General features: G+C 38.0%; 1 long non-coding RNA gene across 1 annotated transcript; it reads left to right on the forward strand.

Annotated features, from left to right (window-relative positions):
• Positions 1-53308: 53308 nt before the first annotated feature.
• LOC128822182 (uncharacterized) lies at positions 53309-57482 on the forward strand. Its single transcript, XR_008441380.1, has 3 exons — positions 53309-53419; positions 55698-56105; positions 57246-57482. It is a non-coding gene; the product is annotated as an uncharacterized LOC128822182 (long non-coding RNA).
• Positions 57483-60948: the final 3466 nt, after the last annotated feature.

The raw sequence follows: 60948 nt of genomic DNA on the forward strand, positions 1-60948 counted from the left end.
ACTGTCAGTTCAAAACAGTTGTGCTTCACTTGTTCATTATGCTGCTTTACAGAAGTGATATTTTCTCAAAAACACTCAATGAAATATTCATATCAGTTAAAAATAATCTCTCCTCAATATTGACCTCTTCATGAGATTAACCCAAAACTTATTCAATTTCATAGCCTGTTCACAGTCATTTTTGTTTCTTAAACTTTTTTATACTAAAATATTTTTATACATTTTATATATAAAAAGCTATATCTGGGAATAAGCATGTATGTTTAATTCTAAACTTCTACTGCACTTATTTGTGCATATATATTATTGAGATGATTGTAGCAGTAGGACTTGATATCATTTAATACACATAGGAATTTTGAAAATTATGGACTTAATTCTAAGAGATATGTCTTTAAATAAAAATATAGCTGCAAACTGAAGTGTAAAACTCCCTCAAAAGAATATGATAATACAACATAAGGCAGTAGTACAGGGAGAGATTGAATATCTGAAGAATATAATCTTGATTCTGTTTTATTGGTTGGCTGCATTACAAGCTCAGATTATAGGAGCAATTGTCCTTTGTCCTATATTTTCTAATTCTTTACTTAGAATTTATTTTCTACTCCTTTATTTAGAATTGCTTTTACAATGTGATTTAAGTATATATGTTTCTTCAAGATCTGAATTGGAACAAAAATGTGTTAAAATTTTTCTTGGTTGGGCATTCTGAAAAATTTTGGTAATAAGTATTGATAATGCCAAGCATCACAAAATACGTATTTGGTGCTAAACTATTTAAATATATTAAAAATTTTAGTATAAGATTAAAAGCATAAGTAAATCAGATTATAAAATCTAAATTAACTCATTTGCAGTGAAAAAACCCACACTTTCTGACATTATAAAAATGGAAAGAATGAAAACAAATTATTTTTTTATAAACCAAAACTTTTCTCTTTCAGAATATTTTGATTTCACTAAGACTACATTTTTAGGCAATAAACTATTGCATTCTGCAAAACTATTTCTCACCTCTCACCTAAAGTAAGTAATGATCTCCTTTGAGATGTAAGTTATGAATAACTTCTGTAGGTGGACAAGTCCACATTTATTTCTGCTTATAGTAGTTGATATCCTGCTGTCTCAGACAGACACATAATTTTCCAAAATGCTGAAGGTCTTCATCACCACAACAGGTCTTCTATCTGAAGAAAAGCAGAAATTACAAAAGAACTGACAGAAAGATTGTCAGGTGTCTTTGGTGATTTGTCTGAATGCTGAGGGAAAACAAGCCCAGCTAATGCTGTGACTTCTAACATAGAGCAATTTCTGCAAAAATCCTATAGAATTATAGTAACTGGAGTATAGTTAATTGTCTTGGAAATCTATACAAGGAATTAATTACCTTGCAGTCAGGTACTGTAGGATGATTACTTAGACATCATGCACTATACAATGAAAATAAGGCTATAGCATTGGACAATTAAAACAAACAACAAGCAAACACCAAACCAAACCAATAAACAAAAACAAAAAAAACAAACAAAAACCAAACAAAACAAAACAAAACCAAACAAACAAACAAAAAAAACCCAAAAAAATCACAACAACAACAACAAAAAAAAACAAAAAAAAAAAAAAAAAACAAACAAAAAAAACCAAAACCAAAACCAAAACCAAAACCAAAACAAATCAAAACAAAAAAAAAACAAAACAAAAAAAAAAAAACAAACAAAAACAAACAAACAAACAAAAAAAACCAAAAACCACTGTAAATAAGCTTTCATACATAAAATGTATGGAATATAGAAGTCAGATTGAGAAGGCTTAAAATATACTTAAGTACAACTCTGGACCTTTTGAAATTATAGCAATCAAAGGTTCTCACAGAAGACTGGTTGTATTCTGTACCTTGAACCAGCATCCTAAGTTCTGTATCTTAAGTCTTTTAGATTCGTCTGTGCTTGGGGGAAAAAAATAGACCTCTCCATAAGAAGATTCATCCTGTCTGTCTTGGACTGCTATCCCAGGTGCATTGATTCCCTCTGTTTACATTTTATTCTTTAAATATAAGAAGATAAATTAATAAGATGATAAGAAGACTAATAGCCCAAATCAGATATTCACTGCTGAGATAGTTAGGATTACTGCACTCCTGTTCAGAGGAATTGGTCTCTTGAAAGTGGGTTAAGAAGACATTTACATCCACTATGTAAAATGAGAAGATAAACTTTTCACTTGAGCTTTTCTCTCAGGACTCCAGAAAACATTTAAATGGTTTAGCATTGAATTTGTGGATGTGGAAATAGCAAGTTTGTGGATAGACCAGTTCTCTTTCTACATATATTAAAAATGCACTTCATACTCTCACTTAATCTGCAAAAAAATGGCAGGAGATGGCAAAACAGAAAGAGTCAGCAAACAAAAGTAGAGTAGCCTACATCACAAGAGCATGGGTAATACCTTTACTGTCCTCAGGCAGGTATTGAAGGAAATGACATCCAATAGCCAGAACAGGGAAAGCTCAGCTGTTCTTCTGTTAATTCAATGTAAGTTTTACTTTTTATATAGGATTTATTTTCTTTACTCATATTAATTGATCTCTTGTTCTGCAGTTTGCACTCAGAGCTAAATAGCAATTAAATTGTATCTTCAGCTAGAGATCCAACTCAAAGTGAAACAAATATAACTTTCTTTTTGTTTATTAGATGAAAAACACATGAAACTTGAGAAAAGAATAAGAATTTAGCTGGCCTTGGTGAGCTGATACTTTAGAGAAGGAAAAAAATATTGCAGAAGGCAGATTTATCACAGATTAATTGGATTTTAAGGTTACAGAAATTTTTAGTTATACTTACACTCTTAGACTTGGATAATGCATATCTTCCTATAAATAAATTTCATAAAAGGTCCTGTTGCCTCAAAGAAAGAGCTGAAGCAGAATTTTTTGTTTACAATGACTTAAAATCTTGATCTCATGTACATTTATTTCAGAAGCTTAACTTTACTCATGGGATGAAAATACAATGCTTTATAGACAAAATTGTCCATAAATTCTCATTACTGAGCTTTTCTCATGTGCTTATATGTTTGCTAAAACCCAACCATGTGGGATGTAATTTTACAAACTGAATGTCCATTGCAGACTGCTCTCAATAATTTTTTCCTCATCATTTTTTTGCAAGAAGTTCAGACATTTTAATTATTTCAGAGGAGATGTATTATCCTTTTGCCTTAAAGGAGTGGTTAACCTACACTTTGAGAAGCTCCATTGTCCACTCTTGTTACTTGAATCTGGGATTCAAGAAAGTTTGCTATATCATGAAAAAGGGAAACTTACAGTAGGAGTTTAAAGCAGGATAGGTAAGGATTGCATATTCAGTTGCAATTCTGGGACAGCATCACTGTGTGACTTCACAGTCTTAATGATTTTTTTTAACCTCTAATATTGCTGGGGTTTATTAAATACATATAAAGTGGGTTTGTATTCAACAATTCCATTAGCAGTTCCTTGAATGTACAGCTGGGTCTCCAGGAAAAGCTAGACATTTGGTAAATATTGAGTGTGTATCTGCTTACAGATATACAAGATATGATTTTTCCCCAAATCAGTCTTCTTTCAACAATGTTTAAAAATCATCTGTTCATTTCATAGTCATTTGGGACCTTATGAAACATTACACTTTACTTCACTAAAAACAGAAATTTCAAAGATAAATATAAATTATTATGCAGCAATAAGAAGATACTTCATAAAATAAAACAGGAATTTAGCAGTCCTATCCTTAATGATTGAAACTTGATGTATATTTAATCCCCTGTGAATATGTATCAAGATTTTTTAGCATGTGAGAATATGAGGAACAGATAAAATTTTCCATTCCTTGTCAGTACCAACATTGTTGACAGAAGAGCTTTTTGATGCTGTAGAACAGGTTTTTATTTGGGCAACTTAAAACACATTAAAATGTGTAATTAATTTTTTTATGAACACATTTGACATCAATAGAAAAATGTCATTATAGAGAGCAATCAATGATTCTTGAATTTCAAAGAGGTTTCATGCAAAGGTGACAGATTTTCTATATACCTTTTTTGCATGTTAATCCTCTTTCAAAAACACTAGATTAAAAAGGTAGTGTGTACTTTCCTTAAAAAAATGAAGAAAACAATATATTCATATAGATTCATTTAGACTGTAAATTGAATGTTTTTAATGGTACAAAACATTTTCCTATTATGAAGTTCTCACAATATATTCAGTCAGCATTGTATCAAAAAAACTTTTACTGGCAAGCTTGTGTTGAAAATTTCGACTCTTGGTGTTTCAAAGGACCTGATGAACTTCTAAATAGTGTGCTGTATTTAGCATACTATAAACGCACATTGCATAAGATTTTTCAAACTTCATATATACACATGATGAATATTAGTTTGCGAATGTCTGTGCATGAGTAGTATTGTATACTTTAGCAGTTAGTCTTCTAAAAAAAAAAGATGCTCCTTGCAAAGACCCTTCCTAGTTTTATCTTTGCCTTTCTTACTCTTTTGTCTTTAAAGTCTTTCTTTTTCCCCCCAACTTCTCTATGTCCTTTATCCAGATAATATTATTGATGTCTGATAAGTGGGAAGGGTACAGAAAACTCTCATTTGAAAATGATGAAGATTATAATTTAATGGTTTAATTCTTCTTCAGTAAAGGATTTATTTATTTAATAATAAATATAATTTGCTACTTTAAATAAAGTCAAGAATTCTGTCAAAACTTTATTTAAATTGATTTTTTAAATTCTATTTTTCTGTCCGGTTTTATGTTCATAGGTAGCTTCTCTAGATCTTTCAATTAACTATATATTATGGCTATTCCTCTTGCACAGATTTCAGCTTGCTATGCTACACAGTGGAATGGTGCTACCTTTACATAGTACCAGTCTAAAATGTGTGTTTATATCAATTGATTTCAAGAGAGTCACTGATCATAAGTGGCTTCTATTAAGTTAAACACAGAGAGCAAAAGTGATACTACCACAGCAGAAGAAGATTTGATCTCAGTTCACAGACCATTCTATTTTAAGGTACATTATCCAATTCCTGCTAAAACATCATTTGAACTGTGGAAATTTTGGGACCCACACTGACAGACTAGGTTTGACTTTGAGAATGGTATTGTCTTGGTTCTCTTTTTCCCCAGGAAAAAAACCTGGAAATTTTTCAGTCACTTTCTGTATGATTTTATAGCATATAGAGGTGTGTTTCTGCCTAAAATTCTGTAATTATGTTCTTGGTATGTATTAATGCTGTTTTCTTATAAGAGTGTTACTAACTTTAAGGGAACTACACTGCTTAGAATGATACATGCACTTCAATTTCTGAAACATCAGATACCCAATCTTCTTTAATAATGGCAGAAAAATGTCAAAACAGCCTTATATAGAAAAGTCAAAGTCATAAGATTATTAAGGTTGGGAAAGGTCTCCAAGATCTCCAAGTCCAACCTTTGACCGAACACTGGCACACCAATAAAACCCAAGCACCAAATGCCATGTCTAGTCATTTCTTGAACACTTCCAGGGTGGTGACCCCACCAGTTCCCTGGTAAGCCCATTCCAATGGTTAACCACCCTTTCAGTGAAAAACTTTTTCCTGATCTTAGTCTGAATATTTCATGGTGTAGGTTGAGACCATTTCTACTCGTTCTGTCACCAGCTGCCCCAGAGAAGAAGCAAACACCTGTCTTGCTTTCCTTTCAGGTAGTTGTAGAGAGCTGTAAGGTTTCCCTTGTGCCTTCCTACCTCCATGCTAAACCATCCCCAGCTCCCTCAGCTTCTCCTCCTAGGGTTTACTCTCTAGACCCTACACCAGCTTTGTTGCCCTTCTCCAGACATGCTCCAGCAACATAAGACCTTTTTTTCCAAGACTGAAAACTGAAAGATATCTTGCAATTATACTCTGGCTCATTGTTTATACTTGCTAAATGAAATAAGACTAAAAAACACTACAAAAAAAAAAGGAAATTTTGAACAAGCCTTATTTTTGAGGGCATACTTTTGGGAATGCTGACATTAAAATGTATTTTGATAACAAGTTCAATTTGGTGGAGCCTTGCCATTCTGTGAAACAATGCTAGCTGAATTCAAAACAGGACTGCTGTCAGATATACAGAATGTAATTGCAGATTAGAGAATTGGAGTTCATGCAAGTCTCTTAGTTTCTTAAATAAATACCTTTAGTTTCTTAAATAAATATATGAAGGTAGAAATTTAAGTTTGTAGGTATAAAGCCATGAAAACCTTACTGAGACCAATAGGTTCATACAGTTGGATCTGAAAGAAGAATTTCACTACTGATCCTCCCCACACACCAAAACAACAGAAAATGTGTTTTTATTGGATGGGAGGAGATGTTTGTGCTGCCAGCCCATATTCATATACAGTGTTGATGTTTAGAAAGTGTACAGAAGGCTGGAGAATGTTCCCAAATGTCTTACAGAGACTGTCATTGAACATGAACATTCAAAATTTTCACACTAGTTCCTACCTACTGGAGGTGAAAACTATGTGTGCATAAGGGAGGGCTCGTCACTCTCATGAAGTTCTCTTGAGCTCTGTGATAGGTGAGGTATAAGGTGTGCAATGAGAACATCCCCTCCTTACACTCAGAGCAGGGTGTGGCAGCCAGCTGGGTGTCCATGACAACATTCTTGGTCTGGGGAGCTGGTGCACTTGAGTTTGCATACCCCATGACTGCTGTCCTCATGCTGCTCTACCAAGCTGGTAAGTTAGAGGTACTTTACTTTTGTCCTAAAATGTGGCATCCTGGGTTTGGGTTTAGATTAGGGGTTCTAATCTATGTTAGCTAGCCGAGTCCTGTGTACCCCCATGCACCCCCCATGCCACCTCCGCGGTGGCTCACTCCAGGCTGCCTGCTATTGGAGCGTCCCCCTGTCACTCCTGTGACCACTCCCCCGTCCAGTCCTGGGAGTTCTGTGTCTGTCACCCTGATCCCGCAATCCCACTTGCCCTGAAGCCCCGAGTCCGCTCCTGTGGTGTTCCGGTTGGTCGCTGTCTCACGTTATCGCCGCGGCACCCGCACCAATTGGGCAGGGGGACGTCTGCCCTCCCTGTCACACCCCCTATATCATCCCGCTCCCCCCCGGTCCCAGCTGCCATTTCCCCTGTGCGGGCGCCAGAAGCATGGGTCGTGGTCTCCCTGCCGCAGCTCTCCACGACAATAAAACCTTCCCGCCTCCCTCGTGGGTGATTTGGACATTCCTCCCCTCTTCGCCTCAGGCCCTCGCGCGGGCGACAGAACCCGGCAAGCCCCGGCTGGTGAGCCGCCGCAGCGGCACGCGGGAGACAAGCGGCAAGCCCAAGCTCCGGAAGGAGGCAGTGCTGGAAGGCACTGGAGCTGCCCGGAGCCGGGAGAAATGACGCACCACTGCACTAAAAGCCAAGGTACATGAAATAGGTATCATCTGTGAGCTGAATTGTAGGAAGTCATTTTTTAAACCAGTGGGATAACTATAAGCTTCCACTCTTTTTGTCTTCTCCCATGTTTTAAGTTGTGTTCCACATAGATGGAGTCTGGTGGTAAGCTTCAGTAGAGAATTTTTTGTGCAGTTTTTCCCAGGTTCCCTCCACCACTGTCACTGTCATCCATTAAAACATACATATGCAAATCAAAACAGTAAATAGTAAGCAAATATCTGCAACAATTTAATGTCCCTCGTATTCCTTTAATTGGTAATAGGATTGCTGAGAGCCTGGAAGATTTGTTTGGTAAACAACTTTAGATTTAAAAACTTGGTGTTCTTATAACAATAAGACATCTAAAATTTCCTAGTTTAGAAAAAATGTTCCCTTCTAGTCTTGAAATTTGAAAAAAAAAACTTGCCTTGTTTCAGGTTTTTGAAAATACTGTGTTTTGATGCTGATTTCATGTATTTTACATTTAAAAAATAGGTCATTGCAAAATTAAAATGGAAATTACAAATTCAGAGTGTTAAACCAAGACATTTCTCAGGCAAATAAGTTATTTGTTCTTATGTTTTACCTTGAAATAGAATTCTGACATAGTATCTGTGACAACCCACAGTAACCTACTCCTTTAAAGCATTCTGATAAAAGTTTCTCTAGAAATTTATTTGTCTAAATTTTCTGTTGAGGTAAATATGGATATTACATATTTCTCCTGCAATGTGTTTTAAAAAATATCATCTATATGAAAATTATCACATTTGTCTTATGCATACACTCTGAACCAAATATTTTCCAAACCTTCCTCTACTGATTACGTAATATTGTTTTGAATATTTCAGAGGCACTCCTTTGTCACATAGATCACATTAACATTTTCCACTTCCCATCTGAACACTGAGAATGAACACTTAAATAACCTGGATACATCCTCTAGCTTCAAGGAGTAATAGCAGCTGTCCCAGACATTAGTAATTTTTAAAAAGCAATAGAATTTGCTTAGCTTTCAGACAAAGTGTGACACTGCTTGTAAGTCACATTTATGTCCTGCCACTACAGTGAAGAGAGAATAAATGTTCCATATTGAACAGGTAATTGAAAAAGAAAAGCTTTTTAAGTTTGAGAACAGAGGGGTGAATTTCTGTATGCAATGAGTGTGGTTTACATCTGATTGTGGTTTGGGGTTGCCAATTTTCAAAGAGAAACACTGTTAGGTCACTGAACTCTACAGAAATATATGTTTTTTTCAAAGTGAGTGGGAAAGTCAAACTCTTTCTCCTGTTACATCATTCAAGAAAGTAGGTCAACAGCTAAAAGTTCCAGCTGTTGGGCAGAAGCGTGCTTTTATTATGTTTGTATTCTTCTGACACAATTCTCAGTGCAGTGAATAAGGGATTTGTATGAGAACTGAAGTCACTAAGTCTAATTTCCAAGTTCTATCTTAAATGGTTTCATATGTTAGTCAGAATCTGTGTTACTTAAGGAATAACTGGAAAGGAAATAATCAAGGACATCATAGCTCTAATCGATTTTCCTTCTCCCTGCCTTCTTTTCCACTTCTGATGTTGGGATTCATTTTTTTCCTTTCATGTTCATGCTCTGTAGACTGCTAATACTGTCTCTTTCATTTTTATTTCCTCCTGATTTTTTCTGGCTATCATTCTCTGAGTTTAATAGTTTCATGTCTTCTAAAAGTTCCAAGGTAAAAAGCCATGCCTTTGGACATTCATAGAGATGATGCTACCCTTTGGAATAAAGTCTACAGTTGCTCCTTAGTTTTAAATAACCAAAGGATGTTGGACAGAAGGTATAAAAAGTATTAAAGTATTACACAATCTTTCTTGTCCTCAGCTCCTTCTTCACTGACCTCAGTGTCTTCAGAGTTATTCTTCTCACATGTTCTCACCCCATTCTTCTCACCTTCTCATTCTTCTCTGGCTGCAATTATATCTGAGCAATAATGGGGGGGGGGGGGGGGGGTATGTTATCTTTCTTAAATATGTTACCACAGAGGCTTTATCACCATTTCTGATTTGGCCCAACCTTTGCCAGAGGAATGTCCAACTTTGGAGCTGTCAGGGATTGGCTCTCCCAGACCTGGGGGAAGCTTCTGGCATGTCTTCACAGAAGCCACCCCTGCAGTCCCATCATTACCAAAGCTTAGCCAGGCAATCCCAATACAGAGACTCAAGCTTACCCTCAATTTTCACCTTATTGATTTGGATACCAAGAGTGAGATATTTGATTATGTAGACATTCTCCATGGAATTTTACAAATGTTAAAAAATTCTGGTATTACAGATACTTTTGAATTTATGTCATCTGGCCTCCTGGGATCACTGGTATGTAATTTTTATGAAATCAAATTCTACTTGTCCAACAAACATCTTTTGCAGTTGGTTTGCTGTTTAGTTTTATTAAAATATTTTTTAATTATTTTCTTGGAAACCAATTGCTTTCATGTGCTTTAAAATGACAAGTTTAAATGTTTCAAATATGCTGCATCAATACATGTGTTTGTTTTTCCTGAACAGTACAAATGACTCAGACTCGTTTCTGTGAGATAATTACTCCAGAGTTTCAAACTCAAGACGGTCTACAATATGTCTGACATATTTTAAATAAAAGGTGGGAGGCATGAATTTGTAATTTTAGATGTTGCTGAAACACATTACAGTAAGCAGAACTGCAAAATTATTAACTGACATTGGGAAGTATGATATTTATTTAAATCTAGTACTGTGTTCACAGTTGCCTTGCACAGGGACTTTGATGCATATGCCAAGGTTATAATAAGAATACTCTTAAGGTCCATTTAGTGCAAGGCTGAACAGTCACAGTTCAGTTTACATCAAACTCAGTTTTTCTACTAGCAATGAGAAAATTGATGTTGCTGACACTATAAATAGAGAGCCCTGCTAATTGCTTGCAGGCATTTTCATCCTTCTTCTTTTACAGTAGAGAGGCTGTTCAAAGACTGGCAGTCTTGGGCTGTGAACACATAAATGTAAAACTTGGTATATGCAACAGGTGCTATAAGTTAGGATGAATAAATGCAACTGTATAGCAGTTTGGAACAAATTCTAAAAATGTTACATGGTGTGCAAAATGTTAGTAGTAGATTATTTGTTATGCTTGCTCAGAGGGTGAGACTGACACTCATTTCCTGTTCAATCCATACCAGATTAAATTGCCTTGAAAATACCAGAAGTTCATGAATGTAAAGAAGAAAGACATCAACCATTATGCAATGAATTAAATATTGCTTCATTTTATATTGCTTACGCTTCTCTTAGGATCCCCCAAAATAAATTCTTAAACTTAAATAATTCTTAAATAATAATAATAATTCTTACATAATAATAGTAGTTCTTAAACTTAAAAATTCTTACGTTTATAGATAACTAATTGGACATATTTAATTATTTCTGACCTGTAACTTCTAACGCTAGCTTTTTGAACTTTTATTCATAAACATAGAAGGCTAGTAAGCTGTTATATTTTTAAACTATGGTTCTAATATAACAGAGATTTCTAGCATTATATATGAATCTGCTGTTTAAGAAAAACCCTGCTGTATTACAGCAGTAGTGATGAATATGATGAACTGGCAATATGTTAACAACGAGCTGGCAATGCCATGCATACATGAGCTGCAGCCTTGGACTGCGAAGCCATGTGGACAAAACCACAGGTGTGTGGTAGCTCACCAGAGCTAATATGGCAATAGGTTACTGCGACCCGCAAAGTGCTTAGGGTCCTCCCGACAGCACCCATGAGCACATTCCCAATGACAGTTCCCCACCTCTAAACCTCTGTCTCTGGCATGAATGCTCATGCTGTATTGGTATCATCTGAGTGAAATCCACACTCCTTTTACAGAAAACTTGTTGTCTTTATTGCCATTCACTTTTTTAAAAACAGTATCCGGTCACACATGCAGTAAATATTTTCATCCTCTTCATAGTATGTAGGGGGAATGTTATTATAGACCCACAGAACCATTAAGGTTGGAAAAGACCTTCAAGATCATTGAATCCAACACTTGACCAAACACCACCATGTCAACAAAACTGACCAAACTGTAGGCATTTCTTGAACATTTCCAGGGATGGTGACTCCACCACTTCCTGGGGAAGCCCATTGCAATCTTAACCTTCTCCTAATCCTTAATCCTTCTTTCTCAGTGAAGAAATTTTTCCTGATGTCCTCCTTAATCTAAACCTCCATGGCCCAGAATGAGGCCATTTCCTCATGTCCTGTCACTGGTTGCCTGGGAGAAGAGACTGATCCTTATCTTGACACACCCTCCTTTTAGGTACTTGGTAAAAGCCACAACATCTCCTGCTAGTCTTCTTTTCTTCAAACTGAACACCACCACCTCCATCAGCCATTCCTCATGTGACTTGTGCTTCAGACTCTCAGATAGCTCTGTTGACCTTCTCTGGACACACTCCAGCATCTCAATGTCTTTCTTGAACTGAGGGGCCCAAAACTGAACACAGGAATTGAGGGTGTTGCCTCACCAGAGGGACAATCACTGCTCTGGTCTTTGTGGCCATAAATGCTTCTGACATGAGCCAGGATGCCCTTGGCCTTCTTGGGCACCAGGGCTCATGTTCAGCCACTGTAAACGAGCACCCTTCCTCTTTCTCCAGGAAGCTTTCCAGCCACTCTGCCTCCAGCCTGTGGTCCAGCATGGGGCTGTTGTGACCCAAGGGCAAGACCCTGCACTTCACCTTGTTGAACCTTGTACTGTTGGTCCTGGCCCATTGATCCAGCCTGTACAGATTCCTCTGCACACCCATCCCACCTTTCAGCAGATGAACACTCTACCTCAACTGGTAATTGCACTGTAGCTGCTCACTGTGGATGCATTCACCTATTAATTTCCTTAATTGTGTTTATAAATTCTGTTTTCTTAAGCCTGCCTACCTACAGAATACCAAGCAGATTTCAAAGTGGGATTAATTTGTAGGTTTAGTAGCCCAATCAGTAGCAATCATCAATAATTCTTTCTCTACTATGAACCACAAGAGTGGTGTGGTGTGACCCAGAGATTGAATGCAGCCCATGTCTGTATTTCCTCAGGATCATTGCCACTTCTTTTTATGTATATTTATTGGCTGTTACTAGAGAATGTGCTAGTGACTGTAAAATAAATTTCAAAGGCTTATATTGTCCCTGAGCAGGGAGAGGGTTCCACTCCCCACCCTATGGTAATGTCAAAATAAGTATCAAAGATTAAATGAACAGTTGAAAAAAAATTCAATCCGTAGAAGAGGATCAAATTACAGTGAACTTCCCTCCTGGGTTTGCTACCCATAATAATGACTTCATTTAGAACTAAATTACTGAAAAGTGTCACTTTAAAATGTGCCCTGTATCTATCTCAGTGTCAAGTTCAAGTAGATATTTTGTGGAATGATAGGATGGTTGAAGCGAGCCTTAAGTATTCTTTATAAACTAGACATTTAAACTGGTGAGGCAGCTTCTAATCTATCTGAACATAGTCTCAAAATTCTTACAACCTATTTTCAGGGGAAGCAGTACTCTCCAGAGAGACAATGCAGTCTGAGGCTCTCCTGGACCTTGTCTCTGAGGCAGGAAAACAGGCATATTTTAGAACTGCAAGCAACTTCACAGAGATTCTTCTTGTGCCTATGTGAGTCTTACACAAACCTGTTTTGTTCTTTAAAGAAACTCAGTCTGCCAGCTGGCTTTCTCAGAACAGTTTCGGCAATATATTGTGACCAGTGTGTGAGTGCTTTCCTTCGCTTGTTGCACTACTTCATAAGGCAAATATAATGCAAATAGGCTCAAGTGCACATAATTTTTGTGTTTTATTGCAAAAGTTCTTTGAAACATCAATGACATTATCTGTGAAAGACCACAGGCTGACATTTCTCCAGGCAGTATTTTGATCTAGTGCAGAGTAAGCTAAATTTAAAGGAAGCAAAAAAAAAATAAATTCAGGTTGCAGCTATTTGCCTGGGCATCTAAACATGACTTGGCCTGTTCTATCAGTCCTGTTAAAGTGTCGTATAAATTTTTCCTACTTTATCCTGGTTATTGATTTGTACATGTTCCTTTGTAAAAATGTTAAGACAAATCCATAATAGAAAAATTCCAAGAAAAACACAAACATGCCACTTCACTTTTTTTACATAGAATTAAACAGGAGTAGAGAAGATTTTCTTTTTCTCTTAATTTCTCTGGAATTCCCACATACCTAGTCTTGCATTAAAAAAATGTGTACTGAAATAAAATTAATACTTGATTTTTACTCAGCATATAAAATAGACAGGCTATGATTTCCAGATAAATATTCCATGGAAACATTGAAGAAAACCTGCATACTTCAGTTTTTGGTTTAATCTTTGTCATTCTATCTTGATTCATCTGCATGCTGTTTTACTAGCCAATGACCCTGGGACAGAGAAGCAAAGCTTAAGGCATTTTCAATTTTGTTTTTGGGAAGATTGTAAAGATTGGTCAACTAATTGCTTTCCTGAGGTATAATTCACAGAATCATATAATCATAGAATGGTTTGGGTTAGAAGGCACCTTAAAATTGTGTAGTTCCAACAGGCTTGCTGTGGGCAGGAACACATTTCACTAGGTCGGGTTTCTCAGATACCTATTCAACAAAGCCTTGAACACTTCAAGGGATGTGGCATCCCATTTATTCAGTGGGTATGGATGAGGCATTATCCTGATTACACAGAAGAGGCAGAGTTTAGTGCTGTGTGGTCACCATAATGCCTCTGTCTGGAGAAACCACATGGACCTGAAGGAGCTGTCAGTCATCTTGGTTTTGTTCCCAGTGGTGAATACCTGAATAGCTTTTTGAGGTATTTATTTCAAATATATATATATGTATGTGTCTATATATACTTTTTTTTTCTATTAATATTGCTGCTGTAATTGTGTGTGCCTTATTCCATTGCTTTTCATAAATTTTTATCTCAACCCATAGTCTCTGCTTTTTTGTCCTTCCCTTACCAGAAGGGGCAGGGGAAGGGGAATGGCTTATTTGGAGTTTGATTTCCTGCTGGTGTTAAAGCCAGCACAGGCATCCATATCCAATTAATTGAGTTCAATTAAGAACAAGATTAAAAAGTGTAAGAAGTGCTGTGACACTTTTAATTGTATATCTCATGTATATCTTTTCAAGAGTCGACAAATCCAAGATAAGATGGCTTTGTATGAATAACATTGTGTCCAGTGTTTTAGAATAATCACTTTGACTTGCATTAGACCTTGGGCATTTAGAAAAATTAACAGACACTTTGATATGTCTCTGCTTGAACATCCAGGCCCTAAAATTTAGGAGATTTATTCCAGTAGGTGTATTTATGGTTCATCTTCTACTATCCCACTGAAGAGAGTCCACATAATCTTTTTCAGCTTTATTTCTGGACCTTACTAAGACTATTTCCCACCTCCAGAATGGACTCAGAGCTCTGTCTTTAACCCCAGTCACAATGTGATAAGACCAAATAAAGTAAGGTTGTCAGATAGCAGACTCAGGATTTGGGGAGCTGCTGTATAGCATTATGATAGAAGTGAGGTGTAAACCAGGGACAGCAGCAACGGTGTGGCGAGAGCAGAGCATCGTGCACAACGGGCAAGCTGACTCAGCAAAGAAGTTGGCTTTGCTGTACTCAGAACTGTGATTGACAAATGCAAACAAGCTGATTTGTAGCTGCTCTGTGGTTACTGCTCACACACAGATAGCTCTTTGCAGCTGCAGAGTAATTCAGTTCAGCTTGACTGGGCTAAATCAGCTTAGACCACATCTTGTTTGCATGGGCTGACAGCAGGCAGAAAGGTGGCTGTCATGGCTTGGCTGGCATAAACCTCACATTTTCCCACCCCTCACTTCTCAACATGTACTAAATGCTGATATATTTTATGTGATTTTTTTCTCTAGCAAGATCTTTTTACCTACCAGCTTTTTTTCAATTGTACAAAGACATCTTCTACAATTATTGCCTTGATGCAGCATTGTACAAGATTGGACTAATTCAAATGCAATTACCAACTTTCTCACTTTAGTGAATGCATTCAGTTTTGACTATCTAATTTGAAAAATGTACTGGAAGAAAAGGAAAGGGAAGAGAAAAACATATAGAGGAGAGGTGAGAGCAGAAAACTAGAAAGAATTGTTTGTTGTTGTCTCAATTTGGAAAAATTAAATAAATTAGTGAGAAAGATTTTCAGCATATTCAGACATGCTGAGCAGAATAAAGCAAATTGGAGAAGGCCAATACAGGGATAATATTTGAATATAAAAACCAAAAGAACTTTGAATAAATTAAAAGCAAGTTATATATTTCAGTGTAGTTTTTGGTAATATCTTTGTATGCTGAGGAACTCATTCCCACCAGAATTTACTTGTGAAATAAGTATTTGAAGAAATTTGCACTGGATTTAGACTAGCTTTGATAAAATTACTGGAATAATAATCTCAGGAATAATAATCACAGGAATATAATCTTCATATTTTAAAATGGAATCTGAGCACTTCACCTCTGGAAAACACTTTTTCATGTGGTAAACTACTGCAAAATTAGTTCTCTTTTTTATGTGTATACCTTTCTTTTAGATATTTATAAATAGTTTGAGATCATCAAATCACATAAACCATTGTTTTTTAAAGTTGTTAGTAGATGTAATATTTCTAAATTATTGAAAAATTAAAGTAAGACAAAGCTAATGGTACAGGCCATGACAGCCAGTAAAATCATTGATTAAAATATTTAATCAGCTTATGTACAAAACGGAACTCTAGATGGAGCAGTTCCCTTGTTAGAACTTCGTTTGCTAGGTTGATAATGATTTCACTAAGTTTGTAATTATTAGACAAATAACTGGCCTAAATATGATAACACAGTTCTGTTGAAACATTCAAACTCAGCCTGGATTTCCTAAATAAGAAGCTTGTATGTTAGTATAGGAGGAAAACCTGAAGTGAATGTTCCCCTCCCTAAATTTGTTATTCAAAATAACAGCAAAAGGTATTTTATGAGATAACAAAATTGTGTAATGCAGCAAAAAGTAATTAAATATTTCATATCAATTTACTTGAATACTATTTGCTGTAATGGCAAACTAAAATTTAAAAAGGAGAAAGATGAAAAAGGTCTACCAAAATAGGGGATTTCTGGGAACTAAAATGTTGTGTCATATGCCAGTGTTACTAGATTAATTTCAAGTGCCTCAAATCTCTGCATTTTGTGCTGTTTAGAGAAAAGCTTCATGTAGTCAGTTTTCAGTCCTATCTCACAGGAGAAAGATGGAGGGTTGCCAGTGGCCAGGCTTTCCCTTCTAAGTCCTTGTTCACAATCAATAAAGCCAGGAAAATATAGTCAGTTATCTCAGAGTACTCTGCTTGGACTTCTGGAGGCACCACAAAGAGTGTGCCTGGTTGCTTAGCTCCATGAATACTACCAGTGTACCCTTACCTGTGCTTCTCTAAAACATTCTCAGACAGTTCACCTCCCTAATGTGCTTCCAGAGAAGTAGTCCCATCCATCTACTGTGTTTGTTGCCCCTCAATATCTGTAACGGTACAATCACTGCTGAATTAAAGATATAAACTTAAAAAAAAAAAAAAAAAAACAAAAAAAAAACCCAAAAAAACAAACCAACCAAACAAAACAACCCCAACCCCCCCCCCCCCAAAAAAAAAAAAACATACAAAATAACAAAAAAACCCCAAACCAAATCAAACCAAAACCAACCAAACTCAAAACCAAGAAAGACTAACCTCCTTTGGTCAGATTGCCTCTCTTCTCCTTGCAAAGGAGATGAAAAAGAGTAGATTTGACTTAAGTTCCTTTTCCTAGTTAAACATCTCTCCCAGAAAATTAGATGCAAAATAAATGGCCTTTCATACCTCATCTCCCAAGCCAGAGATGATGCTTGAGGTAAAGCAGTTCACTTTAGCATAATTCTCTTTCCCTTCAGAATTAAACTTCAAGGAAAGCAGCTATTGGAGTCTTCATTTTGTTGATAGCCATTTCTCATTTTGAAATTAGCCTCGAGCTATATGAGCAAAATAATATCTAAAGTGGGACCAGATGATGGGAAATTAAAATAATCAATTCCAGAGAATAGAGGATTCTTTGCAGACATAGAATAATGAACATTAACAAAAGGAAAGTTCTTGTGCCAATATGTAAAAAATCTGCAACTGAGAGAATGACAGGTATAGTTCACATCGTTCTTTCATTTTTTTACCCTGTCCTCAGTCCTTTACACAGCTGGTGTCATGGGACAACTTTTTTTAATGGAGATGTGAATTAATGACCTTTTAGATGGATCAAGCCAATTGACTATTATTCCATTCTGTCTGACATGTATTCATTGACTATTGATATAAGCCCCCCAAGATTTTTCTGCTGAACTGTGATCTATCAGTAGAGTACATATTCAAGGAAAGAATAGGATTTGCTGATCCTCTGGCAAAAAAACCCCCATATTTCCAGACACAAGATGCTGAGCAACATTGCTAAATATGATGCTGTGACGGAGGACATGTTAACAAATGAATTTGGGTGGTTGGCAGAAAGCAAAATTATGCCTGGAGGAGCTTACAAATCACAAAGAAAAGCAATCAATTAATTTCTGTTGAGTGAGTAGCAGTTAGCAAGATAAACACTGCACTGTACCACTTTATACGTGATTAGAACAAGGCAAAAGATGAGAGAAATGCATGGGGTTTAATGAAAGGTTATGAAACACTGGAAAATTAATTCTAGAGTAAATAAATAGTGGATTTTTCTCTGAGCAGAGTACCTAGCATCAGATTAATCACAATATAAAGAGTAAAATTATTATCCAGTTCCTGTGAAAAAATGTCACAGTTTTGCCATTAACTGAATGGCAGCAAGACAGGTGCCTTTACTAAATTTTAGCATACTGGCCAGCTGTGAAGTTAATCCACAGCTGAAAAGATCAGTCTAACTCTGCTAGATACATTAAATCCAGTGAAAATCTAACCAAGAAGTGAGTAGTTTCACAGACACAGATGTCTCTTGCACAGTTCATGCAGAGAGGGCAGCTCATGTTAAAGAATTACATTTCCACTGTCAAAGTAACTATGAGCTGAAGATTCAGGACTTCCAAAGTTTGATTACCTCAAAAGTCTCTTTGTTTTAAAGCCATGCCCATTGTCATAGTGATTACCTGTCCTCATACTCAAACAGATACATATTTGCACAAAATTTTCGTAATTCTGTAAGGTTTTAAATTAGAAAGTAAATGGGAAAAAAACTAAGAAAAAGGAATACTTCACAATAGGATTAGGGTCCCAGATGTGTGAAGAAAAACATATTTTCATAAATCAAGTTTGAATATTGTTTTAAAGTTTAGAATATTATTTTCTTTCACTGAAACCATATCCAATTTTTTTAGTGAAAGTCCCAAATTCAGTTGTAACCACCAGAATTTAAAACAATTTCTTGAAGAAAAACCAAGTTTTCATCATTTTACTTCAGGGTTCATAGAATCTTTAAATAATCACTTCACACAACACATAGTACTCTCTAAAACAGAGACCTACCTCATAAAAATGGGCCTGTCTTTGCAGTGGTGTTTCTGTGCATCACTAGCTCTCATAGCAACCAAAGTTTACATAAGATACCTCAAGGACAAATGATATAAAGAACAGCACCATTGTTAATCTGAGGGTTGTGGATAAGGATCCCTATAATCACTAAGTTTAAAAGACTTCTCTCTAAACTTTTTCAATCATTCTCTCACAGAATGTTTTCAATACACAGAACATGCTCTAAAAAAACTGCTATAAGCCCCCAGAGGCCACAGTGCAGCAGAAACAGAGACTAGATGTTTTGCCTAAGAAGAATAGACAAAGTACAAAGCAAGAAGGTAAAAAAGCGTCATAAACAGGCCTCAGTTTTTACACCTTCCCGAGTCTGAATCTCTGATGAACAACTTCTTGTATTTTTCCAGTTCTAGTACTATAAAGGAAAGTGAAATTATCTGGATTTTGTGCTTTTCCTTTAATGGCAATAAAGGAATCTCACTAAAAGATTTCTTGTAAGTGTTTGAGCTATCCCATCAAAGCTTATCTATCTAGCTATGTGTCCCAAAGCCAGGACCATGTCTATAAAATTTGCACAAAAATGTTTGTGCTTTTCACCATACCAATAGATATTTGAAATCTGTCCTGAGTTAAGCCATACTCTCCTGTACTGAACAGATTCTGTCCTTGTCCAGTTTAATTCATCTCACTGAAGGAGAAAATATAACGATGTAATGACTCTTAAATTAAAGCTGAGAAAGGGCTTGGCTATATGATTTCTGCTAATTTGAGCACAGATTATTTCTGAGCATTTGCCTGGTTTTGGTCACAAAACCCTGGTGTCTGCACAGGCAGAAGAAGCAACAGTTGAGTGCCAGTGATAGTTGAGTAGTTAGTGTTTTCTCTGCTAGATGTCAGCAACGGTTGCTATCTGATTGCTGCAAGCAATGTTTTTGAAACAGTAGGCAAAATCCTGCTTCTGCAGATTTCAATGGCAAAACTCAGCTGCCTTCAGTGGGCTTGGAATTTAATTTACTAACACTGTATTTTAAATCTCGGAATTTGCCAGAGGCCAACAGTCCTTCAGAGAATTTTTTTTTTTTTTTTAATATAGAACAAGAAGGAAAAATATGTTTCTTTCCTAGCAGCTAAAAATCTTTCCGTGCAATCAGTACAAGAGCAAATAATCTTTCTCAGTGTACCTCAAGGGAGTTTTTAGTGTATATGAAATGTAATCTCTCTTTGGATCACAACAACCTGTACATTGCATTCAGCCAAGAGCCACTATTCCTATGTATGCAATTGGATGATTTGTTATAGATGTTGTCTTGGAATCTGATGCTGCTGATAGTTCCACTTTCCACCAGTAAAACTTTCTTCAATCAGGGAGATGAAGTTTTTGGTTCTCCTTTAGTGAAAGCGCTTTTGTCTTTGCTAACACTTCCAGTTTAACTATGAAAAATATTAAAATTATCAATAGTAAGGTAAGATTGAGTGAACAATTTAAAAGATACTTCACTCCCACTGTCACAAAACAGAAGATCCAAGACACTGACAGTCTCTAGTAAGTCCCATGATGACTGTTTAGAATGGTTAGAGATGCTGATAATCTATCAGAGAGAAAGAGGTCTGAACATATATCTCAGCAAATTTTTTACTTTTAGATGATGCAGAAAGGATTGGTCAGTTGGTACTTTAGTGACATCCTTTGATGTAAATTTTTATATGCAAATAGTATTCATGCAAAAGATGACTAAATACTTCCTCATTCTTCTTCAAATATCACTACATCATCCATGAATAAAACAATTTGATATTGCACATCTCCATATGTTGTTTTTTTTTTTTTTAATATTAAAGACATAAGATCATCCATTACTTACCTTTAAAATGTTCTATACAGTTTATAAGAAAAGCATGAGAAAAGGTTAAGCTACTACAACTTTAATCTATCAGGTTCTGCCTCTAAGGCAGAAAAAAAAGCATTAAAGTTTTCTTCATTACTCTATGTTGGCTGTATTTTACATCATAGTTTTTGATTACATTACAAGGTAAATGCAATGAACTTATCCCCGAAACCATACTTTTTTCTACAAAACTGTATTTTTAATAGCCCAGTATTTTTTTTGGCAAATAATTTCATAGAGTGGGATTAGAAAGGTAGAAGAACACATTTTGTTCCCCTCTTTGTATATGATAGCATAGATTTTCCTGATTTTTAAAAATAATGGTTTTTTTCATGCAATAAAAATGAATTTGTTGCTTTAATTTAATTATTTTTCTTTCAATAATTTCATTTTTTTCTATTTTGTGAGTTTATTCATACAAAGAAAAGAATACTAAAAAACAAGCAAATGCATTCAATTTTTTTTTACTTGACCTAATGAAACAAAAAAAAAAAAAAAAAAAAAAAAAAAAAAAGAAAAGTAAAATCTTCATTATTAAAAGACAGGAGGAAAATGAAGTCATATACATGGCTTTGGGTGAATACAGCAGATGTTAGTTCCTCCAGCCATAATCCTCAACATCAAGTAGTCCTTAAAGACTCTGTGGGGAAGTGGTTTCCAAAATTGCCTGGATTGTCATGATACTGTGTTTGAATTCTAACTATTACTCATTTCAGTTAGGCTCAGTTTCAGGAAATCTGAGAAGCTTTGAAACATATATGCCTACACTGCTGACTGTTTTTCCCCCACCCTCTGCCTCTTCCTTTCATTATCTTCTCCCCACAACCTTTTCTTCATTTCCCTTGACTTCATTCAGCTTTCTCATGCTGGCATTCATAATGAATAAATTCACTGGTACAGCTAGGAATATATTACTGTTGAATATTCCCTGCAGCAAAGTTACATCAAAATTGCTTATCACTGACAGATGCCCACTCCGAAATGCAAAACTGTCTAACTCAGTCCTGCCTGCCTTTCCTACAGTTTTGTGATATGTGAATGAAAATGGATGTGGGAGGATGACAACCTTTGCCTCTAAGGTACAAATCTCTTAAGTGTTCTAATTATTTTGATTCCCATCCAGGCTGCTGGAAATTTACCTATTTCATGTGTGCTGGCATTCACCAGCCAGTGAAAATAAGGCCAGCTTGAATAACCTCATTGTTTGAACTGCTTTCCAAAATTTATACTCTCAGGACATTCTTTCAAAAAACAGGAAGGAGATGGGAAATAACACTCTCAAACTGTATAAATAGTTCTTGTTTCACTTGTGTTCACACACACACACCCCCACGCACCCTGTGCAACCCTAGCACTTTCTCTAGAGATGGATTCACTTCTTTGCCTCCTCTAGCTTTTTATATAAGATAGGAAAGTGCTTCTACTGTTAGCATCACTAAACCACATTTTTGAAAATTTGGCCATCACACCAAGATGCAGTTTTTCAAGTGTGATACTAATGTCAAAAGACCTGTTGCTATTAGCAGATGGCAAGGCATTTTGAGATGTGCTGGTGAAAGCTTGCACATGACTTCTGCCTCTGAGAAATCAAAAGGGTGGATTTACCTTTGCACTCTGCTCATTTATGACTATGGATTGTGCTTGGATGCCTGCACTGGGTGTATAGAACATTCACCAAGTCATCAGCAAACATGACTAGATGGACTTCTTAAACAGTTATTCGTGCTAGAACGCTCAATAACTGGAAAGGGTTTCAGGCAGTCTTCCCAGCATTCATTGATGCAGGACCTTTGATATGGTCCCCTACAACATCCTTCTCTCTAAATTGGAGACTGATGCATTTGATCGACGAACTGTTTGCTGGATGTTAATTAGCTGGATTGTCACATCCAGAGAGTAGAGTTTAATGGCTCCATATCCCACTGATCTCCAGATCCACATGGAGATCAGCATCAAGTGGTGTTGCACATTGGTCTGTACTGAGAAAATCTTAATATCTGCTTAATATCTTGATCAGTGATATAAAGAGTGGGATTGAGCGTACCCTCAGCAGTTTACAAATGACATCAAGTTCATGAAGGACAGGATGCTCTTCCAGAGGGAGACCCAAAAAAATCTCAAGAAATGGGCCCTTGAACAAGTGCAAAATCCTGCACCAGGGTTGGGCTAATCCCCTGCTGTCAATAAAGGCTGTGGGAGCAAGTTGTTGAGAGCAGCCCTGCCAAGGACTTGATTATTCTGGTGGATGAACAGCTGGACATGACCCAGCAATGAGCACTTCCAGCCTGGAAAGCCAATTGTATCCCAGGCTGCATCCAAAGCAGTGTGGGCAGCAGGGTGAGGGAGGGAATTCTGACCCTCTGCTCTGCTCTGATAAAACCCCACCTGCAGGGCTACATCTAAAGGAACTTAAAAGAAAGATGGGAACTGAATTATTAGCAGGACCTGTTTGTTAGGACTAGGGATAATGTGTTTAAACTAGAAGATGGTAAATTCAGGCTAAACATAAGGAAGAAGTTTTTTACAATGAGGGTGGTGAAACTCTGGCACAGGTTTCCCAGAGAGGTAGTGGATACTCCATCCCTGAAAACATTCACAGCTGGGTTGGATAGCGCTCTGAGGAACCTGACCAAGTTTTAGATGTCCCTGCTCATTACAGGGGGCTCAGGATTGGTGATATTTAAAGGTTCTTTCCAACCCAAACTATTCTATGATTCTGTGTGTTCATGGAAGGACAATGCATATCCCTGCTGTAAGGTACAACCTAGACCATGCTTGTAAGTGAAATAGAGGTATGAAAAACTGGTTTATTTAAACTTAAAGGAACAGAAGCTCAAACCTGCAAGTGCATCAATCGATGCCACCAAGTAGTGTGCCACTACTTGGCAAATTTGAACTACTTTGTATTTGTTGGGAGGAAGGCTAACAAAGTGAGACTTCTACCTGTTTTTGTTATAGACAAACTACATGAAATCTGCTGAAGTTTGATCCATTTTTTCCCCAGATACAGAAGGCAACTGCATACTGTCTATCTTATTTTATATCAAGACTGCAGAGCGAAGAGCTATCTCCTGAAAAAACAAGGTGCCAATTGTTTTTTTACTCTACTTCAAAGGCTGACTCGTAATGGGAAGCAGTATCCTTTTGCACTGAAGTGTTTTGCACTACCTCCCTCTTTAACTAAGCATTTCTTGGGAAGTAGTCAGGACTGCTGAAACATCCACAAATTCCCACTGCAAAATAGATCCCATCTCCACTTTTTGCTCTTCCAAATTTTTCCTCTTTCTTCAAAGCTAGACATGGAATGTAAAATGAAGCAAAAAAACCTACATGTATTCTACATCTATCTTGTGGAAAACACTGAATTCTGCACACTTATAATACTGTTGGTTGCAGCATGCTGTGTACCCGGGTTCAAAGTGAAGTTTGTACTTTTGTTCTCTTGACAATACTTTTGATCTATTCCAGAAGACTACTGCATCCTTCTTTGCCGCTGTATATCTCCAGCATGCTGTGTATATTTGAGCTTGGAAAAAAAAATAATTTGAATATAGAAGAGAGAGAAAAAGAGACTTTAAAAGCATTGTCCTGGGCTTACAGTACTGAGGAGACAAAAAAATAGGCATACATGAGCTCTTGCATTGGTTACACTGAAGACAGTTTAAAACACAGTCCTCCAGACCCACTTTTTACAAGCAAGAAATGCTGAAAACTGCTGAAAACAGCTTTCTCTTTCCCACTCCTTTCTCTTCTTTCTTCCCCTCCCCCACCAGCACCCCTATGCTATTAATTCAGCTCAAAGACATTTTGCACAGGTGTTTATGTAACTGTGATACACTGGGAAAATTCCAACTCAAATGGATTCAGCTCAAAGACCTCCTAACCGCACTTCCATCAGCACAGTGGGGTGGTCTAGTAGTGGATCCATAGTAAATGGCCAGTTCAAGATATTCTGCAGACTTTCTCTAACCTCCTAAACCAGGCTACTTAGCACTGGTGTGTATCAATGAATCCATTGCTAGTAATGTATTTCCTGTTACAAAAAATATTGGACTGCTGAAGCGAGCAGGGTAAAAGCCTAAGTGACCGTCTTGCTGTTTCTTTTCACTGTGGTTTGCTTGGAAAACACATCTCCAATTGTTTTACCATAAGCTAAGTTGGTTCAATGAGTTGCCACTAGGCAATTTTAAAATGGCTGAAAAGGTTTTAAGTCCCAGCTATTTCAAAATATTACTTTGCAAGGTTGCAAAAAATTAATGCTAAGAAACAAAGTTAGCTTGTATAGAAAAGGTATTTATTTAACATTATAAATGCTAAATGCTGAATCATTTTTTGATGCGGAATTAAAAAAAATATTTGGGGAAATTGCTCTCTTGGCAAAGTTACATACCTTCATTTGAAACAAAGGATCATTTAAAAGCAAAATAAAGGAATCTGTGGTGCACATAGTCATTGAGAGTCTTTGGCTGTAAATTCTCCTCCCTTTTCTCTGTGGAAGCACATGTCTTTGCCTGCTGTTCATCAGCCTTGATTTTGATGGGGTGATTTTTAGTCAGCTGTCTCTATCATTTTGGCACAGACAAAAATCCTTTAAAAAATGTTACACTTCATCAAAGTGTATCATGAGACTTCACGGTCATTATCTCAATGGTTGCTCTGATGTGCTACAATTGGCAGGGCCACAGACGGTGGGGGGTGTATTAGAAGAAAGCCAGTGTTTCATGTGGAAAGCTGGCAAGCCTCTCCAAGCTTCTGTCAACAACTCAGCGGTCTGATCCGATGCACTGAGTGCTGATTATGCTCTTGTTTCTGTAGGAAGTAAACAAGAAAATGAATTCCACAGCACAACACAGCCTCTTTGTATCTTTAAAATGGCGTGGCTGGAAACCAGCCAGCCTCGTTGAAAGTTTGGCCATTTGTGTCATCAGGTCCCTGGTACTGATGGAAGCTTTGATTACAGCTTGGATCCAGCACGGAGACCTTTCATGGACAACCACTCAGCAAATAAAGGCATTGATAGGTTGTTGGGTCAATTTAGCCATAAGGGCGTAGAGCAAAGTCCTTTTAAAAAGACTAATGGATTAGCTACACAACCAGTCCCACTGTAGGGCCTTATTTCTCAAGTAACTTCATGACTGCTTTCCAGCTTGGCAGGGACTCTCTTCCTCTAAAGCTAGCTCCAGTGCGTTCTTGTTATCAATAGTGCAGCTCAAAGGATTAGACACAAAGAGCTTTACAATTTAATGAAAACAGCTGTTGAAACAACAATTAAGGCAAACAATAGTTTGCATGAAAAACTATTAATTATGCAAAGTTATGCAGAAAGTAGAATACTCTTTTATTCATAACCACCTAATGTGACTGACAGAAAGTGAGACACCTTCTCCACTGTTGATTTAAATGTTTCAGCAAGGGGTGTTGTTTATAACAATATTCACTATTTTTTGCTTTGTTAACATTTGAGCAGCTAATGGTTGAGAGCCTATGAATTCTCTGTGGTATGGCTGCAACAGGAACAAGTAAAACAGTAATCTAACAGCTAATATTTCATGTTGAGGCAGTACTGATCTCTGAAGTCTATAGCACTACTTTACTAGGAACAATGCCTCACAAAAGCAGTATGCCGTACTATTTCTATGTATTCCTCCCTTTTCTACCCTGATCCCTTCACACAGTCTCTTCCATCATGTGCCTTTGTGGTGATGGCTTAAAGGCAGGCACTTGGTCAAATCACATACCACAGGTTGCTTCAGCAGCATCCACTTGATACCCCCTTCCTACCTTCAATGAACTGCTAGTCCCCTGCCTCCTTGTCTTCCTTCCCACTGACTCTCAGAAATTCATTGCTGCTCTATTTGTGGCTTCCATCCTTGACTAGCAGTGCTGAGAATTAACTTACAGTCTTTTGAATACAGTATGCTCCACATCTTGCCTCCTTCCAGCAACTTTAGCCACCGTACCAAGAAGTCCCATTTAAAATGTTATTAGCTTTGCAGATATAAATACTGTCTTATGCCTCCAACTACTGTTTATTTCAGCTGCCAGTTAATTGGCATGTTCTAACACCCTTATTAAGCCAACTTGAAAATATTGCTTTAGAATGCCTTGGGAATATAACTAATTTCATGCTAGAACTTAATAAGTAGGATCTAACAGTCTTTCATATCTTCAGTAATCCATTAGGTGACTGTAACTTCTTTCAGTGACTGGATGAAAGCTTTATTAGTCATAGGGTCTCTACTCCAAACACATCACCGGAATTTAGTACAGTATCAGCACTAAAACACAATTTCTGACTTTCTGACTAAATAGACTTTCAGTGATGTCCCAGAATGTCGTTTCAGATATCCATTTTAAAAGCTTTCTGCTAAACAGGATTATACTTCTATTCAAACATTTATTTTTGTTTCCTTGAGCAGTTTTAATTTAACAACAAAAATGTAGCAATGCAATAATAAAATAAACTAGAATAAACTAAAATAGAATAAAATAAATAACATAAAAACTCCATACAGAATCAGCTCCTCAAATGATGCACAAAGAATTGTGCCACATTATTTAAGAATCTCATACAATATTTCAGTGTCCTGAAAAGCTACTTCCTTCTAAAATCCAGAGCACTCACTTCCCTCCTCCACCTCATGTGCTAAATATCTTCCTTTTTCCCCTTTTTCCTTTCAGTTTTGTAACATAAGGATTTTTTTACCCATACTGACTGATGCCTAAAAGTGGGATCTTCTGTTATCAGTATGTCTCTAGCAGACTGTGAAAGTTCATTAGCACATTTGCTGGCAACAATCCAGTTAATGTATATTTGTTCAAAATCTCAAAAATAATTTTGTTATGAGGAAATGCAAGCTCATTTTCCATTGTAAAATTAGACAGAAAACAAATGTCCTATACAGCATGATGCAATTTATATTTTTCACTAGAGACTTCTAAACAGCATCTAAAATTTGAAAGCAATTACACCAGTTATCCAGAAGTGATTTTTCAATCATTTTGGCTTTTTTTTTTTTTCTTTTTTTTTTTTTAATTAAAAAAAAATTTCTTCAGCAGCTCTTAGTCAGTGGTACATCTCATAGCTGTCATGCTGGCACAGTGTTCCCTTTTCTTCATTAGTCATTCAGCTCATGGAGCTTAATTGGACAAGGCTAGAGCGAATTTGACAAACATCACAGCAGCAGAAAAAGCAATCACTCTTTCAAGATGAAAATTTGTTTGATGTCTTACTGTGTAACTCATTTACTCTCCTTGGGCATCATGTGACCTGAATGTTAATCAGCCATTGATTGGCTTCTCTCCGTGGACAGTCACATGGCAGGAATATTAATGGACTGGGACTGGTAGCGGCACTGGTAGGCAACCTTTGGATTGGTTGCCAGGTTAAGATAGGGAGATAAGTGGGTGCTTGATGAACACTTGACAGAACTTCACAGAAAATTAAGGCCCTAAAATAGCATGAGAAAGTCTTGTCAAATCAAGCATGATTATCATTGAGTGCTTAAGGAATTCATCATCTGCATGAAATTGATACACTTCAGTACCAGCAGGCCCTGCAGTCAGCAGGGACTCATCAGACTTTTATTTATATGTGTTCACCAAATCACATTAATTCTGAGAGCTAAAACATGCTAAGGATGAAGGTTATTTTCTGTTCAATCTAATTTATCTCTGACAATAATCATCACTAATAATATGTCAAATTAGATTGGAGTAATTTTATGCATGCATGCTGATTTGGAAAATAGTGTTAAACCATCCCATAGTAATTAACAATTGCTAAAGGTGTGCAGGGCCTAAAGTCATCAGCCTATCTAGATAGAAAATTACATTTTATAGAAGGGATTTGTAGATATATATCCTTATCTGACTCTGAATATAAATTACAACCTGTAAAAGTAGATGTAATTTTTTATTAAGCAATTAGGGCTAATAATTTTTTAAATAAGTGTGTCCCTCTCTCCAAATTATTTTGGGCCAAATTCTGCTACTCTAGAAATGGAAATGAGTTATACCATTGCTTTGTTAGAATGAATGATTCCTTGTTCTTCGTATTTTCCTCTTTTTTTTTCCTTTTTCCATGGGTTAACTTTCTAAAAATTTACTAACAGCTTCTAGCTTTTAGCACAGATTCAGCAAGGTTTTGCAAGTAATTATACACAAGTCTATTCACTGTACAAGCATTAATGGCAGCAGTTGTACTGTAATTACATATAACAATGCACATTCCACATCATCTGCCAGTGTTATTAATTTAATACATTTTGATCCTGATGTGATACTGGTGGGTGGGGGTTGTTGTTGGAGGTGTTATTGGGTTTTGCTCCCATTTTTTTTCTTTTAGATGAAAGCAAGATCAGAAATTGTGCACATTAACCCACCCAGAATCCCTATTCTTAAGGAATCATTAAAACAAAAATTGCTTCTGCTGAAATGTTGTTAATAGTTCTGTTTTTCACAGTAGGTATTTCGTGGTACTGATTGCTTTAATAATACTTTTACAGTCTCTTAACTTATTAAGTATTACTCTATTGCAAAATACTTCATTTAAAAGTGTCTGCTTGGTAATGAAGTTGTAAGGAAGCACTTATATCCTTTTTGGCTGTTTTTTGCACACATGCATACATGCATAAAAGCATGCTTTGGCTTACAGAATCGCATTTTAAAAATCAGAGGAAAATAATCTGTTGTTTCTTATTTTCCCTGCTCTAATCTCTCATGATCCTGGTACTGCCTCTCTCTCTCTTTGGAGACCCTCTTTATTGATTAAATGAATCTGCTCGAAAGGCTGGTTCCCAGGCTCTTTGATCTAATCCGATCTGATCTTATCCGATCACTTCAGCAGGACATTGGGGAATTAACAATAAGCAGCTTTACCACAAGTGTTTAATAACTCAACACAATCTCCTTATGGCTCCGAGCTGCTCATGTTCTCATCCAGTCAACGGCTTGCGGTGTAACAGATTGGACATCCCTCTGAACCTGAGGAATTTTCATGCACTGTGAAACTAATCGCTTCAAGTTCCTTCATAAATCACACAAAGCAGATTTCAGCATCTTAACAAATTGGAAAAAAAAAAAAAGAGGAAAAAAGGAATGGGGGGAGGAATTCATCCACTGAGCTAAGAACTTGGAAGGGGCATGAGGAGGGGAGGAGGCATAATCTAAATTCTGTCATCTTATTTAATGTGTTTCTCATCTGCTTAACTTTCACAAGCATAAAATAATTCAGGCAGACTAAAGCTTTACAACCCTTCAAGCCCACACTGACCTTATTTTTTTCCACTGTATGATGGAAAACATGTGGTTGCTGCAGCAGTTGCATTATTTTGTCCCTGTAAAAATCCCTGAGTTTGCTGTTGGCATGAAATTAGGCAGGTAGCACCATAGCACAGACTGGCACAGTATTTTAACTTCCCATTGCAGGTGGCTACTAACAGTGAATAGATGAGCAGATGGGATGCCTAGATGCTGACAGGAGAATCAAGATTACTATTTTGAAATTCAATAGTAGTAGCATATCCAAAATGGATCCAGTGTGAGATTTGTTTAGCCCTTACACCTTTCCATGTCACAGTCCTCCAGACAAATAGAGTTCAATTTCTACTTTCCATGTACCAGAAAGAGAATCACAGATGTTAACATTTGGGCTGTCTAACTCTAAAAAGAATCAGAGAATAAGCTGAGTCAGAAGGGACTCAGAAGAATCATTGACAACAAGCAACAGCTCCTTGCCCTGCACAGCACCATCCGTAAGAGTCACATCATGTGCCTGAGAGCACTGACCAAACACTTGAACTCTGTCAACCTGATGCTATGACCACTTCCCTGGGAAGTTGTTCCGGGCCCGAACACCCTCTGAGTGAGGAACTTTTTTATAACATCCAGCCTAAACCTTCTCTGACAGCTTCAGACCATTCCCTTGGGTCGTGTCACTGGTCACCACAGAGGAGAGATCAGTGCCTGCCCCTCCTCTTTGCCTCTTGAAGAAGATGTAACTGCGATAAGACTTCCTTTCAATCTCTTTTTCTGTGGTCGGAACACACTAAGTGAGGCTTCCCCTCAAGACCCTTCATGATCTTTGTTGCCCTCATTTGGACACTCTCCAACAGTTTAATGTCTTTCTTATATTCCCCCAGCACTGGAGGTGAGGCTGCCCCAGCTCAGAGCAGATCAGAACAATCCCCTCCCTTGCCCAGCTGGTGATGTTGTGCCTGATGCACCCCAGGACAGGGTTGGCCCTCCTGGCTGCCAGGGCACTGCTGACCCATGTTCAACTTGCCAGGACCCCCAGGTGCCTTTCCATGGCACTGCTTACAGCATCTCATTTCCCAGTCTGTCCATACATCCAGGGTTGGCCCATCCCAGATACAGGGTCCAGCACTTTTCCCTATTGAACTTCATATGGTTGGTGATTGCCCAGACCCCTGATTTGTGGAGGTCTCTCTGCAGTGTCTCTCCCTGCCCTTGAGGGAGTCAACAGCTCCTCCCAGTTTTGTATCATCTGTGAACTAGCTCAGTATTTCTTCCAGCCCTGTTGTGCTGGCTGTGACTGATGACTGTGTTGTCTTTCAGCATTTTCAGTATTTCCAAGAAAAATCTTCTCTAAAGAAGAATCTAAAGAAAAACTGAAGAAATCTAAAAAAAAAATCTAAATAAAAACTTTACCAGGCACTGAAGTGAGACTGACAGGCCTGTTTATTCTGGGGCCCTCCTTCTTGCCCTTCTTTGCTGTGGTATGTTTTTTGTTATATTATTGTTTTCAATAGTTTGATTTGTACCCACCTCCCTCTGAGGCATTGGTTTAATCCCAGCTGTCAGTCCTTTCTCATAGCCACCCCTTTTTCCAGACATTTCCCTGTCATTTTTTTTTATCCTTTGATGCTTCATTGGTTTAGTTATACTGTTCCCCTCCCCTGTAACTCCCTATTGGTTTAAACATTGTAATTCCCGTCTTGTGTTCCTTCCCAGTCCCTTTGATATTAGTTTCCAACCCTAAACTCTACCCCTGTCCTGTCCCTTAAAACCCACTGCCCTACCTTTGTTCGTGGTCCTTGTCTCTGTTGTGTATTTGAGTTACGGACGCTTTTGTTTTCACCGTTATGGTTTAATAAACAATCCTTGGATTTACAAGCAAGGCCCATCTCGCTTTTTCCTACGTTGATCCGCTGGTGACTGCATAGGAGCTTCAGGGCCCCGGGGGAGGTGTCGTGCCCCTTCCAAGTGCATAACACTGAGCGTGCCGAGACGCTTCTTGAAAACTGGGACATTACCCAGCTTCCATTCAGCTGGGACCTCTCCAGATTCCCAGGACTGTTCAAAAATTATTGAGAGGTTTTGTGATGACAGCAGCTACCTCTTTGAGGATGCTTGCATGAATTCCATCATGCCCCACAGTTGTGTAGGGATTCAGCTGAAGCAGTGAAAAAGCTCACTAGTCTGAGATCAGAACCAGGCCTTTTAGATCCATGAAGAAGGCCTTCAAAAATCTGGCAGTTTTGCTGTACAGCCAACTCATGTGGCTGTACATCCCACTGCCTTTGGGATCCCATTGAGCAAGCTTAGCATTTTTCCAACATTTCAAAATTGAGTTCACTAAGTCCTTGTACACAGGTGTGAAGAGTCCTCCACAGTAAATAAAAAGTATGAACAATGCAAATATACATATCAAAATAGAATCACCTGAAACATATATAAACCTGATTTCAACAGTTTTATTAGAGTTTTAAGGAGACACAGAAGTCATTTGATAATTGGTTTTTCTGCCAACATATTTATTGAATTCCATCAAAACCTGTCTCAGTCATACAAGTTCTAAATAGTACCAACTGCAAATGTAGCCATTAATTTCATAGTTTCTTTGGAAAGTAGTAATTTACTGTTAGAAAGTTCTTTGCTGGATTTCTTAATCTTCAGGTATGGCTAATGAGGTTGGATGTCTAACCAGGGTATCTCATATTGCTCAGTTCTTACACCAATTAGAAATCCTAAAATTATTGAAGACACAGTTCATTTTCAGCTAACATATTTGAAATTCAATTTTAAAATTCCAATATAGTTATGATCTTCAAATACAATTCAATTATTCTCTTACTTTATGAAGTACCTTACTTATAAAGAACACTCAAAGTATCTCCATAAAGGATTTAAAGTCAATTGCAAATTCTTTTATCTATAGTTCAATCAAGAAGCATTAAGGAAGGCTTGAAGGCTACATATATCCTGCTGAATTCATCTGAATCTTTAAAATTTTGGCAATAAATGGAAAAATCTTTGATAAATAGAGTTTTCTTTGATACAGTTTTCTCTGATATAGTTTCTCTGATATACAGGATTCTCTGATACAGTTTTCTCAAGAGAAAACTCTTGATAGAGTTTTCTTTCCTCCTATGAACAATGCTTCTTGTCTGGTTAATGCCATGGGACTACCATGTAAGGGGCCTTTAGCTTCTCCTTCTTGCTCAGCAGTAATCACCAGCCACCAGAGACTTCTTTACTCTATATTTACTCAACTTTCATATTAAGCACTGATGATGGCCAAGTCATGGACAATTTTGGTGGGAGTTATTATGTGTTGATCATTTCAAAATCAACCACAGTAATTCAAACACACTGTGGGCTATTCGTGATGATTTCTGGAAACCAGTCCAAGGAAGAAACAAAACCCAGTGTACCTTCTTAAATCAATTTAGATAGAAATATTTTCCTAGCATTTAAGCAATATTTTTAGAATTTATAAACTATACAGGTGCTCCAATAGGGAGTCTAATTCTGTTGCTGTTGTACTTGGAGTTCACTGGGATTTAATGTTGACTTATACCATTTACTCCTAAAAAATTTCCAGAAATGTTGTTTCATTTGACAATGGGATTTTTCAAAATTCAGCAATTAACAGGGCTGACTTGTGTATGTGACCATATGAAAAACTCCTTTCACTATCCCTCTTCATACAAATAACCACTAAAAGACCACTAAACTTGGAAGATAATTCTGGAAAATATTGTTATATGACTGTCAGTTTGAGGCTTTCATGACACTGGCTTAACGATTTCCAACAAAAGTTTTTTCAGAACATTGTTTAATTGATATATTATTGTGTCACGGGAACCACAAAAGTTGATTTTAATGAACTTCTGATGTAATAGTCAGCATGCTTTTGCAAAGCTATTTCTTTACTTGCCATCACAGCTATTGTGGTTCTTTAAAGCCTAAAGCCCAACAAGATTGAGTAGCATACCTGTTGTACCATTTTCCCCTAAGGTGCTGGATTGTGGTTCTGTAGATAGCTTGATTTGTGAACCTTGTAGTATTGTGAAAGCAGAGCCTGGAAGCTGGAGAAAGGCTAACAGCTCAGCTTTTGGTTTCTGGGTTGTTTTTTTTTTTTATTATTATTATTTTTTAAAAAAAATAACCCATCTATTTTACATTCCAGAAATTGAACTTTGTATAGTTATTTTGGGGATTAGCTTTTATTTTTCAAAAATCCCAGAGAGACAGAAATGCTGATTTTCAACACTATGTTTGTAGCTGTTTGATGCAGTGTAACTCCATGGTTATGTCACTTTCGTCTCTTTCAGAATCATAGTAATCAGATCTTTTTTGGTATTCCCATGAAGGACAGTAATGGGAATGGATGCTTGCCTGTAGCTGGTTTCCCTCTTGGCTTACTACAAATGAGATGAAGGGGGATCCAGAATTTTGCCTTAGTGTGGGAGCCAAATGTTAATTGGAGCATTACACTCCAAAATTATACCAAGGTTAAAGACATCAGTCTGTGGGTAAATCTGCGTACTTAGCTGCACAGGCTGACATAAAGATAAAAAACACACTCTACTCATAAAGCTGATTTATCAAAGAATGTGGAGAAAGGATAAATGTTTAGACTTTCGTCATGTTCATTGCACAGTCTCTCTGTATCTAAGAGAAATATGCCAGCATAAAGACCATGACTGACAGCCAGTACTCAGAAACAAAGTAACTTTAAAGCCTGTTAGTTATTATAGAAATCCTCTTTGTACAAATTAGATTCACCTGAAACATATATAAACCTGATTTCAACAGTTTTATTAGAGTTTTAAGGAGACACAGAAGGTGTTTGATAAAAGTACGAAGTACAAAGAAAGAAAACTAAAAGTCTTCACAATTTTTACCGTTATCTATTCCTCCTTCCAAGACCAAGTGCTTTGATTGCACTAACAAAACAAACTTTATATGGGTATATTAAAAACAAACAGAACCCTAACAAAATCAAAGACTGTATTTTTTTATATAAGATTAAGGCTAAGAGAAAACCACAGATAGCAGATACCAGTCATGGCTGTTTAATGATCAGCTGAAGGCAATTAAGATATCTAAGCATTAAAAATGTAGGAGAAATAAGTGCAGAAGTGTTAGGTATTTATCCAGTTATATTGACTTTATCCAGAAGCTTTCTGACCTTCACCTGTGGCTGCACAACAGTGTATTGGGATGGATAGGGCTAATCACTAACTGCAAAGTACAAAGCAGTTACATACAGCAATATTATAGCTGGAACTGGATTGATGCAGTGATGTCAGTTCCTTGCAGCACAGCTGGTCAATAAACAGGTTATCTTGCAAGATACCACATTGCGTTGTGTTGGCACAACACATCTTTGATGGCACATGTTCTCCTTGCATAGCTTACTATCTCTCCATATGAAAATAATAGCAATATTTCCTGTTCTGTATCAATAAAATAATTTTTAATAATGTAAAATATAATGAAATCAGACTTTCTTCAAAACAGAATACCAGGCTCCTTTGTCAATTTCTTTAGTTTTAAAAACACAGCACTGGCATTCTAAGATATTTCCTCCTTTCAAGGTCACCAAATAGGCACTTGCAAAGAGCACACATTGTAATTATGCAATGAGTACCTAAAACCTAAATTGAAAGAAGCAGGTCTGTTCATATCAGAAGTGGTAATGAATTGGGCTTAGGACTTATCGCTGTGAACTGGTGAACTGTGCCACTACTTTTCAATTCTTTTTCCCTAGGCCAGGCTTGAACACCCAGAGTACATTACATTTGTTTATATTTTCATTTTTATTAAGTTTATTCCACTGCTGACAGCAATGAGCTCCAATGTTATCAACTGAGGCATTTACCTGGTCAGTAAGTCAAAACTTCTTTAGTCTTTACAAGGACAGAAATCATGGTATTTGGGTGTTAGTCTAATGCCTGTTCAGTTATCTGAGCAAATTATTTGGGAGTTGTAGTCCACATCTTTTTAAAGGTGTCTAGATATCTAAAGATATGGTAGAAATAGCCATATTCTACAGGGATCTTGTAGTGGTGGAATTACTCTGTCCAGTATGTCTACAGATATGTTAGCTTCCTGTGCTTTCCATATAGACAGTACAGAAAGGCAACTCAAGGTTGTCATTCCCTTGTCTATATGGCTTTTTTTTTTTTTTGGCAAAAATTTACATGACTTATCTTTTAAAATTTCTAACTTCACTCCATCGTCCCTAGGAGGTTCCTATCTAAGACTCCAACACTTGTACCAAAAGCTATCTAGGGTGAACTGTGTCTTGCCCTTGATACTTGTTTGCATTGCTTGATGTAAAAGAAAATGTACAAATCACTGTTTATGTATCCCACTGTGCTTACACATTCTCAAATTCTGAGTCTTCTCATGCCGAGTAAATATTGTTGCTACTCTACAGTGTCCCAGGTTAGAGTACTCTCAAAGTTTAAAAATTATTACAACAACATATAAACATATCCTTCACATCAAATACTGAAAAAAAAAAAAAAAAAGCTGTCATTCCTAGCAGGTTGCTGCTATTTATATGTAAAAAAGTCATACTGTGTTATTAAAAAAATGCTTCCCAAATGAAAGCCACAAATTGGAAAAGAAGACTTTAAAATAAAAGTGGATACATTTTGTCTGTTTTTGAAATATCGCCAGACTAAATCATTAACTGCGGATCTGGTTGCACAAAGCCTGAAAAATTCAACCGCGAAGCCACCACACCAAGGCTGTTGTGCCAAACAAAACACAGCAAACTAGTTATGGTCAATAAAATCTCTAAACCAAATAAATGTTCTTCATGCTTAGAACACTTCCTGATGTCAGGGAAAACACATATGAGTTTTCAGAGATATGGGGAGGTGTTACGGTGTCAATTTATTAGTTAAAAAAAAAAAAGTCAAAATTTGAGGTTGAAAAACAGAAGGGCCAGGTAATTCTTTATCCACCTTTCTAGATTTTAGTGGGTAAAAATCAGTTTTTTTTGCAACAGTCTAGGTACTCATGGGATTAAGGTTTGTAGGCCCAGAATCATATTCTTTTCTGATGAAACTTGGAGGCAGGGATATAGTAATTATAAGCAGCTTGACTAGTTTGTTTGAAGATACATACATATATTTGTGTGTGTGAGGTTTAGGGAGAAGGCACACAAGCTCACACTTGAGAAAGGGATCAGGTAATCTTCATGTGCCATGACTTATAACAGAAGTACATTGCATGTTTTCAAAAGACAAGCATTTGTTATTTCTCCAATAAAAATACATGTCACTAAGAGTGCAGGAAAACTCTTGTGCAGGTATAACTGTGTTGGGCTGACCCTGCCAAGTAGCCAAGCACTCACACTTGCTCACTGCTTCCTGCCCAGCAGGCCAAGGGAGACAGCACAAAGACCAAAATCAAAAAAATTCATGGGTTGAAGAAAAAAACAGTTTAATAAATGAAAGAAAGACAAAAAACAAGTGATGCAAAGGTAAGCAATCACCACCTCCCCCAAGCAGACTGATGCTCAGCCACTGTCTGAGTAGCAGGTAGCAGAAAACATAAGACCCCCAAACAACACTTTCTTCTGCTACAGCAGCTTTATTGCTGAGCATGACAATACATGGTATGGAATACACCTTTGGCCCATTTGGGTCAGCTGGTCTGATGGTGACCATTTCAAATTTCTTGTTTGACCTCAGCCTACTTTTCAAAAGTGTTTTAGTCCTAAATCCAAAATATAGCACCATAATGCTTGCCAGTACAATAGTTGACTCCATCCCAGCCAGACCCATACAAATTGAAGCAGTTACATGGCATACTGTGCAATGCATTCAAATAATTTCTCTTTATAATCCAGTTGCATTACTTTTATCAGCAATTGTTACTATGTGTCATACAATATGTCACACTCAAAAGGACTCTTTTTCTTCAGTGCAGTGATACTAGAAAAAAACTTCTTCAAAATACAGCTTTGCAATAGATAAGCCTTTTAGCAGTTTGGTTCAAGGATTGCTGCCAGTACCCAAACTGTAATGGTTAAAGGACTGTATTACATTAAACACTGTATCTGTCTTTCCTTGGACAGCTTCAGAAGCACAATCAGACAGTGAAATATTCCTTATTTGGAAAGGAAACTGATCTCACTATTCACCTCCTTGTAAAATTCCTATTCCTGGCAGTCAGAACATTGGCCTTCCTTCCTAAGGAAGACTTTAAAATGGTTAACAGATTTGTTGAAAGTGACTGGTAACAGAAAGTCTACAATTAAGATGATCTTCTTCAGAAAGCAGTTTGCTATTCTAGCTTCAGTAATCAAGGTTGTCATGTCAAATCAAGTTCTTGATTATCCTTGAATAATTTTATGCATCATCACAGGTCCAAAAATGAACTGATGATAAAAGAGTTTTGTTAAGCAAAATTAATTTTATTGGACAATTCATGCCTCTAGCCCCACCTTCCTCCACAACCCTAACACACAGAATCTGCCTTTTTCTATACTGACTTAATCATTTAGAAAGCACAGACTTTGTGGGTGATTATATTTTCATCTTGGGAAAGAAATAATTAAAGACTGACTGTACTTTAAAAATTATTGTGCTTGCATCTATAACCAGGCCTTTTAAATTTCTTCTCAGAGGAGCATTCTTACAGAACTAAATAAGCTTTCATAGGCAGGAATTTGGAGGACTGGGCTTTACTAAGTGAATAGTTTTCACATTCATGGTACAAAGATCTATTAGCATTTCTTAAAAATCTTCAAAGAGTTAGTGACCAAAACAGACTTTTACAAGCATCTATTCAATAAAGACTACTACCCTGTTTTAAGAATGAAACTGCTGACAAGCAGGGAGATCAAGCTGTTTTACTCAGGCTAAATTTAATCATACAGCAGTGATCTTTTTACCATCTTCAGGAGAATATTTTTATGAAAAAGGCTGGTATAGCAGTCTTTAGTATGAAAATATGAAAATTTGTAATAGCCAATCTTAGAATATCTATATTATTTTTCAAGAAAAGTGAAGAATGTACTGGGAAGATAATTCCCATAAGAATTTTAAAGTTTTGACTACTTTTTGCCTTCATCTTAAAAACCTTAAATTATATAAACATTTATGAACTGAAAATCTGAAGATAAAAAAAGATGAGGATCTTATCTGCCAAAATATTGAAATTGGGTTCTATTCCTCTGGTTATCCATCCATATGCTATGTGTGTTGTCTTTACAATGGTTTCTATTGAATGGTCATTTTGACCTGAAACAAGGACATTTCTGATTTAATCTGTGGTCAAGTTTCTACGCAAAATCTCCAGATTCAAAATGAAAATGATGCAGTGAGGAGGAAGAAGCCTCTGTTTTAATGCCAATCCAATTTTATCCATCAGAGATTTGCAATGGCCATTACATTAATGGCACAATAAAGGCCACTATATTCAACCTGCACCTGTTTGCAAGAAGTTATTTTGTGTGAGCACATACTATTTAATTTGTTCAGAAGTTAGTAAAATTCTTATCGTTTTAAGCATATCTTGTACCTGCAACCCCCCAAAACCAAACCTGCTCTTTTGCAAGCAGAGTTTCTGTATTCATGAACTTAGTCCTAAACATAGTTTGCACAAGATACACCAAGCCTTTACACAAGCTAATACAGTCTATTTTAAAAATAATTTGGTTTAAAATAGTTTGGTTTAAAATATGATGTACAGTTAAGTGATTAAGTAAATGAGAGAACCTTTCAAAAGGAAGATTCATTAGAAAAACTGAGGTGCACAACTTCCTTAAACACCTGGTTCCAAAACATTACAAACTACAATCTTCTGTAACTAGCTACTAATTCCGTAAATAAGAGTCTATTTTAGATCATCCATGTCAAATGTTGACTTGCTATAATCTGCAGAACACAGAGCTAAGGATTATCTTGCAGTTACCCTTCTGAGAAAAAAAAAAGAAATTAGAAAACAATGAGTGCTAATGTTTTTCCTATAACCCTAAATACATATTCTGTCATCTTAAGCTTGTCCTTATGTCTATTGAAATTGCACCAGAGGGGAAAAAATGTGGTTTGGAAAAGTTATTTCATTTGCTGGTTTGCTAGAATCAGAAGAAGTAAAGAAATATTAGTAATTAACTTTTTCTGCAGTATATTCATGCATTTAGTGGCTCATAAACTTCTAGACAGGTGTAACTGCAGCGGAAACTCCTGGATCTGTTTAAATCTCCCTTTTGTATGTGGAGGGAAAATAATTAAATTATTTTCAGTAGAAGAATTGCTTGCACATTTTTCTGCACACTCCATCACCATGAGATGGTATTGTGATCAAATTCATCATCTGGTTATAACTTCACCATCTCTTGGCACCGTATTCTAAACTTTAAATTACTGCAATGTTTTTTTTTTTTTTTTTGATTCCTGGGTGAAGGGAATTATATGTAAATCAGCCCTCTAAGGAATCCATAGCTATTGCAGAAGTTCTTTTGTCCCATTATTCCAGTGCAATAACTTCCCTGCTGTTACTTTAAACATTGTAAATTATTTTAGTTCTTTTACAATAATTGGAAACTTATGCAATTTTGTGGCTTAATATTGCATATGTAAATATAGGCTAATTGAAATTTCCAACTAATAAATGTTCCCAATATAATATTCATAAACCCAAGATACTTCATACAAATATTTGGCCGCATATGAGACATCTGAATTAAATTTTGCTTTGACTTAAAAAAACCCCTTCATTTTATTGAATTAGGCTTAAAATGTCATATTAGACATTGGAAGACTGAGTGAATTCATACAGAAAGATTAAGATAACTATAATATCAGAAGATGCATAATCATTTAGCTATTCTTCAGTCTTACTAACAATTTATACAAAAAAAAATTGCCTCTAGATAAGAAACTGCAGTGATTAGTGGTGGCAAAACAGAATCATATTTTTCATGTCAATGTTTCTAATTTGTCTCTGTTTTATGGCTATCTCTTGCATTCAATGTTATATTCTCAGCTTGGTTATGGTCTATTGCTGCTCACAGCTTCTAAAAGGCAGCAGGCATGGCATAGAACCAGTAAATTTGCTAGTCAAAATAAGAATTATTTAAAAATAGGAACATAACCTCATGAAACTGTAAGTCCACTGCACTCTTTTATATACTGTATGCTTAGGAAGAAACATTGTTTCATGGGAACCATCAGGCAGCCTTATCAATAAGCAGAAAAAGCCATTAACACTCAATGTGTCCCACTGCTTAAGACAGCCTTTCCACCACTGTCCACAGGCAGTTTTAACTGCAGGTATCTTCTCCACACTGACAGCCCCGGGTGACAGAGCTCAGCCAGAGTTTCTGCAAAAGTACTAGCTGAAATAACTGGGTGAATAAGACATTAACCAGACAGCTGAAATGGTGAATGGGGTTGAGGAACTAAAACAAGTATAAAGTGGAGTCATATTTTTGTCAATAATGTTAACTCTAAAGCAAAATTACAACCGTAGCAGACACATGTTTCCCTGCTGTTTCTCATGTCAAAGTAGCCTGCTAATGTGTTGACAGGTGATAGATTCTACAGTATTTATATAATTATGAAAAATATCTAAAGAGACCTGCTAGTGATCTTGAAAGCTCACCTGTGAACTAAGAGCATATGGTTTTATAAAAGCTCTCTGTATTCTCTGAATGGGTTACAGTATTTGATAAGTAGGTACTTTTAGTGAACCAGCCTTTGATAACTCACTGGGAGGTGCAACATGGCTGGCTGTGAGTTTGCAATGGCAGAATACATCTGGTAAGAGAAATTATTTCTCTTTTCTCTGAGACACTTTCTACGACTGAATTCTCTCAATTGGATCTGTTGTTGGCTCTCAGGCCACAGAAAAAATTAGACTTATATCTGTACAGACATAAGCATTCTGTCTGTGTACACAAACCTTTTTCACATCCTTCTTCCCAAATTGCCTGACTTTTTTTTTTTTCTCCTTAACGCACATGGCTTTGGCATGTCAGCTATCTGCCAAAAGCTGAAGACTTGCCCAAGCTGACTTTGGCTAGCAAATTAGTCAGCATGTATTTCTACTATGTATGCTATTGGCTTAATTAGGTTTAATAAACAAGTGCTTATGTCAGTTGTAGGAGACAATGACTATCTAGTGAAGGCTTATTTACTGGCAACATATAGTATTTTGGTGTATGATTGTCAGAACAACTATAATGAAGCATTTAAAAGAACTTGTTCAGTTCAGACTTGGATCACTAAAAATGTTCTTCAGATGTCCGTATTGTTCTTATTTCTTTGAAAATGGGCCTGGTGCTTCTTTCAGCATGTTGTGACCTAAAGAGATGGGAGGTGGGATGAAACTGTCACAATATTAGATTATTTCAGCAAAGTCTTGCATGTGAAACAATAGAGGTACCAAAGGCATAATAGTATTATTGAAAAATAACATAATTTTTAAAACTTACTAAAATTCCTTCTTTGTATCCTAGCACAGTTATGTATGCCCTAGACTTTACAGTTATAACCAAAGAAACAGGATCTCAGTTTCAAAAGACACATAAATTTAGCATTAACTTTAAGTAACTTGCAAAGCAGGATAGAATTAGAAATGTATACTTATGGACTCTACACAAGCACAGACATTAACAATAGTTAAAAAGATTTGCCACAAAAATTTATCTAAGAGAAAAAATAGGCAAATCCCACATGATAAAAGATGCTGGTCTAAGCAAACATGGACTTTGTAATATAATGCTTTTTAATAGGATTGGCCAGTAAAAGCACAAATTCAGAACAATCGTTTGCCATTAAAGTTAATCTTCTGATCCAGGGTTGATGCTGACAGTATTTCTGTCTGGATTTTAGCTAGGAGCTCATTGGCAGTTTAAGTGCTTCTCAATAAAAATCATTATTCTTTCATGGAATTATCTTGAATTTTGCTGGAAACAAAGCTCTTTCATTTCATTACTTCTTTGAATTCTTGTTTTCAGGACTGCACTTGCAAAGCAACAATGGGAAAAAAAAGTCGCACCAGTCTTGGCACCACTTTGGCATAAAGTGGCATGGAAACTGAATTTACAGGCCTCTGAGAGGTTGCCTTGCAAATAGAATTTTCCATGAAAAAATGTTCATTCTGAATTAGTGTTCTCAGCATCAATTCTATCTCTAATATTACTGAGGGGACTCTACACCATTCCCTTCCTCACCCCTCAGATAAAGAATGATAGATCTCTTGCTGGTAGGCAGCTTTCATAGCTCCTTTTTCCCTGGAGGAGTCAGGATCAGGATATTATTCTATACCACCTGATGTTACTGCCAAGGATGGGAATAAGGAAATCTCTTCCAGGGAGAAGGGTCCCTCTGCTTAAGTAAACATGGCAAAGAGAGCACAGGGGGACCCCACTTCCAAGCAATCACTTGCAAATTGTTAGCCTGTCCTGTAGATTTCATTATTGACTGTGTTGCTGTTACTGCTCCCTTTCTTATCTCATTGCTGTTTCCAGTAAATTGGTCTTCTCTCAAGCCATGATCTTTACCTTTTGTGTCACCAATTTTCCTCTTCACCACGCCACAGGAGAAGGGGAAAAGGGGAAAAGGAGAGGGGAAGAGAGTGGAGGGGAGAAAGATTATGGGGGAGAGAGATGTAGGAACATTCATATACCACTACAGAGGCAAATAAGATGTATCTGTTGCAAGGGACTGCATAGTTCAGGGCTGTTGTAATAGAACAAGTACTCAGCCAATCTAAAGTTGAAGTGTAGAAAAAGATAGTCATGGGATCAGAAGTCCTGCATGATCACTTCTGTTGGAAGTGTTTTATCAGTATATAATTTATAAAGAAATGTCACAAAACCTCTAAATCATTGATATTTAACCAAGACTGATAGAACCAGATGACATTTCAGCTTCTTCTTCTAAGAAAACATTATAAAATACTTAGAGTGGGTAAAAGCTCACAAAATTAAGTTTTATAATGCTGGCAATATGCTTTCAAGGGGAAAAAGGAGGAACTATTTTTGACTGAAAAGCTATTACTTAAATGCAGCTCGTAGGACAAAGTTGATTTAAAACCATCCATGGTCCTTCAGTACCTGAATGATTTACATGAAGTTTGCATCCTCAGGGCAAACGGAGCCCTAGTACAACCGCATAGAAATTTGATTTTAATATGTACTTTCTTGTTTTAACAACTGCTTGGTTCATACTGCAGTCATGAAAAATATAAACAAGAACATTAAAAAAGTTGAACAATGGTTTTTCGGAGGAGAGTGTTTCCATCATTACCTTTGTTATTGGGCCTCCATATTTACTGTTAGTGAAATCCTGGAAGATCTGACTCACCTGTTTCTACCCAGAAAATGTGGACATTAGACAGGATTCCCCATCAAAGTTTTATGAGTAGGCTTATAACAAAATGCATTCTCAAAATAAAAGTTTGCTAATAATATGGTAGACAGGAACATCTCACCAGCTCTGATACAACAGTTCATTTGTTGGCCAGTGTCTATGTGAGTAAGAAAAGTCTTCTGAAATATATCCTTATTTGTTGAAGGGTAAGATGTATCTTCAGAGAAATGCTGTTGTGGTTATGAAATAGTATTTCATCAGAAGATGCAGAAATACTCATAGAGATTGAAATGTAGCTAGGATCTCTTTTTAATCCACCTCAAGAATGACAAGTTAGAATGAAATATGTATAAGAATTATACTTGAAAGCAACATTATAGCAACATTCTGTTTGTCCAAAAAAGTAAAAAAGCCCCAAGTCAAGCTTCTCACTGAAAGCATGATGGTATGCCTCATTACTTCTGAAGTACATGACTGTTTAAATTATTTATAATTGCCTAATATACACACTGACTGAAGTCTTATAACTTAATGATTGACCAGGAAAAAAAAAGGTGTTCCTATCTGCCCTATAACCTGTGAACATTGTGTCATACAGACCTTTTGCATATGCTGAAGCAAAGAAGGAAAAAATAAAGTATCCTCACATGAGAATAGATTTGAAATTCGGATGAGTGGTGCTTAACTGAAACAGTGTTATGCTGGAAAAACAGGGAATGAAATTCTACTCTTTCTCTCTCTCCTCTGTTCCTCTAATGCACTTAAGAGACTGGCTTTCCCAGCTGTTTAAGGAAAAGGCTAATGTCCTTAGCTGTGGATGTACGTGCTCCTTGCAAGAAATATAGCCTCTCAATCCAAAACCTAAGCAGTGGACTTAGACACAAATTAAGACATCAAACTGTCCCAAAATTTCCCTATATCCAGGCTCAGGTAGCTCTGTTTTCTCTCTAGGGCTGTCCACAGGCGTCACCCTTCACTTGTGTTGTACCAGTAGCTGGAATGCATAACACAAAACTGCATATTTACCAAGTTTATGGTATAAGCCCAAGGGTTGTCAAAAGTCCCAAATCCCCATATGAACTGTGGCCTCAGCTCAGGGCCTGGCAATATCCCTAAACAATTCAACAAAGCATCACACTGCAGTATGAGTAAGGCTTCAATTTCACTTGAAATGGTGGAAAATGTAACTGAAAAATATTGGAACAATTTTTAAAGTCAGAAGGCCCTTTAAATCATCCTCCTTCCTACATTCTTCAAAATCTCTGTAACTGTGGCCTTCATCTTAGCACCATGCATTACAATGTACAGAGCCAAGATTAGTCTTGTCATAGTGAAAAATAACCATCTGGCAGTCCTGGTACAGTGTAACAGTGTTCTACTCAGAAAGGAAACAGTACATTTTAACTATGGACAATTAGTCTCATATCTAATACTGTTACTGTGTTTAAAAGTAACTTTCATTGTTGTCATTTTCCCTAGGAGGATCAATGACATTTTTCCATGAGAAAGTGGGTGGGGACAAAATTGAAGGGGTGTATGCAATGACATTTAAATTTTGCTCCTCTATTCAAAATACTCCTTGCCTACAGAAAATTATTTTTAAAATCTATATTTTTTCTAGTATCTGCCAGAAATTCATTCCCAAGTGTCAGTTTTCTGATTCAGAGCAGTATTTCCATTTGCCACTCCTCTTCTGAACATGTCACACAGTAAGAAAAGCACTGTTGCTGACATGACCCTGATAGGCTGACATACAAACAGAAATGAAAATTATGATGTTCAGTCTCCCACTCATTGCCAGAATGCCCTTATAATGACAGTACTCAGACTGGTGTTTACTATGGGAAGGAAACAAAGAGGTTTGCTGTATATGTGAGTACCCTCATATTTTCCCTAACAAAAAGCGACTTTCAAAAGTTGTTTTAAACAGGATGAAAACTAGGAAACTACTTTCCTTCTATGCAGTGTGACAAATCAAAATTACACAAGACTAAAATCTCCTTAACATTCTTAAACTAGTTCTTGTAGGCCAAACAACGCAAAAGCATATGTGTGCAGATAAAAAGTAATTATAGAAAGAGCAATTTATTAGATTATTCATCGGGTAGTATGCAATTCATCAGATGTTTGGCTGCATAGACCTTTAATTTCCAAAACAGATCTGCTGCAGTAGAAGTTGGTGTTAAAAAGCAATGATCTTTAGATCAGCAGAGCTTTAGGCTTCATGCAGTAGCTGACTAACTAATGTAAAACCATCAAAACACAAAGTCAGAATAGACAAACAAATAACTCAGAATTTCTTTTCCTTTCCTACTTCTTTCCCATTTTAAATTTATTGCACTCCTCCATAAAGTCTAATAAAGATGACATTATAATTACATTATAACTACACACTTTATGTTTTGCCACTGGATTTCATAATAATGGTTGATCTGGATGTCCAACAGTGTTGTCAATTCAAGTACAGCTTACCCAGCATTTCTTCATTATGTGCATTGCTGGATTGTCTATGACAGCAGGATGTGGAATTTTAGCATGCATTTGGTTTGTGCAGTTCACAGAAAGACACTTAGGGCAAGCCTACTGCTCCCTTTTCTTCCTCTATATTGCCTCTTTAATACTGATAAGATTTCATTTATTTATTAAAAGAGAAACAGTTTTCCAGGACGGATGAATATAAAGTCTAATTTCAGATTGTGAGTCTCTGTGAGTCTTGGTTTTTCTTTGTGGTGTTGTGTTTATCACAAAGGGATTGCAAACCTCACCTCAGTTCAGTATAAAAAGGAGACATAAATGACTTTCTGTGAAAGGCACACAGAAGCACAATCATGTGAGCATAGATTTTGCGGTATGAAACGGCAATCATCCATGTAAGAATGTATTATTTTTACAGCATTAAAAAATTTCTATTTTTAGAAAACAAGAGAAGCCAATGGTGAAGAATGTTGTAATGCCTGCAAAATTTTCACAACTTTATTAATTAACATATGAAAATATAAATTAATATAAGCAAACTCAAATTCATGAAAACTGGGTTCCATGCAATTGATATAGGCAAACAAGATGCTTTAGTAATTATTTCCAAATGGGATAAAAAATTGAGTTGTAATATTTAAAAGAAAAGTATTTTTAAAAATGTGATTAGGAAAAATATTTTAGGTAAATACAAGGTTCATAAGGAAACTTTAATCTATTGAATTCATTATTACAAATTGAATGATCTCCCAGTCTCAAAGACTTTCTTTTTTTTTTTTTTTTTTTTGAAATAAATTGAACTTTAAGTATCAATCAAAACTTTACTGTAATATAACATAATGAAGTCCCATGCTGTAAAAGTGATACTCAGAACTTAAAGTTGCACATGGGCAGTTTGTTTAACTATTAAATATGGAATTCTCAAGATAGACAATTTAATCTTATTATTCATGTAATGTTTTTTCACTGTGTGGCACAAATGGAAGCAGGGACTCACTCAGTGATCCAGACAGTCCTTTTCTGCCATACTCACATATAATCTTTTCTCATTTTCCTGAGCACTACCAAAGTTTCTTATTCCTGCTCCTCCCCTCCCCTCTCCTCCCCTCCTTTCCCATACTCTCCTCTTGTCCTCTGGGATGGATCTTACAACAAATAGAAACAGAGAGATATTATTACTAATAAAAAGCTTTGAGCACTAAGGAAGTTAATTCTTTTTGTATGAAGGCAGGATTTTTTAAAAACAGTGTTTACTCATAGAAGCAGATTACTGGAAATGAGAGACAGGTAATTATTTCTCTCAGTGGTAAACATGAATTACTACTTTGTTTCCAAAGGAGTTTCACACACCCTCTAAAATCTGAATGGCATGTAAGGTGAAATGCAAGATTGAAAAGATAGAAAAGCTCTTTGTTGATTTTAAGCTTAGTTGAGAAGACAAAGAGACAACAGAGCAGTGGGTTGACATCAGGTATGCATGATGCAGGAACATTAGTCATGTAAACAAGGCAACCTGAAAGGATTAATAAGATAAATTATACCCTAGTTATCACCATTTGAAAATCTGAAAGAAAATACTCTATTTAAATGTCACATGTTCCACAAACAAAGGATAAAAGTTGACAATCTAGATAATAAACCATATTCTTATCGGTATGCTACTGGTTAAAAAGGAGTGCAGTCCATGCTACAGGTTTTGCAGTAGCAATCATTTGCCTGTTTGCCTACTTGTGGACATTTCTCTTTTAATTGAAATATAATTATTTTCCTTGCACTAACAAACAGTTTGGGCCAGAATTTTCAGGTACATAACTTCCAAATAAGCAATTGTGCCTAGTCATAAGACTTGCTCTCCAGACCCTTCACCAGCTCCATTGCTCTTTCATGGCTATGCTCCATTTCCTCAATGTCTCTTGTCATGAGGAGCCCAGAACTAAGCACAGGATTCAAGGTGTGCCTCACCAGTGCCACATACAGGGAGATGAACCCTTACCTAGTCCTCATGGCCACACTATGCTGGATGCAAGCTAGAAACCTCATACCATTGGCCTCAGCCCATGGATCTATTCCGGCCTAGAGCTTTCCTTCCTCCAGCAACACTCCTGCTTGACTTGGAGTCATCTGCAAATTGAATGAGAGGCCACTCCATCACCTTGGTCAATAGTTGCAATCTGACAGATCTAGCGCAAGAAACCAAGGCTGTTTTTCTGCCAGCCATGTGTGGTGTCACGTTGTTTTCTCAGACCTGTGCCACTCCGGGGCGCCTAAAAGGTGCGGTTTCTCCTCGGGACCGGTGCGCCGCTTGCTCCCAGGCGCCGCTTCTGTGGCGCGCCAGTTGGGGCTTGCTGGGTTCTGTGTCCACATGAGGGTTGAGGCAAAGAGGGAAGGAATTGTCCACTCCATCTGCGTGGGAGGCTGGGGAGATTTTATTTGCCACAGGGAGCTGCGATGGAGATGCCATGGCTCGCTCCCCTGCGCCTGCATGGACAAAAATGGTGACGGGACCGGGGAGGCGCGGGATTTTATAGGGCGCAGAACAAGGAGCGCAGAAGCCCTCCCGCCCAATGGGGACAGGCGCCGTGGCGGTGACGTGGACCACGGCAACCAACAGAAACGCAGCAGGGGCGGATCGGGCTCCAAGGCGAATGGGGTTGCAGGAATGGGGAAACAGGCACTGAACTCTCCGGAATGGACAGGGGGGTGGTTACAGGACTGGCATGGTGAGCTCCAATGGTAAGAGACCCGGGAACGAACCACCGCGGGGAGGGGAAACACGGGGGGTGCAGGGGGGTACACAGAATCGGCTAACTAACACATATCAGAACCTCTAATCTGAACCGAAACCTAGGATGCAACAGCCATGTGCCTGAGTTCATACTGCTCCTAAATATTCTCCAGCACTATGAGAAATGTATGCATTGTTTTTTATTTAGATGATGGACATGACATTTTCCTGTTATATTTCTACTTTTTGAGGCCTGCCTACACAGTCTCCAGTTTCTCTTTAGGACTTACCTGCCCTCTCTGCATAAACCTTTCTAAGTCTTAAGAGGTATTTCCACCTAACAAGCAAGGCCTACAGGCACGTGCCTTACCTTGCCTATTCAGTCACCAACTATCTGTGGATTTTGGGAATGGTTTTTATTTTTATAAGGCCATACATTTATGGCCTTCTTTCTTGACAGCTGCTGCTTTGAAATTTTCACAGAGATCTGTCCCTCCAGGGGACTGGGATCAGGAGGCATGCTTGTGATGAAAGTGAAGAACTGTGCACTTTGCTTTATTGGATGGCATTGGCCCATTGATCCAGCCTGTGGAGATCCTCTGCAGAGCCTTCTGACCCTCTGGCAGATCAACACTCTCCTCCCATTTGGTGTCATCTGCAAACTGACTGAAGGTTCTCTTGATGCCCTTGTTCAGGTCATCAATAAAGATATTAAACATAACTGGCTTCAACACTGAGCCCTGGGGAGACCTACTAGTGACTGGCTGTCAGCTGGATGTAACTCCATTCATCAACACTCTGGGCCCAGAGGTGCCATCCAGTCAATTTTTATCCAGCAAAGAGTGCACTCATCCAAGACATGGGGTGTTCTCCAGGAGAATACTGTGGGTCACAGAATCAAAGGTTTTACTGAAGTCCAGGTAGACCACACCCACAGCCTTTCCCTCATTTACTAGTCAGGAATATAGCATGCTACAAAAGAAGCATGGTGTACTTTCTTCAGAAATACCTTACTTTGCTCTTTTGTTGCTTTTTAATACTTCCTTCCTCTTCCAATAAAAAGAAAATAAAAAGAGAGAGAGATCTTCGTTTTTCAAGTTTACAGCAAGTGAATCTTTTCAACTGGAAACCTTGAACAATGGCAAAAAAACCTTCAAGAATGTATGGAAGACATACAAGTAACCAGTCACAATATTTATTTCCAGAAGATTTAGCCAATGTAATGCTGCAGATCTTTCAAAAGTTAATGTCCTTCTTGGGCTACTGCATAGCAGACATTGCAACTTTTCTGTGCTACTAAGTCATTCCCAGGTATTTCCTCATATCAATGTGCATCAATGGTTCTCACATGCAATGATAACTCAAGGGAATATAAAAATTTCAGAGAAGTTTACCAGACCATTTTAATATAAAAAACATTGTCCTTTAGGAAAAGAGATATTTTTAAAAACAATTTTTCAATTGTAAGTGCTTTCAACTTCATAATGTGCATATCTGCTGGTAGATATCATGGGGGCAGGTTATAAAGAAGCAATGACATTACAAAGATGCAGAACTTCAATGTCTCTTTGCAATTTGGATGCACTTGCACTTCTTTAACAAGTCTCTGTGTTGGGTTTTGGTGGGGTTTTATGTTTGGTTTTTGTTTGATTGGTTGGGGTTTTGTTTGGTTTTTTGTTTGTGTTTTGTAGCAGCCTGAACTACTGCTAGTAAAGTCCAAGGAAAAGAAGCAGAAACGGCCTTTGCATAATATCCACAGATGTTTTAATTCAGCTGTGTGGTGAGATGTTCAGAGTTCCCCCAGCACACACGTGTCTCAGCTCTAACTGCCCCATCCGGAGGGGTGGTGGGGTGAACCTGGTCTCCAGGCAGTACAAAGATGAGGGCCAATCAGGGAGTAGGGAGGAAGTGGCTCAGGGACATAGGAACAGACATAGGAACAGGGAAAGGAGAAACAATGGAGTCTAACAGCTTTTTGAGGGAAGCTTCTTGTGTCTCCCTAAACCAGGGAAATGACCCCCAGGGTCTCCATAATTCCCCCTTTTGATATTATTAAGAAAACTTCTCTGAAGGATCAACTGAATCAACACAAAATGACAAAAACAATCAAAAGCGCCTATATGACAATTTTCAAAATGCAAACAATTCTGAGTCCCCAGTGTCCAAATAGATTTTCTTAGAACCGGTAGGACGGATGCAGGGTTTTTTAGTAGGTTTTATCAGGAAATCAAGTCAGGAGAAGGTTATTTCAGCAGGGACTGGTTCTCTGTCACCTGTGGCAGTGCTGTTGGCTGTGATTTTCTCTTACAAGGTAGTGTAGGTGGTGGTGTGTCTGCTGGAAACTCTAAATAGAAATCATTAACTTTTAAGAAAAAGATGGTTCCTTTAGAGAAACTTTCTTTTCTTCCCAATCACCTTCCCTCTGGTATTACAAAGGAACTCTGGGGGAAGGGATTAGTGGAACGAGGCCATGGAAAGGGGGAAAAGGTGGTAGGAATTTGTGGGAACATAAAGAAGGGTCAATAGGACAATGGAAAGGAAAAGGAGAAAGTGGGAGGGGGGCAGGGAGGCCACAGGAATTGAGGAAGTGGGACTTATCGGATGGGAAGGTTCTTTCATTATGGAGGTGGAGTCTTGGATGGAGGATGCCTCATCGGTGTTCTGTGCTCTTCCTGCTTTTAGGCTGTCACTGGGACTTGGTTATTGATTTTCGGTTTTATTTCCTTGGTAGGAGTGTGGAGGACTTCATGACACTTCGCAGGTTTGCAGTTTGGTGCATGTTTACTACCTTGCACTGGAACTGCACACTGTCACATTGGCTGCCTGAGGGCCTTTTCTTCCCTGTATTATATTAAATTCCACAATTTTTCCATCTCCTAGACTGTGGAGGTATTTCCTGGGGTTATTCTTTTTTATAGCAGTCTGATGAACAAGCACATTTTTTTGTTATCATGCCAGGTGATGAAACCGTATGTTTTTTACATTGAACCATTTCACTGTTCCCAAAACGTTCATGGCAAGGACCTTTTTACTTTTGCCAGTGGGTTTGTGTTTGTGTTGCTGGTGTTGGGACACGTTGTTGGTGTTGGTGATAATACCATCCTCCTTGACACAAGGAGAAGGGAGCCACTGGCAGTGTTCCTTTATGAAGAATGTCAACACCACTCTCTTCTGGAAAAGCAAGCTTCTCCTCTTGGTGACCCTAACCCTATATTTTGTGGAAAGCTAAGACAGTGTACTCAATGGCTGGTGTTGGTTCTCTCTCATGCTGGCACTTTATCTCGTTGTGCTACTGCCATTTCAGCAGCTTGCATTGATCAAAAAAGTATGGTTGCTATTCCTGTATTTCAGCAGTTGTAAATGCCAAATGAAAAATTTGACTACATGAAAGTTCAATGTTTTGACAGTTGATTTTTTCCAGTGGAAGTGTGAGTGTGCTCTTTGAAAATTATTTTAATATATCATTAGCACCCAATTGTATTTCTTCAGTTATTCAAGGTTGTTTTGTGGTTATTACAGCAAGTTCACCCTTACTCCAGAAGGGAAGTCGGTGTACTGCAAAACTACAGAATATTTTTTCCTTGCAGAAGTGCTTCACGGACCAGTTTCCACCAAAATATCCAGCACGTGGTTGATAACAACCTCTAAATGAGATAGCATGGACACTGGAAGTGACCCAGCTGCGACCACTAATTGAAAAGCAGGTTTATGTATCTTTGCTATATTTTGGCATGCTTCCGGTTCCATCTTTAATCTTTGCCACAACCAATATGAGCATAGACCTACATATTTTGAAGAAGAATCTTAAATTGTGGAGAACAGTTTGGTCACATGAATCTTTGTTTCTGCCCCATAAAAGCACATCTTTGATGACATAAAAGAAAAATATAAACATGTTCCTACAAAGATCACACAACAATCAGGTAATTGAAGCTAAAAGCTAGGCACTTAGCAAAATACTCCAAAGCAATTATTTAAGAAGTACCTTTAAAAAAGTACTCAGGGTTTTTTAGCCAAATTTTTTATTGTATTCTAATTGAAAGAGTTATGGCCCTAGAATAAAATTCTATAAGGCTCCTTTTAGGGGAAAAAGAAAAAACAAAAGGGATAAATCCCAACCTTGTTATTGTGACTGCTTCCCTCTAATAACCTTCAACACCTATGGAACTCTGATACTTAATTTACAACCTACAGACTTCTTTTTGAGCTAAAATGAGAGGTCTTTTAGCAGGAAGCTGTAGCTGAATATACAAGTTCTTACTGAACTGGAAAGAATCACTAGACACATAACCAGCCCTATCCTCAGTGACCCTCCCCCCCACCATGTCCTTCAGATACCCATGGATAAAAGGTTGGGTTTACAAATAGCAGAGAAACGACTGAGCCCAACCTACTTGCAACAAAATAATTAACTCCACTTGACTAAGCCCTTTTTCTTGAAATACCTCTAACATATGAATATTCAGCAGATTTATGTAAAAGCTTAGTTTTAAGTGGTAACAAAACAACAGATACTTTTATCTAGACTGGCTGTCGTGGTTTGACATGGAAGTGAATTTTTTCCAGGAAGTTGGGTCAAACCAATCAGTGGTCAGGTTTGGATATTGGCACCTGGAGTGACCACAAAGTATGGACACACCTCTGAGAACACAGGGGGTTAAAAGCAAGAACTCCCAAGAGAACTCTCTCTTTTGGTTCCGGTCGTCAGAGAGTGCAGTGCAGACTCTCCCCTGCCCAGCCACGGGCTGGGTGGGGGAGGGGAAGCCACACGGCCTGGTCCAGGTAGGCCGAGGGGCTGAGGGTCTGGAACCGAGCCAGCTCCTGGACGGAAGGGTGGAGAGAAGTCAGAGATGCCTTTGCCCCCCCCCCCCCCAGTTGGGAAAGAGACAGAGAGCCTGGCGGCACCTGGAAATTTGCTGGCAGAGGAGAAGGAGAAGCGGGGGGATGTCCAGCGTGGGAGGCGGAACACCGGACCGAGATATCAGCCGTCCAAGGAGTCTGAACGTTTAACCCTTTCCAGGAAATGAGGGCTTTTTAAAAGTATTACTCCTCCTTGATTTGTAGTGGAAGAGAGATAGTCTGGGACCTGAGATGTTAAAAGAAGAAATATTTAGGTAGGAAGAGATGATGAAGTAGCTTTTGGCTGGACTTTTCTTGTTAGCCATGGACTGAACTAAAATCTCCTGCAATAGAGACTGCATTTTAGGGGGATGCAGTAGTGACCCAAGGAGACCTGCTTCAGCTTCGAGCAGCACAGGAGTGGCAAGAACTAAAGAAAGCTGAGGAGGGAATGGTGATACCCTCTGTCTTCGGGAAGAAGATGAGTCCTGTTTTTAGACCCCTCGGCCCCAGGGGAAAATGGGGGGGACTGTAGTCCCAAGATGAGAAGCTGAACTGTTGTATTTTTGGGTCTGTGGCAAAGCATCCTTAAAGGAGCCCTATGAGCAGTCTGTCCATACACAGTGGTGAGAGCATTGTGACATAGAATGGAGAGTGTCACACTGGCAGATTTTCTTTCCGGGCGGTTGCCATGTGTGACAGGGAAACACAGGGGGGCAGCTGTGTTTCCTGGGGGGTCTGTGGTGCAAGAGAGACTTCTCTCTCCCTTGATAGTTTGAGTATGGATTACCTGAAGGGTGGTAATTTGATCAGGAATCCTGGGTAATGTTTCAGGGCTGGGTGTTTTTGGAATTGGGAGGAGGAGGAGTGTTTTAAAAGGTTTTCATCCTGGATTTAGTTTATGTGTTTTCTGTATTAGTAGTAGTTTAATAAAGTTTTTTTCCTTTGTTATTAAGCTTGGGCCTGCTCTGCTCTGTTCCTGATAACATCTCACAGCATTTATTTAGGGAAAGTGCATTTTCATGGGGACGTTGGCATTGCGCCAGTGTCCAACCATGACACTGGCTAAAACAAAATTTTGAATTAGAATATTTTTAATATAACAAGAAATGTTATTTGACTAATTTATTCTTTGCTCTACAGAAACATTCTGACTTCCCTTTAAAGTATATGGGACATCACGCCAGATTATTTTCCAATCTGAAATTACAAGACTCGATGAAACAGGGTTTTATATGTTGTTTTTACCCTGAAACCTGAGAGTATTACTTGGTATGTTAAAAAAAGAAGCCAACCAGTGATTATTTTGTGGGACCAAACCAACACCACTATACACATGAAGTGGTGTAGAAATATCTGAATTTATTGGCTTCAGTGTTCTTTCATAAAACCTGAGGACTACATCACAGCGGATGTTTTTGGATTCTCCTAGTGAACCACTGACTCTTTCATTTTGCTGTGCACCAGCTGAAGAGCAAGATGTAACTTCTGAGTATGTCCTGCTAGGATTTTCTTCATCCTTGAATGACACATCTTTTCCCCTTCTCACCAGTAAGTAGGATGCAGGGGTAATTCAAATGGGAAAAGAGAGAATGGTGTGTGGAAAAGAATATAATATATTTGAAAAACAGTAATGGAGAGCTTTATATTAAAATAGAAAATACAGACATATCACCATTCTATATAAGCTCCAATACTATACAAAAATTTTAATCTGGTATATACAAAATCTTCACTGTACAAAAATCTTAGTCTGGTAGTGAGTACAGCTTTTTTCTTGGTGACCAGACCCAATGTGAACCACACCTAAGATATCTACATGGTCTCACAGTTTGCCCTTTGTACCTAGACAAAGGTACAATATATTTTCATGCTTTCTTTAACCAGACTCAAGGATGAAGATAAGTTCACAGCTTGTTTGCCTCCAATCTATAAATGTAAAACATCATGTCAGCCTCCCATCTAATAAGCTAAAGGACCAAGTATATATATAAACTAGAAAATCCTTTTCACCAAAACACAACCAAAATATTTTTGTAATTTCTTATATTCTGCATGAATTTATTGCAAATCCCAGTGGCTTTTCATCTCCATACTCATTAAGCATCTTTTGATGCATGTGATTGTGCAGACTTGTGTATACAGAGGAAAAGTGGAAAAATAGAGTCTCATATTTAAAAACATGGGTGTTTAAACCCACCTGTTGTATGCTGGGTTGGTTCAGTTAGAAATTTTAATGAATGTTAGTTAGGTCGGTCCTCTGTACCCCTATTTTCCCCCACAATGGTTTGCTCCAAGTCACTTACCACAGGAGCTCTTACATGTCAATCTTGTAGCCACTCCCTGATTCTTCTTGAAAGTTCTGTAGCAATCACCCCACATTTGCATTGCTATTTGTCCCAGAATGTGCTCTGTCCCTCTGTTATGTTCCCATAGGTTGCTGTGATCCACAGCACTCCTCTGTCACTCCCCTGTCACTCCCCTGTTGTCTGTCCCTATTGGGCGAGGGGGATTTCCACCCCTATCCACCCACCCCCTATTTAACCCAATGTTTTCATTGTCCATTTGCCATTTTGCCCTGCGCTGTGCCAGGAGTGGTCGTGCTGCCCATCGCTGTGACCACACGTGGAATAAAATCTCTCAGGCCTGCAGACAACGTGTGCCTTCTCTTGTCCCTTTGCTTCCTCTCAGCGTAAGGCTACGAAAGCTGTGTACCCACGCCAGAGCGCTCCGCACCAGCAGAGAGGCAAACACCTCAGCCCTGGAGCGTCCGTGCACGTGGCAGCCACGGTCTTACAAAAGGCAGCGCTAGTCGGGCTTCCCAGCTGCCCGAGGCTGTTGTGAACAAAAGCCCCACCCACCTGATTGAATCATATAGCCCCAGAAATGGACAGAGTTACTTGTATGAAAAAAATCCACAAAATGTCTAAAGCATAACTTTGAATCAGTTAATATGGTGTCACTTTTACCCCTGATTTTGCATTTAATAAAATCAAATTGATTAATAAAAGGAAGCAATGTATGTTGCCTTATTTTTGTATAAAACTTTGGAAAAAAAAAGAAACAGGAACTCAATCTGCAAGAAGAATATTCCACCATTTCCTCATCATTTGATTAACAAGTTAAGGTCTTTTGGAGTCTTAATTACAGAACTATCTCCAGGAGCTTTTTTCCTCTTAAGATATCAACAGATATTTATTATTTAATTTGAATTGTTGTCCATGTATTTATGTTGTGGTAAAAGCTACATTAATATGTCTCTTTTCACAGATACACACATTTTCAAACAGATGATCTAAATGAAGGTGATATGCCTTCCAGCAAGCTGTTTGCATTTATCAATGTCATGCCAATACTTTCAATGCATTTTAACACTATTTTTCAGGTGCCAGTTGCAGTTTGCCATTTATACTATGGAACAGAAGATATAAAATGCTGAAAACAGAAGACAAGTGCATTTCCTAGCATCTGATGCTCTTAAAAGGAGCGTTTTTAACCAGACTGTTAACATGCATTTTGAATAATCATTTGGAATGGGAAAAGGAAGGAAAAAAAAAAAAAGGTTACTTTGGTTTGAGTTAAATGGATCATAGCATAAACTAAAAGTTGAATACCTCTGGATAAGGTTCTCTTCCCAACCCTTCAGATTCACTGATTGCCCTGCCTGGGAATTAAACAGATCAGTATTTCTTATCTCATGTACATGTCTATGTTTACATGGATGTAATTTTATATATATATATATATATATATGTATATATGTATATAGTCATGATTTGACACTGGCACAATGCCAGCACCCCCATGAAAATGTACTTTCCCAAATAAATGCTGTGAGATGTTATCAGAAACAGAGCAGGTCCAAACTTAATAACAAAGAAAAATACTTTATTAAAACTACTACTGCTATAAAAGACACACACATTAAATCCAGGATGAAGACCCTCTAAAACACTCCTCCTCCCACCCAATTCCAACTAAAACCACAGTGAGACATCACCCGGGATTCCTGATCAAGTTGCCATCCTTCAGATAATCAATACTCAGTCCATCAAGGGAGAGAGGAGTCTCTCTTGCACCACAGACACCCCAGGAAACACAGTTGCCACCTCCTGTGTTTCCATGTCACACATGGCAACTGCCCGGAGAAAATCTGCTAGTGTGACACTCTCCTTTCCATGTCACAGTGCTCTCACCACCGTGCATGGACAGACTGCTCATAGGGCTCCTTTAAGGATGCTTTGCCACAGACCCAAAGATACAACAGTTCAGCTTCTCATCTTGGGACCACAGTCCCCCCCATTTTCCCCTGGAGCCAAGGGTCCAGGAACAGAGATCATCTTCTTCCTGAAGACAGAGGGCATCACCATTCCCTCCTCAGCTTTCCTCTGTTCTTGCCATTCCTGTGCTGGTGGTTGCTGAAGCAGGTGTCCTTGGGTCACCACTGCATCCCCCTAAAATGCAGTCTCTATTGCAGGAGAATTTGGTTCAGTCTATGGCCAACAAGAAAAGTCCAGCCAAAAGCTACTCCATCATCTCCTCCCACCTAAATATTTCTTCTTCTAACATGTCAGGTCCCGGACTGTCTCTCTTCCACTACAAATCAAGGAGGAGTAATATTTTACAAAGCCTTCATTTCCCAGGATAGGGTTAAAAGTTCAGACTCCCCGGATGGCTGAAATCTCTGCCCAGAACTCTCAACTCCCACACTGGGCATCTTCCCCCCCGCCCCTTCTCCTTCTCCTCTGCCGGCAAATTTCCAGGTGCTGTCAGGCTCTCTGTCTCTTTCCCTCTGTTGGGGGGGAACAAAGGCATCTCAGTTTCTCTCCACCCTTTCGTCCGCAGGAGCTGGCTCGGTTCCAGTCCTTCAGCCCCTGGGCCTACCTGGACAAGGCCGCGTGGCTTCCCCTCCCCCACCCAGCCCGTGGCTGGGCAGGGGAGAGTCTGCACTGCACTCTCTGACGACCGGAACCAAAGAGACAGTTCCCCTGGGAGTTCTTGCTTTTAACCCCCTGTGTTCTCAGAGGCATGTCCGTGCCTTCAGTGGTCACTCCAGGTGCCAATATCCAAACCTGACCACTGATTGGTTTGATCCAACTTCCTGAAAAAATTCACTTCCATGTCAAACCATGACAATATATATATGCATAAACAACTTTCTTATTTACTGAAGAACAGAAAATTTTTTTTTCAAAACAATCAAGAAACAAAATTATACCCTGTATCATATGATTTTTATATCTTAGCCATAATTTTTTATATATCACACTTAGTGCCCTAAACAGTACCTGTGAGTTGACCTTTTTGCTCAGCTCAGGCAAGATAAAGCTGGAAATAGCATTTATACATTTTTCTTTCATTTCATATGTTCAGGATATTTATAAAATACACTTTTCCAGAAAAATTGGGAAATCATTAATATTCACTTTTTCATTCAAGTGATACATCTTATTCCCATGTAGGCAACAAATAGTCACATACTAGATAGAAAATGGGAGTTCAATCAGTGGCTTAAGGCAGAACATTCTGCCTTCTATAGACAAAAAAATCTTCCTAAATTGGGCCAGATCCTAGTAGCCCAGTTTCCTGTAATAATCTTGTTGCATGCTGGGTTAGTTCAGTTAGGGGTTTTAATAAATGTTAGTTAGTCGGTTCTATGCACCCCCATTTTCCCCTCACAATGGTTCGCTCCAAGTTGTCTACCATAGGAGCTTTCCCATGTCCATCTTATAGCCACCCCCTGTTCATTCCTGAAAGTTCTGTGTCAGTCACCCCATCCCTGCAATCACATTTGTCCCAGAACACTGTACCCACCTCTGTTATGTTCCCGTAGGCTGCTGTGGTCCACATCACTCCCCTGTTGCCTGTCCCCATTGGGCGAGGGGGGCTTCCACCCCTGTCTGCCCGCCCCCTATATAACCCCATGCCTCCTTTGTTCAATCGCCATTTTGTCCACCTGCACGCTTGGGGACAGCCGCTCCAGCCACCGCAGCAGCCACACGGGAAATAAACGTTCTCCAGCCATGCAGGGCAAGGTGTGCCTTCTCTCGTCCCTTTGTCTCCTCTCAGTGTACGGCTATGAAAGCGGTAACCCACGCCAGAGGCTCAGTGCTAGAGCCTCTGCACACAGCAGCCCCAGTCTCACTGAAAGGCAGAGCCTAGCCAGGCACCCCAGCTGGCCGAGGCCGGGGTGAGAAGAACAAAAGCCGCATAATCTCTCACTCAGTAAGAAAATATCTAACTAGGCCCAAGACATCATGAAACGGTCTCTCAAATATTTTCAATGAAAAAAAAATCCAACAAAGCAAATATCTAAAGCAGCACTTAAATTAAACTCTATTTTCCACTCTCTCATGCTTTTCAAATACTTGCTATGCCAATAAATGTTTTCTTA

This window comes from Vidua macroura, chromosome Z (assembly GCF_024509145.1).
Source record: "Vidua macroura isolate BioBank_ID:100142 chromosome Z, ASM2450914v1, whole genome shotgun sequence".
Taxonomy (NCBI): Eukaryota; Metazoa; Chordata; class Aves; order Passeriformes; family Viduidae; genus Vidua; species Vidua macroura.